The 66842-nt window shown below is 39.8% G+C and overlaps 2 protein-coding genes across 2 annotated transcripts; one reads left to right on the forward strand and one right to left on the reverse strand.

The window, feature by feature from the left end:
- Positions 1 to 36833: 36833 nt before the first annotated feature.
- LOC110884613 (protein MIZU-KUSSEI 1) lies at positions 36834 to 37892 on the reverse strand. The gene has a single exon (XM_022132336.2). It carries the CDS (start codon positions 37869 to 37871, stop codon positions 37065 to 37067), a length of 807 nt encoding a protein of 268 aa, XP_021988028.1. The 5' UTR covers positions 37872 to 37892; the 3' UTR covers positions 36834 to 37064.
- An 18264-nt stretch (positions 37893 to 56156) lies between these two features.
- LOC110881174 lies at positions 56157 to 56678 on the forward strand. Its single transcript, XM_022129526.1, has one exon. It carries the CDS (start codon positions 56157 to 56159, stop codon positions 56676 to 56678), a length of 522 nt encoding a protein of 173 aa, XP_021985218.1.
- Positions 56679 to 66842: the final 10164 nt, after the last annotated feature.

Below are 66842 nucleotides of genomic sequence, written 5' to 3' on the forward strand. Positions count from 1 at the left end.
TATTTTTGGGAAGAATATTTATATTTCGGAATAAGAAGTAAAATACATATTAAGTGAGACTTAATAATATATTCCGAAGTTATACGAACGCGCATGTATTAAATCCCCCATCCTTGGTGTGACAACTCGAGTTTCCAAGATTCCAATTTCGCATTTATTGCACGTTCATTGTTTGTTTAGTTGTTTACTTGCACAACTAGTTGCTGTGAAACTGTAACGTTTTGATTCAGTTAAGTATATTGTATTTGAGCATGGTTATGTGTTACTTATGAAAGATTTGTCAAATGTATGAACTTGGTGGTCAAACTGTGAATTATTTTGAGATGGTGTACTTATGTAAAAGATGATACTTGGGGATGTATAGAGTAATTAGTGAAATCCTAATGATTCTTAACCCTAATCATTCACTAATCACCACACAAAACCAAAACACGTACTTGCATATTCTCTGATTATCTCTGGCAATCATCATCATCATCATTGGCACAAGTTCTTCATCACTCTTGATTTCCTCTCTTTGTCTAGAATCAATTCAAGGTAATTGCTTAATCATTGTTTGTTGTTAACCGTTGATTGATTGATTCATGTCAAAACCCTAGTTCTTCATATGATAGTCTGTGCTATTTGATTTATTCTGATTATTGAGAAATGAATAAGGTTGTTGTGTAATCAATTGCCTGATGATTTAGATGTATGATATGATAAAACTATTGATGATTGATTTGATTCTACATTGTGAAAGTATGAATTAGGGTTTTCTTGATCGTATGAAGGCATGAATTGTAACTGTTCGATTGATATTGATTCTGTAACATAATCTTGGGAATTCACGCATGATTAAAAAGTCAGAGTTTTAGAATGATTAAAAGGTCCGAACTTTAATTGCTTGTTTATGTCCGACCTTTGTAATGTCAAGTTGTTTGTCTAAGTTTCATGGTTTAAAAAGTCTGAACTGTTAACAAATCAAGCTTGGTTCGAACTTTCTGTGAGTGTGTGTTGTCCGAATTTCAATACCACAAAAGGTCCGACCTTTTGTTGTGGGTTTGGGTCCGAGTTTTGGGCTAGGAGCCCATGTCCGACTTTGTGAAGGAAACCCCCCCCCCCCCACTTCTTGTCCGAGTTTTACTTACATGTGAGCCCTGTCCGACTTTTTGAGAATACTAAGGGAGTCCGACCTTGTGATGTTGTTGTCCGACTTTGTTAAGGGAATCCTTGGGGGTCCGAGTTTTATAGGATGGTGTGGGATCCGACCTTTTAATGCTCATCATGGTCCGAGTTTCTCTAAAGCCTCCTTGGTCCGAGTTTTAAGATATAGTGGACATGGTCCGACTTTGTAAAGGATGCTTTGTCCGAGTATGTTGACTTGTTAACAGAACCAAGTTAATATTGAATGAAAAATGATTATCCTGTCACCACTGTATGTATGTTACTGAATGTTATTTACTGTATGTTGTTGTACATTACCGTATGTTACTGTAATTGCTGTATATTGCTGTATTTATGTGCAAACCATGTCAGGTCAGTATGTAATCAATTATCACACACAGTCGATTGAACACCAAGACTTTTAAACCCTACTTGAATGTAACACTTACATCGAATCATGTGCAATGTATCCTAGGTCGTGTGTAACGGACTTAGACATTTAATTAACCCTAGAAGCAATAACATACCGAGCAAACCAAGGTGAGTTCACACTCTTACTAAGGCATGGGATTCCCAGGGCTTGGGAATGGGTTTGAAGGAATGAGATTGAATAGATTCGTACTTACACTATTACTAGACTACCTACCATCGTCCTCGGTTGTGCAGGACACATACGTAAAACCTACGTATACTTGTACTACTCACTGTCCTCAGGTTGCGAAGGACACTCACGTAAAACCTACGTGAACATATACTCACTACTGGCTCGGTTGTGTCAGGCACTTACGTAAAACCTACGTAAACCCCCGCGTACCCCTATCCTCGGTTTGTGAAGGATACTTACGTAAAACCTACGTAAAGCTTGTACGTATTACTGTTCTCGGGTTATGAAGAACACTTATGGTTATGAATAGTCTAGTGGATATATAGCATGGGAAGCCCCCACCAATAGAACATACTATCGGCCCAGTAGAGCCACATGTTACAAACGAACTTACTATTACGCATTTACTTTCTGTGAACTCGCTCAACTAGTTCTTGATCCTCTGTTACATGCCTTGCAGGTCGTTAGATACATGGAGCTTGCACAGGGAGGAGCTGGTCGTTGTGGGCTTGGATCGTGATTGTTTCGTTAAACACTTTATGACATTTCAAACTTATTATGTTGGATTTTATTTATACGCTTCCGCTAAACAGTGATAACATACTTATGTTTTGGAACACCTTTCATATGGATGGGTTTGGTTTGAATACAATTACTTTTACAATATACATTGTTCTATATGATTGGTGGCTTGATCCTAGTCTGTCACGCTCCCAAGCGGTGATATTCCGCAGGTGGATTTTGGGGGTGTGACAGATTGGTATCAGAGCCATTGGTTATAGAGAACTTGGTTTTAATATGGGAAAACGTTTTTATTAAAACCAGACTATAACCAGAACAGTGCTCTCAACGATCCACAACGACGCTTCGCTCCACGTGCAAGACTCAACATCCTAGGTAATAAGGTTTATGTTTATTACCTGCTTGCTAGAACTACATAGAACTTTGCTCGTGGTATGCCTAGATTACATTGCTCACTATCTGTTATTGCTTGAGAACACTTGTGTGCTTACACTCTTCTGTCATCGCACTATTCGCGAACCTTTCTCACTTATGTTGCCTTTGATGTGAAGATCAATGGCCGGACGTATTAACTTGACACAAGCCCAGTTGACGGCTCTCATCAATGAACAAGTTGCTGCGGCACTTGCAGCTGCAAACGCAGGAGGTATACCCTGCAGTCGTAACTCGTCCTAGGATCTTTAGATCCTACGTTCCTAAACCAACTCTTATGTTTAACCTCATTCTGTTCTTACACATTAGGTCAACCCGCTCAGCAACCTACATGTACTTTCAAGAACTTCATGGACTGTCGTCCAAGCACGTTCAGTGGCACGGAGGGAGCGGTTGGACTCCTCCACTGGTTTGAAAAGCTCGAGTCTGTATTCGAAATGTGTGAATGCCCTGAGGCTCGCAGGGTGAAGTACGCCACTGGTACCTTAGAAGGGATTGCGCTAACTTGGTGGAACGCGCAAGTGCAGATTTTAGGGTTGGCAGCTGCTAACGCCACCCCTTGGAATGATTTCAAGGAACTGATCAAAAGGGAATACTGCACACGAGAAGACATCCACAAGTTGGAAGATGAGTTTTACCATCTGAAAATGACTGGGTCAGAAATTGAAGCTTATACTAAAAGGTCAAACGAGCTGGCCGTGCTGTGTCCAACTATGGTGGACCCTCCAATCAAGCGCATTGAGTTGTATCTCAAGGGGTTAGCGCCAGAGATTCAGAGCCATGTGACATCGGCTAATCTTGACAACATCCAGGCTATTCAACGCCTCGCTCATCGCCTCACGGACCAGGCAGTGGAACAGAACAAGCTGCCTAAATGTATCAGCGCTATTGCTACCGTTACCACTTCTACTACACTTGCTACTCCCAGTGACAACAAGAGAAAATGGGGGGGGGGATTCCAGTAGGGGATCAGCTTCAGTTCAGTCACAGGCTCAGCAACGAAAGACTGACAGTTATCAAAGTCCCAGTCAGCACTCTTCAGGCAGTCACAGGCAGGGTGGTTATCGAGGGAACCTTCCAAAGTGTAACAACTGTAACAGACACCACAGTGGCCAGTGTAACAAGGGTCGCTGTCAAAGATGCCTCAAGATAGGTCATGAGGCCAAGGATTATAGGAGCCCTCGGCCTGCGAATCAGAATCAGCAGCAGCCACAAGCACAGCAGAATCAGCAACAGGGCAACAGGGGATGTTTTCATTGTGGTGCTGAAGGTCACTTCAAAAGACACTGCCCTCAGCTAAACCGGAACCAGAACAACAACAACAACAACAACAATAACAACAACCCGGGCAATGGCAATAACAACAACGGTGGGAACAACAACGGCAACGAAGCAAGGGGTCGTGCATTTGTGTTGGGGCAGGGTGATGGCAGAAATGATCCCAACGTAGTCATGGGTAAGTTTCTTCTTGACGACTTTTATGTTACTGTATTGTTTGATTCGGGTGCGGATACAAGTTATGTGTCTTTGAAAGTTAGCCAAATGTTAAAACGTGCGCCAACTCCCCTAAACACCAAACATGTCGTAGAGCTAGCTAATGGTAAAAGTCTAGAAGCCACACACATAGTTCAGGGTTGTAATCTTATCCTCGCTGGTCAAGTTTTCTCCATCGACCTCATTCCTATAGTTCTGGGTAGTTTTGATATCGTCGTTGGCATGGATTGGTTATCCAAGCAGCAAGCAGAGATCCTTTGTAGGGAGAAGATCATTCGTATTCCTCGTTCTGGTAAAGAACCTCTCGAAGTTCAAGGCGACAAGAGTGGTGCTGTGGTTGGCATCATCTCTTTCTTGAAGGCTCAGAAATGTTTACGAAAGGGGCACATTGCCATTTTGGCACTGGTTACTGATGCATCGATGAAAGAGAAAAGAATAGAGGATATCTATAACAACCCTCGGTAAAACCGACACCCTCATAATATTTCTGACACCCAAATATATCTTAAAATATCCCAATATGTCTTTATATGCACCCCATATGTGAAAACCGAGCCCAAAGTAGATTATAATATATAAAATAAATTAAAAACAATAATTATTAAGTTGAGGCGGGCCGCATAGACCTCACCTCAACTTAACGCGGGCCGCATTAGGGTGAAACCGGACTCCGCTGAAATCCTTAGTTCATGCGGGGCGCGTATGAGTTAGTCTAAGTTCATGCGGGCCGCGAGTGTCCTGAATTGTGGCACGACCGTGAGCTGACACGTATCAACATCGTGTCGAACCTAGTAGATGATCGGGCCAAGCTATACATTGACCGGAGGTTGACTCGGGCCGCGTAAGGGTTAGCCTTACTTAACGCGGGCCGCGTGAAGACGCGATATCAGCCCTATAAATAGAAGGCAACGGGCCTTCAGTCTGTTCGCTCATTTCTTTCTTTCTTTCTCAAATTTTCTGTAGTGGCGTTATTATACCCGGGCATTATACCCCCTAATTAGCGAGGTTCTGCTATGATGTAAGTATTATAACCCCTGGAGACGTATTAGATACGCTGCCCGATTGATCTAGGGTTCCTTAACGGCTGTCGTGGTTCTGCCCGACGTAGTCGTTGGAATGCCGTCTCGGGGAGGGTATTACTAATGTTAAAATGGGTTATTATACTAACACACGTGCATTTGTGTAAATTATAGATATTCACCAGGAAACCCTAAAGAATAACCTAAGACAGCAATGTGAGTTGAATCACTTTTTGTAAACCTTTTTGTTTACTGTTTTTAACAAAACCTCACTTAACTAAATATATACAAAGCAGTTATTGAGTATTTGTAAAGAATACAATTATAGTGGGTATGTTGGGGTTTTGTATACAAAATTGGTTACTGGCGTGGTAACATCCCATAAGTTGAGTATGACCGTACCACTGATGTTAATTGTGATGTCTTGGATACAAATGTAATTGCGGATGTGCCCTCAATACTGCAAATTGGTTTTTACTTAAACTTGATTAAACTGGAATTCACTCACCAGTATTTCCCACTGACAAAATGTTTTTAAAACGCGTTCAAGTTAACAAAATGTGAAAGCCAAATAGAAGCCAGCTGGACAGCACTGAAGGCTTGGAAAAGTGGTAATAAAGTTACCTAAGAATAAAATGGATGTTTTTATTAAATAAATAGGATTTATTCCTATAAAATGTGTGTACTGGAAACTTAGGTTTTACCCATATGTTTAATATTATTAAACGAGGTGGTTTACTCTGATTTAACATTTCCTAACTACGGTCCTGATGAAATTTTCTGCTACCAAATTGAATAAATAAACGTGATACCACCGAAACTGGCTCACGGCCGCCCGTTCCCGGGAACTAGGGATCGGGGGCTGTGACAGAAGGTGGTATCAGAGCTATGCCACTGATTCAGCCACAGAAGTGTTCTACTGACATCAAAATTCAAAGTGTTAGGAAATAAATTATGGAAATACGTGTATAATTGTATTTCTTGTTATGTGTTATCTGACTATTTGTTAGTTTACAGTATGAGCGACCAAGGACCCTCTGACGCCTATCGTCAACTGTCTGGTTCGCCTAGGAGCGAAGGCACCTCCTCTTCTCAGCCTGCCCTCTCAGGGTATTCTGCTGACACAGAAGAAGGAATCTTTGTGTTTAAGGCTCAATCTGAAGAGCCATTTCCTCAGAAAAAGAGGGGATGGTTCAGTAGGGGAGCGCACGAGCGTAGGAAACGAATGAAAAAGTTGCAGGAACAACGAGTGTTAGCCGCAACAAAAAGAGAGACTGATGCTTATAATCAGGATATGCACAATAGGGGTATCGCTAATATCCATATTTTAGCAACCACTGCTGCTGACCCAAACCTGGAACAAATGCTAGCACCCCAACCACAAAATCCTGACCAACCCATGGAAGTAGAAACCAGATAGAAATGCCTGATTACAACCCGGAGGAGATACCTAGGGTACCTGCACCAGATCCCCTAGACCCAAACAACTACGACCCCTGGTGGGACGATGTTAGGGACTACGTGCAACAAAACCCCATACCGGAAAATGTGCCAATACCCAACTTAGGAGCTTATCCAGGGTTAGATCCTCAAGATCCCTACAACATTAGTGATGCATATGTTAGGGAAATTTTAGAGAATCCATACCCGTACCAGGCCCCTATGCCTCCGTACCAAGAACCCGTACCTCAGATTCCAAACCCAGTCCTAGAACCTGCACCCCCAATGAGTGCAGAAAATGTCCAAGAACTTAGGACTTTTGGGGAGGAAATTTTAGAAAGCAGTGATAGAATGCGACAGGTGGGAGAACGCCTCGTATGGAAATACGATGAGCGTAATATGGATTTTTGGATGAATCCATATCAGTGAAGGTGATGGCAGAAACGGTAGTAGTAGTAAAAATAATAATAATAATAAAATAGTATATGTGTGTATGTGTTAGAAAAAAAAAACAATATGAATGCCTACTATTAGTATTGTAGCTTTACATTTCAGTCGGTATTGTAATTTAAATTTTAGTGCTTGTGTGTAATGATGCATACTATATAAATAGAGTAAAAGTCGCAATGCTCGACGCTTTTGGTTAAAAGTGTGTGTCATGTGATTGGCTATATTCAAATATTATTTGTGATATTAATATTTGGTAATTGTGTAAAATTCAGATGGCCGACGAGGAAAATCAGGATAATCTGAATAACGATAACCAGAGTAACAATAACGTGGTTAATGAGAATCCAAACAACAATGGAAACCAAATGGATAATAGTGCTGTTCAACATATAGTGGCACAAGGAATTATAGATGCAATGCCATTTATTATTCAAACAGTTCAAGAAGCGAATAATAAAAGTAAGCATAGTAGTAAACGACCAAGTGAACCGGAACATAGCGTGAACAATGGACCCGTACTTCAAGCGCCCATTCCCAAAAGAAGAAGAACCATGCCATATGGTTGTTCTTACAAGGAATTCTGCTCCTGTAAACCAATAGAATTCTCGGGAAATGAAGGACCCATTGCAGCCCTACGCTGGATAGAGAAAACTGAGGCTGTTCTGAAAATAAGCAAATGTGCTGAAGAAGATAAGATAATGTTTGCTTCAAATCTATTTAAAAATGCAGCCCTAGAATGGTGGAACACTATCCTCCAGTCAAGAGGAAGTGATAGGATTTATAACATGGAATGGGAGGAATTCAAAAATATGGTAGAAAGGAAATTCTGCCCTCCCAATGAAAAGGAACAGATAGCCAATAAGTTCCTGAATCTTAGAATGACCGGGGTGGACAGTAAGGGTTACACTACCACATTCTTTGAATATGCTAGTATAGTACCAACCCTTGCATCACCTGAACCGGTATCAATCTCCCGTTACATCTGGGGATTAATTGGAGAAATTAGACATGTAGTCAAGGCAGCTAGAGCCCAAACCATAGAAGAAACTGTAGAACTAGCCAATACCTTGACTGATGAACTAGTGAGAACTAGAGAAGAAGATCAGAGGAGAAACCTAACCCAAAAGCTTACTCAAGAATTCTGTTTGGGGAATTTTAACCGTAGGAACGTAGGTTCTACCTCTGCACCATACTGCAAAGCCTGCAGAAAGAAGCATTCCAGAAGATGCTCTACTTACTGTAATTTTTGCAAGGCCCCAGGACACAAGGAAGAGAATTGCAAGATGAAATCCAGTAATGGAATGTGTTTCAATTGTGGAGAAAAAGGTCACATCAGGACAAACTGTCCGAAATTGGCTCCAGCTGCAAACAACAAAAATCCTAAAAATGCTAGAGCATTCGTTCTAACTGCAGACGAAGCTAGACTAATTCCGGACGTCATTGCTGGTACGTTTTTAGTTAATGATATATTTGCTAAAGTATTATTTGACTCTGGTGCAAACCAAAGTTTTATTAATACTTCACTTTGCAAACTCCTAAATCAATCATTAACTAAACTACCACAAGAATGTCTAGTAGAAACAGCAAATGGAGAAACCGTTAAGATTTCTGAAGTCTTGCAAGGAGCAAGAATAGAAAATTTTTAATCAAAAATTTATTGCAAACCTTTACCCAATGAATCTAGTAGGATTTGATGTCGTGTTAGGAATGGATTGGTTAATAGCCAATAAAGCCAATATCTTATGTGATCAAAAGTCAATTCAAGTAAAATCACCAAGAGGTGAAAAGATCACAATTAAAGGAGATAAACCATCTAGATCCACTAAATTCATCTCTGTGATGAAAACTGCAAGTTATATAAGGAAAGGGTATATAGTGTATTTGATTTCTATAATCACTAACAATAAAGGAAAAGAATTAAAAGATATTCCAGTAGTATCTCAGTTTTCAGATGTCTTTCCTGAAGAATTGCCAGGACTACCGCCAGACAGGGAAGTTGAATTCAGAATTCACCTGTTACCAGGGACAGCACCGATTGCCAAAGCACCTTACCGTTTGGCACCCGCGGAAATGCAAGAACTGAAGAAACAACTAGACGAATTGTTGGAAAAAGGGTTCATACAGCCAAGCTCATCACCATGGGGAGCGCCGATTTTATTTGTTAAAAAGAAGGACGGATCAATGCGTATGTGCATTGACTACCGTGAATTAAACAAAGTCACGATTAAGAATCGGTATCCATTACCGAGGATCGATGATTTGTTCGATCAACTTCAAGGAGCTCGATTTTTCTCTAAAATCGATTTAAGATCAGGATATCATCAATTAAAGGTACAGGAAGAGGATATTCCTAAAACCGCATTCAGAACGAGGTATGGTCATTATGAATTTACTGTCATGCCATTTGGTTTAACCAATGCCCCAGCTGCATTTATGGACATGATGAACCGAATATGTAAACCATATTTGGATAAATTCATAATTGTCTTCATAGATGATATTCTAATTTACTCTAAAAGTAAAGAGGAGCATGCAAAGCACTTGCACTTACTTTTAAGTTTATTAAGAAAGGAACAGCTTTATGCTAAGTTTTCAAAGTGTGAGTTTTGGTTAGAACAGGTACAATTTCTCGGACATTTAGTTAACCATGAAGGAATTCATGTTGATCCAACAAAGATCGAGGCAATTACTAAATGGAAAACCCCTGAATCACCAACTGAAGTTAGAAGTTTCTTAGGATTGGCCGGTTATTATAGAAGACTTATTCGAGATTTTTCTAGAATAGCCATTCCTTTAACTAAGTTAACCTGTAAATCTGTTAAGTTTGAATGGGGACCAAAACAAGAAGAAGCTTTTAGAATCCTTAAGCAAAGATTAACCCATACACCCATACTAGCGTTACCAGAAGTAACTGAAGACTTTGTAGTCTTTTGTGACGCTTCTAAGTTAGGATATGGATGTGTATTAATGCAACGTCAAAAGGTTATAGCTTATGCCTCCAGACAACTTAAGAGTCATGAAGAAAATTATTCAACCCATGATTTGGAATTAGGAGCTATAATTTTTGCCCTTAAGATTTGGAGACATTATCTTTATGGTAGTAAGTTTACCGTTTTTACAGATCATAAAAGTTTAAGATATGTCTTCGGACAAAAAGAACTAAATATGAGGCAAAGACGATGGATGGAGTTACTTAGTGATTATGATTGTGATATCTAGTATCATGCAGGAAAAGCCAATGTGGCGGCTGATGCTTTAAGTCGAAAGTATCACGAAAAGCCAAAAAGGGTACGTTCTCTTAAATTAAATCTACAAGTAGATTTAAACGATCAGATTAGAAAAGCACAAGAATCAGTAATCAAGGAGGATACTGAAATATTAAAAGGAATGATTAAGAAATTAGAACAAGGAACAGATGGAATTTGGAGGTTCCATAAAAAGAGAATGTGGATACCTAAATTAGGAAATTTACGTCTCCGTATATTAGAAGAAGCTCATAAGTCTAAATATACGATGCATCCAGGAAGTGATAAAATGTACCAGGATTTAAGGAAAAATTTCTGGTGGATAGGAATGAAAAAGAATGTAGCAGCCTATGTTTCTAAATGTTTAACTTGCTCACAAGTTAAAGCTGAACATCAGAAACCCTCAGGATTGTTACAACAATTAGAAATACCAGTTTGGAAATGGGAATTGATAACAATGGATTTTGTTACCAAATTACCCAAAACAAGGAAAGGTAATGATACAATCTGGGTGATTGTAGATAGGCTAACCAAGTCAGCTCATTTCTTACCAATGAAGGAAACCTTTAGTATGGAACAATTAGCCAAATTGTATGTAAATGAAATCGTTTCTTTACATGGCATTCCTTTATCAATTGTTTCCGATAGAGATAGCCGTTTTACTTCTCATTTTTGGTCAAGTTTCCAAAAAGCAATTGGAACCAAGTTGAATTTAAGCACAGCTTATCATCCTCAAACAGACGGGCAAAGCGAAAGGACAATCCAGACAATGGAAGACATGCTTAGAGCTTGTGTAATTGATTTCGGAGGTAATTGGGACGAACACTTACCTTTAATAGAATTTTCTTATAATAACAATTATCACACAAGTATCAATGCTGTACCATTCGAAGCACTTTATGGACGAAAGTGCAGAACCCCAGTCTGTTGGGCAGAAATTGGGGAAAAACAACTATCTGGACCCGAGATAGTACAGGAAACAACTGATAAAATCATTCAAGTCAAGGAACGACTGAAAGCAGCGCGTGATCGACAAAAGAGCTACGCCGATAACAGACGCAAACCACTAGAATTTCAAGTAGGAGATAAAGTATTGTTAAAAGTCTCTCCCTGGAAAGGAGTGGTAAGATTTATCAAAAGAGGAAAGTTAAGTCCCAGGTATATTGGACCTTTCAAGATTATTAAAAGAATAGGACCTGTAGCCTATCAGCTACAACTGCCAGAGGAAATGGCAGGAATACATGATGTATTTCATGTATCTAATCTCAAAAAGTGTCTAGCTAACAAATCACTCGTAGTACCTCTCAAGGATATAGAGGTAAATGAACAACTCAAATTTGTAGAGAGACCTCTACAAATTGAAGATAGGAAAATTAAAAATCTAAAGCATAAGAGATTAGTTATGGTTAAAGTGAAATGGGACTCTAAAAGAGGACCTCAATACACATGGGAGCTGGAATCAGAAATGCAAAATAAATATCCATACTTGTTCCAGTAGATCTCGAGGACGAGCTCTAAAACAAGGTGGGGAGGATATAACAACTCTCGGCAAAACCGACACCCTCATAATATTTCTGACACCCAAATATATCTTAAAATATCCCAATATATCTTTATATGCACCCCATATGTGAAAACCGAGCCCAAAGTAGATTATAATATATAAAATAAATTAAAAACAATAATTATTAAGTTGAGGCGGGCCGCATAGACCTCACCTCAACTTAACGCGGGCCGCATTAGGGTGAAACCGGGCTCCGCTGAAATCCTTAGTTCATGCGGGCCGCGTATGAGTTAGTCTAAGTTCATGCGGGCCGCGAGTGTCCTGAATTGTGGCACGACCCTGAGCTGACACGTGTCAACATCATGTCGAACCTAGTAGATGACCGGGCCAAGCTATACGTTGACCGGAGGTTGACGCGGGCCGCGTAAGGGTTAGCCTTACTTAACGCGGGCCGCGTGAAGACGCGATATCAGCCCTATAAATAGAAGGCAACGGGCCTTCAGTCTGTTCGCTCATTTCTTTCTTTCTTTCTCAAATTTTCTGTAGTGGCGTTATTATACCCGGGCATTATACCCCCTAATTAGCGAGGTTCTGCTAATTATAACCCCTGGAGACGTATTAGATACGCTGCCCGAATGATCTAGGGTTCCGTAACGGCTGTCGTGGTTCTGCCCGACGTAGTCTTTGGAATGCCGTCTCGGGGAGGGTATTACTAATGTTAAAATGGGTTATTATACTAACACACGTGCATTTGTGTAAATTATAGATATTCACCAGGAAACCCTAAAGAATAACCTAAGACAGCAATGTGAGTTGATTCACTTTTTGTAAACCTTTTTGTTTACTGTTTTTAACAAAACCTCACTTAATTAAATATATACAAAGCAGTTATTGAGTATTTGTAAAGAATACAATTATAGTGGGTATGTTGGGGTTTTGTATACAAAATTGGTTACTGGCGTGGTAACATCCCATAAGTTGAGTATGACCGTACCACTGATGTTAATTGTGACGTCTTGGATACAAATGTAATTGCGGATGTGCCCTCAATACTGCAAATTGGTTTTTACTTAAACTTGATTAAACTGGAATTCACTCACCAGTATTTCCCACTGACAAAATGTTTTTAAAACGCGTTTCAGGTAACAAAATGTGAAAGCCAAATAGAAGCCAGCTGGACAGCACTGAAGGCTTGGAAAAGTGGCAATAAAGTTACCTAAGAATAAAATGGATGTTTTTATTAAATAAATAGGATTTATTCCTATAAAATGTGTGTACTGGAAACTTAGGTTTTACCCATATGTTTAATATTATTAAACGAGGTGGTTTACTCTGATTTAACATTTCCTAACTACGGTCCTGATGAAATTTTCCGCTGCCAAGTTGAATAAATAAACGTGATACCACCGAAACTGGCTCACGGCCGCCCGTTCCCGGGAACTAGGGATCGGGGGCTGTGACAATATCCCAGTTGTACGTGATTTTCCTCAAGTGTTTCCTGAAGATTTACCTGGTCTACCGCCTCATCGCCAGGTCGAGATTCATGTCGAGCTAGCTCCAGGAGCAGCACCTATAGCTCGCGCACCGTATCGTTTAGCTCCAACTGAACTGGAAGAACTGTCTAAACAACTACAAGAGCTCTTGGATAAGGGCTTCATTCGTCCAAGCTCTTCGCCTTGGGGAGCTCTAGTATTATTCGTGAAAAAGAAGGATAGCACTTTCAGAATGTGCATAGACTACCGCGAACTGAACAAGGTCACAGTGAAGAACCGCTATCCTCTTCCTCGTATTGACGACTTATTCGACCAGTTGCAAGGGTCGAGTTACTACTCCAAGATTGATCTACGGTCAGGTTATCACCAACTGAGAGTCCGGGATGAGGACGTCTCCAAGACAGCGTTCAGAACTCGCTACGGCCATTACGAGTTTCTAGTCATGCCATTTGGGCTTACGAACGCGCCTGCAATTTTCATGGATCTAATGAACAGGGTGTGCAAACCCTATCTAGACAAGTTTGTAATTGTCTTTATCGACGACATTTTGATCTACTCCAAGAGCCAGGAGGAACACGAGCAGCACTTACGTCTTATCTTGGAACTTCTTCGAAAGGAACAACTGTACGCCAATTTTTCAAAATGCGACTTCTGGCTTCGTGAAGTCCACTTTCTAGGCCATGTGGTAAACAAGGATGGGATTCATGTTGATCCATCCAAGGTAGATTCGATCAGGAACTGGCCTGCACCGCGTACACCAACGGAAATACGCCAATTCTTGGGTTTGGCGGGTTACTATAGACGATTCAACAAAGACTTCTCAAAAATCGCACAGCCGCTTACTTTGCTGACACAGAAAGGTGTTACCTATCGTTGGGGTAATACACAGGAAACGGCTTTTCAGTACCTGAAAGATAGGCTATGCAGCGCACCTATTCTCTCATTGCCAGAGGGCACGGATGATTTTGTGGTCTATTGTGATGCATCGATACAGGGGCTTGGTTGTGTATTGATGCAGCGAGATAAAGTTATTGCCTACGCTTCGCGGCAACTCAAAGTTCATGAACGGAATTACACGACGCACGATTTAGAGCTGGGAGGTGTTGTTTTCGCGCTTAAGATATGGTGACACTACCTGTACGGTACCAAGTGCACTATCTACACCGATACAGGAGTCTCGAGCATATCTTCAAGCAGAAGGAGTTGAACATGCGTCAACGACGGTGGGTCGAGCTGCTTAATGATTACGAATGTGCCATCAAGTACCATCCAGGCAAAGCCAACGTTGTGGCAGATGCCCTAAGTCAAAAGGATACTTAACCTAGGCGTGTACGAGCTCTGCAGCTCACTATTCAGTCTGATCTTCCTGCACAAATACGAGATGCTCAGGTGGAAGCATTGAAACCAGAAAACGTCAGGGCTGAAGCCTTACGCGGTTCAAGGCAACGATTAGAACAGAAGGAAGACGGCGCCTACTATGTAACAGGACGTATTTGGGTCCCACTATATGGCAGTTTACGAGAACTTGTGATGGATGAAGCTCATAAGTCTCGCTACTCGGTACATCCAGGTTCGGATAAAATGTATCACGATCTCAGAACTACATACTGGTGGCCTAGCATGAAGGCCCACATAGCAACTTACGTCGGCAAATGTTTGACTTGTACGAGAGTCAAGACAGAGTACCAGAAACCCTCAGGCCTACTTCAGCAACCAAAGATACCGCAGTGGAAATGGGAAGAAATTTCCATGGATTTTGTTACTGGTCTGCCTAGATCCCAGCGTGGGAATGATACTATCTGGGTGATCGTAGATCGACTCACAAAGTCTGCTCATTTCTTGGCTATCAAAGAAACGGATAAGTTCTCTACATTAGCAGACATCTACTTGAAAGAAGTTGTTTCGAGGCACGGAGTGCCAACCTCTATTATTTCGGATCGGGATGCACGATTCACTTCAGAACTATGGCAAGCAATGCACAAATCTTTTGGCTCTCAATTAGACATGAGCACAGCTTACCACCCTCAGACGGATGGCCAGTCTGAGCGCACTATCCAGACTTTAGAAGACATGCTTCGGGCGTGTGTTATCGATTTCGGCAACAGCTGGGAAAAACATCTTCCTTTGGTGGAATTTTCGTACAACAACAGTTACCACACCAGCATTCAGGCCGCTCCATTCGAGGCATTGTACGGACGTAAATGCCGGTCACCTCTCTGTTGGGCAGAGGTGGGGGATAGTCAGATCACAGGTCCAGAAATGGTAGTTGATGCTACTGAACGAATTGCACAGATACGACAATGCATGGCGGCAGCTCGTGATCGCCAGAAAAGCTACGCTAATAAACGCAGAAAACCGCTCGAGTTCCAAGTTGGGGATCGAGTGCTACTCAAAGTCTCACCCTGGAAGGGTGTGGTTCGTTTTGGTAAACGAGGCAAGCTCAATCCACGGTATGTTGGACCATTCGAAATCACTGAAAGAATAGGCAAAGTAGCCTACAGACTAAACCTACCAGCTGAACTCGGTGAAGTTCAAAATGTTTTCCACGTGTCGAATCTGAAGAAGTGTCTGTCAGATGAGACCCTCATAGTTCCTTTTAAGGAACTCACTATCGACGAGCGCTTGCAGTTCGTCGAGGAACCAGTTGAAATCACGGACCGGGATGTTAAGGTCCTCAAGAACACTAGAATACCTCTTGTACGAGTTCGTTGGAACTCCCGTCGTGGCCCAGAGTTCACCTGGGAACAAGAAGATCAAATGAAACTCAAGTACCCCCAGTTATTCGGAAACAGAGCAACCACTACTGAGGCTGAAGCTACTACAGAATTTCGGGACGAAATTCCAAATCAACAGGGGGATGGTGTGACACCCCAGGAAAACCAGGAAACAACGCAACACAACTAGCTTCCTCAGTAACAGCATGCTAAATTTCGGGACGAAATTTCTTTCAAGTTGGGGATAATGTGACAACTCGAGTTTCCAAGATTCCAATTTCACATTTATTGCACGTTCATTGTTTGTTTAGTTGTTTACTTGCACAACTAGTTGCTGTGAAACTGTAACGTTTTAATTCAGTTAAGTATATTGTATTTGAGCATGGTTATGTGTTACTTATGAAAGATTTGTCAAATATATGAACTTGGTGGTCAAACTGTGAATTATTTTGAGATGGTGTACTTATGTAAAAGATGATACTTGGGGATGTATAGAGTAATTAGTGAAATCCTAATCATTCTTAACCCTAATCATTCACTAATCACCACACAAAACCAAAACACGTACTTGCATATTCTCTGATTATCTCTGGCAATCATCATCATCATCATTGGCACAAGTTCTTCATCACTCTTGATTTCCTCTCTTTGTCTAGAATCAATTCAAGGTAATTGCTTAATCATTGTTTGTTGTTAACCGTTGATTGATTGATTCATGTCAAAACCCTAGTTCTTCATATGATATTCTGTGCTATTTGATTTATTCTGATTATTGAGAAATGAATAAGGTTGTTGTGTAATCAATTGCCTGATGATTTAGTTGTATGATATGTTAAAACTATTGATGATTGATTTGATTCTGCACTGTGAAAGTATGACTTAGGGTTTTCTTGATCGTATGAAGGCATGAATTGTAACTATTCGATTGATATTGATTCTGTAACATAATCTTGGGAATTCACGCATGATTGAAAAGTCAGAGTTTTAGAATGATTAAAAGGTCCAAACTTTAATTGCTTGTTTATGTCCGACCTTTGTAATGTCAAGTTGTTTGTCTGAGTTTCATGGTTTAAAAAGTCTGAACTGTTAACAAATCAAGCTTGGTCCGAATTTTCTGTGAGTGTGTGTTGTCCGAATTTCAATACCACAAAAGGTCCGACCTTTTGTTGTGGGTTTGGGTCCGAGTTTTGGGCTTGGAGCCCATGTCCGACTTTGTGAAGGAAACCCCCCCCCCCCACTTCTTGTCCGAGTTTTGTATATACCCCACTAGTAGTCCGAGTTTTACTTACATGTGAGCCCTGTCCGACTTTTTGAGAACACTAAGGGAGTCCGACCTTGTGATGTTGTTGTCCGACTTTGTTAAGGGAATCCTTGGGGGTCCGAGTTTTATAGGATGGTGTGGGATCCGACCTTTTAATGCTCATCATGGTCTGAGTTTCTCTAAAGCCTCCTTGGTCCGAGTTTTAAGATATAGTGGACATGGTCCGACTTTGTAAAGGATGCTTTGTCCGAGTATGTTGACTTGTTAACAGAACCAAGTTAATATTGAATGAAAAATGATTATCCTGTCACCACTGTATGTATGTTACTGAATGTTATTTACTGTATGTTGCTGTACATTACCGTATGTTACTGTAATTGCTGTATATTGCTGTATTTATGTGCAAACCATGTCAGGTCAGTATGTAATCAATTATCACACACAGTCGATTGAACACCAAGACTTGTAAACCCTACTTGAATGTAACACTTACATCGAATCATGTGCAATGTATCCTAGGTCGTGTGTTACGGACTTAGACATTTAATTAACCCTAGAAGCAATAACATACCGAGCAAACCAAGGTGAGTTCACACTCTTACTAAGGCATGGGATTCCCAGGGCTTGGGAATGGGTTTGAAGGAATGAGATTGAATAGATTCGTACTTACACTATTACTAGACTACCTACCATCGTCCTCGGTTGTGCAGGACACATACGTAAAACCTACGTATACTTGTACTACTCACTGTCCTCAGGTTGCGAAGGACACTCACATAAAACCTACGTGAACATATACTCACTACTGCCTCGTTTGTGTCAGGCACTTACGTAAAACCTACGTAAACCCCCGCGTACCCATATCCTCGGTTTGTGAAGGATACTTACGTAAAACCTACGTGAAGCTTGTACGTATTACTGTTCTCGGGTTATGAAGAACACTTATGGTTACGAATAGTCTAGTGGATATACAGCATGGGAAGCCCCCACCAATAGAACGTACTATCGGCCCAGTAGAGCCACATGTTACAAACGAACTTACTATTACGCATTTACTTTCTGTGAACTCGCTCAACTAGTTGTTGATCCTCTGTTACATGCCTTGCAGGTCGTTAGATACATGGAGCTTGCACAGGGAGGAGCTGGTCATTGTGGGCTTGGATCGTGATTGTTTCGTTAAACACTTTATGACATTTCATACTTATTATGTTGGATTTTATTTATACGCTTCCGCTAAACAGTGATAACATACTTATGTTTTGGAACACCTTTCATATGGATGGGTTTGGTTTGAATACAATTACTTTTACAATATACATTGTTCTATATGATTGGTGGCTTGATCCTGGTCAGTCATGCTCCCAAGCGGTGATATTCCGCAGGTGGATTTTGGGGGTGTGACACTTGGGAAGGAAATAATTACCAAGTATTTACAGAATGTGAACACGAAATAGTTGTCTAACTATTTCCCAAAAACTTAAACCATAAAGCTAAGGCACGGCCGTCCGTCTAATAGAGTTAGTACGTGTAGGTCGCCGCACAGCTGCTTGATCAGGGATATACTTGGTAGAGACGCACCACTGTGAGTTCATGTCCCCCTTTTCTCTTAACTGTTTTCATTTTTCTAAACTGCGGGGGTGAAATACATGTTACAATGTTTACGAATACTTTATACATGGTATGGTTAGCGTAAGGAGGTTTACTACTTAGATCATGTGAGTGGGTAGGCGGAAACTTGAGGCCATTAATCCTCAGGGTAGGACCGAGGGACAGGAGTGGTAGATCTACTTGGGTGTAGCGAGCCCAGCCCCAGGCCCAACAGTACGGACCTCGGGGTGACTTTGTGCCCAACGCATAAATCCGCTAGGTTTGAGTCTCCCTACTTGCACTTCACACATATCAATGGCCATGCAAACCATTGGTGATCTCTTTTTCCTTATTTGCTACATACCAGGATTGTTTATACATACAAAGGTTTATTTACTCACTTACACATGAACTCGCTCAACATTATTGTTGATTTTTCCAACTTACATGTATTTCAGGAAATTAAAGGATCTGGCGCGGTATGTTGTGTTTTCCCGCTGCATATGGGTTCCGAGGTCATCCCGGTTTAGGAAGTGTGACTTTTTCCTGGACGAGTCACAAATCTTAAACTGCGTTTTACTCATGTTGATGTTATGTCTTCCAAACAATATTTTATGTTATGTTGTTGTAGTTTCCAAGACAATGTTGTGTTACGTTTGTTTTAAAACTTAATCTACGGATGATCTTGCATTGTTTTTATTTCATATAGCTTTGTTATGATTAAGCTATGGTATTAAGAAGTCACACCAAAATTAACCACGCTTCCGCAAAGCCAGGGTGTGACACGTGAATACCTTGACTGTTGACAATGCGACCGAGGAATTGAACCTCCTCAAGCCAGAATTCACACTTGGAGAACTTGGCGTAGAGGCGATTCCCTTAGCGTAGCTTGAGAACCAAACGAAGATGTTGCACGTGTTCGGCTTTCGACTTCGAATAGATAAGGATATCATCGATAAACACGATGACGAAGCGATCGAGAAAGGGTTTACACACGCGATTCATCAAATCCATGAAAACCGCCGGTGCGTTGGTAAGACCAAAGGGCATAACGACAAATTTATAATGGCCGTAACGAGTACGAAAAGCGGTTTTAGGGATATCTTCCTCCCGAATTCATAGCTGATGATAACCAGAGCGTAAATTGATCATAGAAAATCACGTAACTCCTTACAATTGGTCAAACAATTCGTCGATTCAGGGCAAAGGATATCGATTCTTGGTAGTAAGCTTGTTGAGTTCCCTATAGTCGATGCACATTCGGAACGATCCGTCCTTCTTTTTGACGAAAAGGACAGGTGCACCCCACGGAGATGTGCTAGGGCGTATGAAGCCTTTATCAAGTAATTCCTGGAGTTGACTTGAAAGTTCACGCATTTCGGACGGAGCGAGGCGATAAGGGGCTTTAGCGAGAGGATTAGCTCCAGGAATGAGGTCGATTCAAAAATCGATATCACGAGACGGGGGTTAACCAGGTAAAATGTCAGGAAAGACAGTAGGAAAATCACGAACCACAAGTACCTTTTACATCGGCCCTTCTTTTCCTTCTCTGCTATTATGATGTGCGCCAAGAAAGCCTTGTATTCCTTTCGGAGATACTTGCTCGCTTGAATACACGACATGAGTTTAAGTTCCTTCGATGATACTTCACCATAAACACAGAGTTGGTCACCATTAGCAAGAGAGAAACGAATCATCTTTTCAAAACAAACAACTTTAGCACGATTTTCACGAAGAAAGTCCATGCCTACTATGATATCGAAACTACCAAGCTGCATCGGAATGAGATTGATTGGGAAAACGTGATTGTTGAGTTCAAGAGTACAATCACGGAGAACAGAACTAACAGTGACGGTTCTTTCGGTGGCAATTTCTATGTCGAACATCGTTGGGAGGTTTGCGCGTTTACGGTTTTGGAGCTTTTCGAATTAAACGACACAAAACAGTTATCGACTCCAGTATCAAATAAACACAAAGCATAAATACCATTAACAAGAAACGTACCATTGACAACATTGTTGTCAGTTTGAGCCTGGCGGACGTTGATGTTGAATGCTCTTCTGCGGGCTGCTTGCTGTGGTTGCTGCTGCTGAGGCTGCTGCTGTTGATATTGTTGCTGTGGTGGTTGCTTCGGCTCTTATTTCACCACTCGATTCGGACAGACATTAGCGAAGTGGTTAGGGTCACCACAAGAAAAGCAGGCTCGTGCATGAGCAGTGGGAGCAGGAGCTGCTTGATTACCCTGAGGAGTGGGGAGTGGAGCTGGCAGTGCAGGAGGAGCTTGAGCTTGAGCTTGCTGACTAGGGCCAGTGCGACAGTTCGTGGTAAAGTGTCCGTAAAGATTGCAGTGGACACAGAAACGACAAGCTATCCCAGCTGGGTGATGGTAAGTACAAGTAGGGCACAGTGGATGAGGACCAGTGTACACACGCTTAGCAGGTGCTGCGTTGGTCACGTGTGCGGCTACTTGATGTTTCAGATTCTGGTTGGGTTGGACGGGAAAAACGTTAAGAGGAGCAGCAATTGCGGCACAGTTCTTGTTATTGTTACCCTTGCGCTTGCGATTCTGACGTGAATACTTAGAACCTTGAGATGCTGCAGTTTCGGTAGCAGGAGTAGCAGTGACCTGGTGGAGATACTTGGTTGATGTCGTGAAATAACCAGCCAAAACTCGCTTATCATTGATCTCAGCGGTGAGTTGGAAGGTTTCTTCAATGGTAGCAGGTTTAGCTGCTTGAACAAAATCGGCAACACAATCAGGTAGAGCACTAATGTACTTCTTGATTGTGATGTCTGGAGTTGACACTTGACCAGGACAGATGATACTAAGCTGTTTGAAGCGAGCAGTGAGGCAAACGTTATCTCCTCCTTCTTGCTTGATGTGACAACTGGCATAAAACCGGTAATTTCCGTACAATTTAATTAATACATGATGACTGCAATTTTGTGCTTAAATGTCAACATTGTTTGATTACATGATATACTTGTGAATTCATGCACGTTTTATACTACAAGAATTACTTTATGATAGCGTTGCGTCAAAAATACTAGTAAACTCACCGGTAACACACACTGTGTCAACAATTCTGCAGAAAGAAGTCAGACAATAGAATTGGGGCCTAGGTGTAGGTCCAACGTCAAGAATACATTAAAACCCAAATATGTAAACAAGGGTTAACATATAGACGTTCCGAAAGCTAGAATATGCACTAAAAAGCACCCAAAACGCACTTTAAATGAAGAAATCTGCATAATTCAGCTATAAATCAGCTATAATCAGCTTTTTAACATATAAATATTATGCAGAATTCATGTTTTATTATCCAGAATACCCTCCTAAGTGTTGGAAATTAAAAGGGTTACAAAAGGGTACTCAAAGGACACTAAACGGTGCAATTTAACACTTTAACGAACCGGTATCTAACCGAAAAACCAGACATTACCCGGAACATCAAAATATTACTAGAAGCAATGTTTTAATGTTTCTGAACTAGTTATGGTCCCCGAACACCATAACACCCCTTATAACTTAATAACACAACAAGTCCCTAAAAACTACACATGAAAGCTAACTTGTTTATAAATTAGAGTTTAGAATTTACACATTACCCCCCCCCCATATTATTCACGGTTGCAAAGGGGTGGCCCCCACCAAATATTTGCCAAGATATCTTATGATCTTGCACAATCTCCTTGGATCCTTTTTGATATTATTAGATATGATGAGATATCTTGGAAGATCTCTATAAGTATGGCATGTATCTTCATAAGATCACTTCAACCTACTTCACCACTCCACCTCCCTCATACTCTCTCACTCCCTCTCGGCCTAGAAGTGCCGCCACCACCACCACCATATTCAACCACCATTCATCCAATTTCAAGCTCATTTCAAGTGTTAGAAGGTGTCTTGTGGAGCTTGGTGCTTGAAGAACTTGAAGAACCTTCATCCATTGATTTCACACACCATTTTCATCATCTTTTCTTCAAGTGATCTTCCCAATCTTTTGAGCTAGTTGTAAGCTTCTTGTTACTAGTTATTACTTCTCATTTTGTTGGTTAAAAGATGTAGTATATTGTTTATCGCAAGAGCACTAAAAGACTTAAACAAGAATCATGAACATGAAGCTTAAAAATGATGAAGTCTTGTTGTTAAGTGTATGTATGATACTCGTCGTTGTTATTTGAGATTATGATATTGATTATCATAAGGAGCTTGCTAGATTATGATTAAACACATGATCTAGCAAGTTAGAGGATGATTATGAGCTAACACAAGAAGATCATCCTCATGCATGAACATGAACGTGAATAATAAGTTGATCTCTTGAAAAATAATAAATGAAGTGAGCTAGTAAACTTATAGATTCAAGATTTATGAATAATTTTCCCAAGAAACCAAGTTTATTTATGAGATCAGCAAAGTCATGGTTTCTAAGTAAACTAATAATATTTTTAGTGTTTAAACAAGACTAGAAACATATTTGTAACAAGAAAAATACAAGAGAAGTATTTTTAGAAAAATCATCTTACAAGTTGTAAATGACTAAATCTTTTAATAAAGTGATTTACAAACAAATAACCATGTTTTTAAGGGTAATTAAACCTACTAAATAACATGGTAAGTTACTACAAGTTTTACAAAAACTTCAAGTTCATGATATAGTGTAATATACTTGATTTTGACACTCGGTAAGTGTTAAATGAGTTATTGGTTATTGTGATGAGTTTAAAAGAAAATAAACACATGTTTTGAAAACATGGGAAACCTCCATTTTTAGGGGAAACTATGTCAAAATTTTTATTAATTTTGACACTTAGAAAAACATAAGTTTTTGAGAAACTTATTCCCTAAAAATGTATCTAAAAATATTTACCAAGGTTTCCCTAATTTTTGTATTAAGAAATGATGATTTCTTCAAGATTAAAATTGATATTAAGTATATATATTTTTGGAGAATATATATATATTTATTGAACACCAAATTTTGTGCTAAGTGTATGTAGTATGTATTATACATGATAGTGTATTAGGACTTGAAAATACACTAAGTACTCCCAAGGAGTAGAAATACAAAAAATACACATACAACACACTTTGACAAATACAAGAGAATATATTTATGAAAATATATTACTTGATATAATAAATAACTTGGACAAGTTATGAATATGAAATGATGTTTTGGATAATACACATAACTCGGGTGAAAAATACAAGAAACTTGTATTTATTTTTGAGAAAATAATATAAGTAAGATACATAGTTAAAAATATAAATTATTTTTAACACACAAAGAATACATAAAAGATAGTGACTTGTAGTTGTGCGATACAAGTCTAGTGACTGACGTTAATAAAACACGTATAAGTCACAACGCTATATAAGCAAACCCGGTGAAGTTTACGGCGCAAGAAACGCAAAGTTGTGAGTTCATGCTCCCCCTTTTCTTTTAACCGTTTTCAGTTTTATAACTTCGGGGGTGAAATACATGTTACAAATGTTACAATATTTACAAATGGTATGATGGATACAAGAATTGAGAAATGATACGAGAAATACAAGAAATGATACGAGAAATACGAGAAATCGTGTCACGAATAGGGTACCATAAGCACCATTAATCAACAATATACCTAGACCACAGAACAAAAGGTTAGATCTAACGGGTTTTCGGGCAGCCACACTCTTGGTGAAAACTAGTACCGAGTAGTGCTTTTGTGTCTCAGTCGTGAATCGACAACTAGAAAAATGCCTATGGTTTGGATGCTTCCTATGTCGTGTCACATGTTAATGGCCTTGCAACCCATTAAAAACCTAGATACATACAGAAATACTTGATTTATACAAGATACATACAGAGATACTTGATTTATACAAGATACATACCATGTTTTTGATACAAAGTATATAAACGTTCAATACAAGAACTGCATGAATTCACACCGACATTATGTTGACATTTTCCCAAAAAATCACATGTATTTCAGGTAACTAAAGTGGATGTGTGCACGGTCTTACTCTTGCTCGTGGATGTTGCTTATGTTTTACCTTTGAATAAAGTTGTAAACTTTCAGACAATATGTTGTCTTGTGATGTAAACATTGAATCTATGTTTTCAGTATGTAATGTTATCGGAATTTGAAGTTATTTTTACGAGCATGAAGTATGTTTACCTTTCGTATGCAATGAGAACCTTTCATGATCACACCTCGTACTTCCGCCTAAGAAAGGGGTGTGACAGATTGGTATCAGTGCTGCGATTGTAGTGAACTAGGATTCCTTCTCGAGTCTAGTCTACAATCTTTAGGATCCTTTCACGAAAACAATTTTTCAAAGAGTTTTCATTGCATAAAACCTTCCGCGACATCCACTACCTGAAACTGTTTACAAGAGTCGAGAAAAGACACTACGAGACTTAGGGTGCACTGGAGTAGCACTTGTCTGTGATTAAGAATTACTTGCAATTATGTGTGATAATTGATATATACATATACTAGGAGTAGAATGTCACAGGTATACGTGACTTCGTCTTAAAACAATGGCCTATCTGAAGGAAGAGATACGAGGACGAAACGAACTGTGCGGACTATGCAAGGAGTTACATAATTATGGATGCATACATAATTATGGAATTCAGTGCACAGAAACCAGAGCAAGTCTTGTCACGTATAGATTCCTTCAGTGCAAGAAAATGGCAAACGTGAACACCCTTCCCCCAGCCTATTAAATAATCTGTTGGAGTAATAATATAGGGTATAAAGACATGAACCGCCTATATGGAGTAAGATATTTGTCCTTTACATATATTAAACTTGTACCTTGGGGAGATGTAACCCTTATGCATTTTGCTTACAATGATGTAACAAGTTGCCCTGATATGTGTAAGGACATCGGTGAATATCTTATGACACACTAGTATTTATCTATTTATGCATGCTTGTTGCTGTATGAATTGATTTATATGTTTGGCGGATTGTTTGATATCACTTATGTGGTATATGCCTGTGTATATATACTACTACTGTCTCGTATGACGATATCAAACACATGTCTAACCCTATTGTGTTGTGTTCTTTCAGAACATGGCACTTAGGAGAGCTGTGAAGAATCGAGATTCTGATCAACCTCCTCCTCCCCCACTGCCAAGTACTGCTGAAGAGCTGGACGCCCTACTGGAAGAAAGGATCTCCGCAGCTATCGCTCAGTACGAGGCGAACCGTACTGAACAAAGTGGAGGACCAAGCAATGCAAGACGTAATGGGAATGGAGATTCATCTGGAGGAAACGCAGCTCAGGGCTGCACTTTCAAACAGTTTCTCGACTGCAAACCGCTAAACTACGACGGCACTGGAGGTGCAGTGGCATTTGTACGCTGGACGGAGAAGACTGATTCCACTATCCGTATGAGCAAGTGTACCGCGGATTAGCAAGTCACTTTTGCTACAGGGTTGTTTGTTGATGAAGCTTTGACTTGGTGGAATTTGCAAGTCCAAACTCTGGGTGATGATGTTGCGTACGACATGACGTGGGATGAGCTAAAGGAACGTATGAGAGAAAAGTATTGCTCTCGTGCTGAACTCCAAAGGTTGGAGACTGAGTTTTGGCACTTGACCATGGAAGGTGCTGACATTACTGGTTATACTCGAAGGTTCCACGATTTGTCAAGAGTGATCCCTTATATGGTGACTCCCGAATTTAAGCGCGTTGAATGCTACATATGGGGATTGGCTCCGGAGTTTCGCGGCATGGTAACTTCGGCCAAACCCGCAACAATCACCGAGGCTGTAACTATGGCTCTCAGCCTTACTGAAGATGTTGTCCGAATGAAGAAGTTATCGCTGAACCCTACTGAGGAGACCAAGACGCACGCCGAGTCGTCCGGTGACAGAAAAGGAAACATGCAAACCTGAATCAAGCAACCCGCAGCAACAACAAAGGTTCAAACAACAAGAAACGTGACACTAACCCACCTAAGGAGGCGAGAACCTTTGCAGCGGCAAATGATACTGCAGCCAAAGGATACCAAGGCACCCTGCCTAAATGCTAAAAATGTAAGTATCATCATGAAGGAGCTTGTCGCATTCCAAGATGCGACAAATGTGGTAGGTTGGGTCATCAAACAGAAAATTGTTGGGGAAAAGGAAGGAACGGAAATGGAAATCGCAACGGTGCTGGTAATAGGAACAATGGTGGAAATGGAAATGGCAATGGTAATCGGAATGGCAATGGAGCTGGGCAGAACCAAGGATGCTTCAGTTGTGGAAGCAAGGATCATTTCATAAAAGACTGCCTAAGGGGAAACAACGCTCAGGCTCGTGCATTTGTGATTGGAGCAAAGAACGCACGCGAGGACCCTCATGTGGTCACCGGTACGTTTCTCATTAACAATCAGTTTGCATCCATATTATTTGACACTCGTGCCGATTATAGCTTCATGTCTGTGGAATTTAAACGTATGCTTGGAATAGGATCTAGCAGATTAGATATTCCTTATTCCATAGAACTAGCCAATGGTAAACTTGTTGAATCGGGCGAAGTTGTTAGAGGCTGCACATTAGAACTTGGTGAGCAAAGATTTAGCATCGACCTTTTACCTATTCAATTGGGTAGCTTCGATGTAGTGGTCGGAATGGACTGGTTGCCCAAAAACAAAGCTGAAGTTATTTGTCATGAGAAAATCATTCACATCCCTCTGGCGAATGATGAAACCCTCATGGTACATGGAGAAAAACGAGATGCGCCTCTACGAATCATCAGTTGTATGAAGGCACAGAAGTGCTTAAGGAAAGGATGTGTTGCTTTCCTAACGCACGTTGTAGATAAGAAGGCTGAGGAGCCGAAACTCGAAGACATTCCTGTGGTGAAGGAATTCCCTGAGGTTTTTCCCGAAGATCTGCCAGGACTACCTCCGCAACGATAAGTCGAATTCCGTATAGACTTGGTTCCAGGAGACGCTCCTGTAGCAAAGGCACCCTATCGGCTTGCTCCATCCGAGATGCAAGAATTATCTACACAACTCCAGGAGTTGTTGGATAAAGGATTCATAAGGCCAAGCTTCTCACCCTGGGGAGCTCCAGTATTGTTCATGAAGAAGAAGGATGGAACTCTGCGGATGTGTATCGATTACAGAGAACTGAACAAGCTCACAATCAAGAATCGGTACCCACTACCGAGGATTGATGACTTATTTGATCAGTTGCAAGGATCAAGCTACTATTCCAAGATCGACCTTCGATCTGGATACCATCAGTTAAGAATCCAAGAGGAAAGCGTATAAATGACTGCATTCAGAACACGTTATGGGCACTACGAGTTTCTTGTGATGACATTTGGACTGACAAACGCGCCAACGGTATTTATGGATCTGATGAACCATGTATGCAAACCGTATCTCGATAAATTCGTGATTGTATTTATCGATGATATCCTGATTTACTCACGAACGAAAGAAGAGCACGAGCAACATCTCAGAACCATTTTGGAACTACTGAAGAAAGAGAAACTTTATACAAAGTTTTCAAAGTGCGAATTCTGGATTCGCGAAGTGCAGTTTCTTGGTCATGTTGTGAATGAGAAGGGCATTCATGTAGACCCAGCCAAGATTGAAGCAATAAAGAATTGGGAAGCCCCCAAAACCCCAACTGAAGTTCGACAATTTTTGGGCTTAGCGGGCTATTACCGGCGATTCATTGAGAATTTCTCCAAGATAGCTCAACCGCTAACTGCCCTTACGCAGAAAGACAAGAGGTACGACTAGGGTGATAATCAGGAAGAAGCCTTCCAACTGCTCAAAAATAAGCTATGCCATGCACCGATACTATCCTTACCCGAAGGCACTGAAGACTTCGTGGTATACTGCGACGCTTCACGACAAGGTTTGGGTTGTGTGCTCATGCAACGCCAAAAAGTCATCGCTTACGCTTCAAGACAATTGAAGGTGCATGAAAGAAATTACACCATGCACGACCTAGAACTAGGTGCGGTGGTATTCGCCTCGAAGATTTGGCGACACTATTTATATGGTACTCGATGTACAATCTTCACAGATCACAAGTGCCTACAACACATATTTGATCAGAAGGAACTAAACATGTGTCAACGACGTTGAGTCGAGTTGCTGAACGATTATGACTGTGAGATTAAGTACCATCCTGGAAAGGCTAACGTTGTAGTAGACGCATTGAGCCGAAAAGAAAGGGTTAAGACCCTAAGGGTTCGAGCATTGGAAATGACTATTCAAACGAACCTCACTGCGTGCATTCGAGATGCACAACAAGAAGCCCTTAAGATAGAAAACCATAAAGCTGAATACCTCCGGGGTATGTTGAAATACATGATGCCAAATGAAGAGGGAACCTTATACTTTAAGAAGCGTATTTGGGTTCCGCTCTATGGTGGTATACGAGAAGTCATCCTTAATGAAGCTCATAAGTCGAGATACTCGATCCATCCAGGATCGGAAAAAATGTATCAAGACTTGAAGGATTACTATTGGTGGCTAAGAGTTAAAAGCGATGTTGCAATTTATGTTGGAAAGTGCCTAACATGTGCTAAGGTTAAGGCTGAATATCAGAAGCCGTCTGGCCTACTGCAACAACCAGAGATACCCATGTGGAAGTGGGAGCAAATCTCGATGGACTTCATAACGAAATTACCCAGGACCCCTAGAGGGCACGATATGATATGGGTGATAGTCGATCGGTTAACGAAATCTGCGCATTTCCTACCGATCCGTGAAAAAGATAGCACCGGAAAACTTGCTGAGTTGTACTTGAAATCATGGAGTGCCTATCTCAATTATTTCAGACAGAGATGGACGTTTTGTCTCAAGGATCTGGCAATCCTTTCAGGAAGCCTTTGGATCTCAGCTAGATCTAAGCACGGCCTTCCATCCGCAAACAGACGGCCAGAGCGAACGAACTATACAAACGCTAGAAGATATGCTTCGCGCATGTGTTATGGACTTAGGCGGCAGCTGGGATACTCGTCTACCTTTAGTTGAGTTTTCCTACAATAACAGTTATCATACAAGTATAAAAGCCGCACCGTTCGAAGCTCTGTATGGCCGCAAGTGCCGCTCGCCATTATGTTAGGCAGACGCTGGAGACAAACGTATGGTTGGTCCTGAACTTGTACAAGAGACAACCGACAAGATTATGCAGATCCGAGAGCGCATTAAGGCGGCTCGAGATCCACAAAAGAGCTACGCTGATCGTAGACGAAAACCATTAGAGTTCGAGGTGGGAGACAAAGTGTTGTTAAAGGTCTCACCTTGGAAGGCATAGTACGATTCAGAAAACGTGGGAAGCTGAATCCCCGATACATCGGACCATTCAAGATCTTGGAAAGAATTGGTACCGTGGCATACAAGTGGGAATTACCGGAAGAACGTAATGGAGTATATGATACGTTCCATGTATCCAACCTCAAGAAGAGTCCAACACAAGAAAACGTGATCATCCCTGCGGATGAAGTGCATATGGATGACACCCTCCAATTTACAGAAAAACCCGTTGAGGTTACTGACTGGAAAGTCAACAAGACCAGGAGGAGCAGTGTCAAGCTTGTCAAAGTACGTTGGAACTCTAAGCACGGACCTGAGAACACATGGGAACGTGAAGACCAGTTCAAAGAAAAGTACCCCCACCTGTTCAAGAAAACTCCTGCGAGAGATAGATCAGCCTGAATTTCGGGACGAAATTCTTTTAACGGGGGGGAGACTGTGACAACTGGCACAAAACCGGTAATTTCCGTACAATTTAATTAATACTTGATGACTGCAATTATGTGCTTAAATGTCAACATTGTTTGATTACATGATATACTTTTGAATTCATGCACGATTTATACTACAAGAATTACTTTATGATAGTGTTGCGTCAAAAATACTAGTAAACTCACCGGTAAGACACACTGTGTCAACAATTCTGCAGAAAGCAGTCAGACAATAGAATTGGGGCCTAGGTGTAGGTCCAACGTCAAGAATACATTAAAACCCAAATATGTAAACAAGGGTTAACATATAGACGTTCCGAAAGCTAGAATATGCACTAAAACGCACTCGAAACGCACTTTAAATGCAGAAATCTGCATAATTCAGCTATAATCAGCTTTTTAAAATATAAATATTATGCAGAATTCATGTTTTATTATCCAGAATACCCTCCTAAGTGTTGGGAATTAAAAGGGTTACAAAAGGGTACTCAAAGGACACTAAACGGTGCAATTTAGCACTTTAACGAACCGGTATCTAACCGAAAAACCAGACATTACCCGGAACATCAAAATATTACTAGAAGCAATATTTTAATGTTTCTGAACTAGTTATGGTCCCCGAACACCATAACACCCCTTATAACTTAATAACACAACAAGTCCCTAAAAATTACACATGAAAGCTAACTTGTTTATAAATTAGAGTTTGGAATTTACACATTACCCCCCCCCATATTATTCATGATTGCAAAGGGGTGGCCCCCACCAAATATTTGCCAAGATATCTTATGATCTTGCACAATCTCCTTGGATCCTTTTTGATATTATTAGATATGATGAGATACCTTGGAAGATCTCCATAAGTATGGCATGTATCTTCATAAGATCACTTCAACCTACTTCACCACTCCACCTCCCTCATACTCTCTCTCTCCCTCTCGGCCTAGAAGTGCCGCCACCACCACCACCATATTCAACCACCATTCATCCAATTTCAAGCTTATTTCAAGTGTTAGAAGGTGTCTTGTGGAGCTTGGTGCTTGAAGAACTTGAAGAATCTTCATCCATTGCTTTCACACACCATTTTCATCATCTTTTCTTCAAGTGATCTTCACTAGCTTTTGAGCTAGTTGTAAGCTTCTTGTTACTAGTTTTTACTTCTCATTTTGTTGGTTAAAAGATGTAGTATATTGTTTATCACAAGAACACTAAAAGACTTAAACAAAATTCATGAACATGAAGCTTAAAAATGATGAAGTGTTGTTGTTAAGTATATGTATGATACTCGTCGTTGTTATTTGAGATTATGATATTGATTATCATAAGGAGCTTGCTAGATTATGATTAAACACATGATTTAGCAAGTTAGAGGATGATTATGAGCTAATACAAGAAGATCATCCTCATGCATGAACATGAACTTCAATAATAAGTTGATCTCTTGAAAAATAATAAATAAAGTGAGCTAGTAAACTTATAGATTCAAGATTTATGACTAATTTTCCCAAGAAACCAAGTTTATTTATGAGATCTACAAAGTCATGGTTTCTAGGTAAACTAATAATATTTTTAGTGTTTAAACAAGACTAGAAACATATTTGTAACAAGAAAAATACAAGAGAAGTATTTTTAGAAAAATCATCTTACAAGTTGTAAATGACTAAATCTTTTAATAAATTGATTTACAAACAAATAACCATGTTTTTAAGGGTAACTAAACCTACTAAATAACATGGTAAGTTACTACAAGTTTTACAAAAACTTCAAGTTCATGATATAGTGTAATATACTTGATTTTGACACTCGGTAAGTGTTAAATGAGTTGTTGATTGTTGTGATGATTTTAAAAGAAAATAAACACATGTTTTTAAAATATGGGAAACCTCCATTTTTAGGGGAAACTATGTCAAAATTTTTATAAATTTTGACACTTAGAAAAATATACGTTTTTGATAAACTTATTCTTTAAAAATGTTTCTAAAAATATTTACCAAGGTTTCCCTAATTTTTGTATTAAGAAATGATGATTTCTTCAAGATTAAAATTGATATTAAGTATGTATATTTTTGGAGAAAATATACATATTTATTGATCACCAAATTTTGTGCTAAGTGTATGTAGTATGTATTATAGGTGATAGTGTATTAGGACTTGAAAATACACTAAGTACTCCCAAGGAGTAGAAATACAAAAAAAAATACACATACACCACACTAAGACAAATACAAGAGAATATATTTATGAAAATATATTACTTGATAGAATAAATAACTTGGACAAGTTATGAACATGAAATAAAGTTTAGGACAAAATACATAACTCAGGTGAAAAATACAAGAAACTTATATTTATTTTTGAGAAAATAATATAAGTAAGATACATAGTTAAAAATATAAATTATTTTTAACACACAAAGAATACATAAAAGATAGTGACTTGTACTTGTGCGATACAAGTCTAGTGACTACGTTAATAAAACACGTATAGGTCACGACGCTATATAAGCAAACCCGGTGAAGTTAACGGCGCAAGAAATGCAAAGTTGTGAGTTCATTCTCCCCCTTTTCTTTTAATTGTTTTCAGTTTTATAACTTCGGGGGTGAAATACATGTTACAAATGTTACAATATTTACAAATGGTATGATGGATACAAGAATTGAGAAATGATACGAGAAATGATACGAGAAATACGAGAAATGATACGAGAAATACGAGAAATGATATGAGAAATCGTGTCACGAATAGGGTACCATAAGCACCATTAATCAACAATATACCTAGACCGCAGAACAAAATGTTAGATCTAACGGGTTTTCGGGCAGCCACACTCTTGGTGAAAACTAGTACTGAGTAGTGCTTTTGTGTCTCAGTCATGAATCAACAACTAGAAAAATGCCTATGGTTTGGATGTTTCCTATGTCGTGTCACATGTTAATGGCCTTGCAACCCATTAACAACCTAGATACATACAGAAATACTTGATTTATACAAGATACATACAGAGATACTTGATTTATACAAGATACATACCATGTTTTTCATACAAAGTATACAAACGTTCAATACAAGAACTGCATGAATTCACACCAACATTATGTTGACGTTTTCCCAAAAACTCACATGTATTTCAGGTAACTAAAGTGGATGTGCGCACGGTCTTACTCTTGCTCGTGGATGTTGCTTATGTTTTACCTTTGAATAAAGTTGTAAACTTTCAGACAATATGTTGTCTTGTGATGTGAACACTGAATCTATGTTTTCAGTCATGTAATGTTATCGGAATTTGAAGTTATTTTTACGAGCATGAAGTATGTTTACCTTTCGTATACAATGAGAACCTTTCATGATCACACCTTGTGCTTTCGCCTAAGAAAGGGGTGTGACACTTGATACCCCAAAACTCGTTTTCCAGCTTCTGGAGTTCATGTGGGGGACAAAATTCTTTCATCATGACTTCCTTCAGTTCCTCACAGGAGAGTTCATAGGCTGCATCATTACCTTGCCTGTTGCGTTCGGCAGTCCACCAATCCAGTGCCCTAGACTTGAAGACTTCAGTAGTATTCACAGTGCGGAGGTTGTCTGGGCATCCGCTTTGATGGAGAGTGACTTCAATCAAGTCAAACCACTAAAACATGGCGCTGGGCCCGTCTTCACCAGTGAAGCTAGCAGGACCACATGCCTTGAATTGTTTGAAGCTAAAAGGAGCTTTCGGCGAGTCACTCTTGGATTCATCAGAGGACTTGCTGCTGATGTCATTGATCTCACTGACGATCTGAGGAATGACCTTAGCCATTTCTTTGGCCACCAGTGATGCGATGCGTTTGTCAGCATGGTTTCGGCGAGTAGCTCGGGAGATGTGAGAACCAAATGACGACATTGTCTGCAGCAGATATCGTCACATGGTTTGAGATTCGATTATATCGGGTTTCGAAAAGTTTAGCGTATAACCACCATATTTATTATTATTAGATAAAGCATCAGGAACACGTCTAATATAACCACCATATTTATTATTATTAGATAAAGCATCAGGAACACGTCTAACACATAGGCACATAATCTCGTAGGCACATAATCCACATAGGCACATAAGCACATAGGCACAGAAGCAGGTAGTCCACGTAAGCACATATCCTGCACATATTCAACTATATTTTGCACGTATTCACCTTCATATTTTGCATGTATTTACCTATCTTTCAAGTTTCGCGAGCGCGTTCGAGAGTTGCGAGTGCGAGTAGCGATAGCGAGTAGCATAGCGAGTAACATAGCGTGCGTGAGTTCATAGTTTGTCTGTGATTTGTTAGCGTTTTGAACTAAAAGTGTGCAGTGCGAGTTGTGCGCGTTTTAATAAAGCGGCGAGCGAAAAGCGAATAAGTCTCCAATATCGAAACATATAGACATGTAAACACAAAAACACATAAATCGATAAAGCGTAAAATCAGCGATTGCGGGCTTGAAATAGAAAATAGAGCGTCTCGGGCGTGTAGACATTGACTACCCAAAGTGATTCGACTATTCACAAGGAACTTGGGTACACGCTTTGGCCTAATAGACTGTGCTCTCGCCGCAATTAGGGCGAACGACACGCATCCTTTCGGCTACTACGTAACCCAAATCGTTGGAACCCATTGAGACTTTGGTGAGAGTTGTTGTAAAACCAAAGTAGAGAGTGGAACTAGTTCTCAAGATGCGGGTTTCACCCCAAATAACAACCTTGTTCCCGATAACCATGAGATAGAGATGGAAAATCTCGTCAAGATACGGATTTCACTCCTGACTCAACGAAAATTCTCGTGTTAATAGGAAAATGAACATAAAGTGAGTGATTTTATCGAGAGTTCTCGGTTTTCACACCTAATCTCGACCAAATCACTCGATTGTGTTATGCGAGTGTTTTCGAAAATGTGTGTGTGTATCTGCCTTAGGAAAGGCATGTAGTATTCAGCCTTAGGAAAAGCTGGTCTTGTACGAAGCTGTAGTATGCGGTGTTCGCACGAAGATGTAGTTTTAGCGAGTTCGAGAATAAGCTCGTGCAGAACCCCTACTGGGCTCGCACAAGGCGATCTGTTGGTGCTTAGACTATAGACTAGGTCAATTCTAAGACATCAAACCCGGACTAGGTCGTGTCTTTCCTAATTCCCTATAGTTATGGCTCTGATACCAATCTGTCACACCCCAACCAATGGCGGAAACATCGGGGCATGCAACTGAGCGAAACAGATTGTCCAAGAGAATCCATAACAACTATTAATGACAATATATTAATCGTTAATGTCCCATACCGTCAACATATAAAGTAAAAACAGTTAATACAGATATTGTTCTCAAAGACAAATAGACTGTTCCGACAACTCAGATTTTATTGAATGACTTTTTTACACCACCTAACTTGATTCATCTCAGCAAACATAGCATCCTAAACACCTGTCATATACGTTAAAATAAAGTCAATACACAGAGTGTAAAGGTGAGTACACAAGTTTAAGTAGCATATAGTATAGCGAAAGCGTTTACGCATAACCAGCATGTAACACATAGAAAATGTAAAGCAAGTAAGCTATCGACAATGACATATGCAACCGACATGACTGCGAGTGTAGAATGCGCAACACATTATCACCAATGTGACCATGTGAAGTAAAACCCTTAACAACCCCTGTCCATGACATGTGCTGAGTCCAAACTATAGTACTATCGTTGCTAAGCTGTCAGGCAACAATCACTGTGTAAACATAACATACAAACATTCATCGAAACATGTATAACATGCGAGAGCGGTTAGCGTATAAAAGTGTTTGCATTGTGTGTTGATTTGATTTGATATAGGTAACGTATGTAACACCCAAACTTCACCTATCAGAGATTTAAACTCCCAGCGTTTCTTCGCTTCCCTTTCCATGGGGGGGGGGGGGGGGAGATTAATTCTCTGGTTTCCTTTGTTCCCCCATGGATCATCTGGTGATCTCTGGCTACCCTTATTACCTCAAGGGTTATTCACTGCCCTCGGGTTGCTACATCATCCACCATGATTCCCATAGATTAAATCATGACTACCACGAGTCTCATTTTCTTATTCAATATTTCATTTCCTTTTTACAAAAATAAATTAAAATAAGATGATAGTGGTTTGAGTAATTACCACATCCTATATAGCCTAAGATTCAAAGATATATCACTTTTTCTATTTATTTCAAATTCCATTAATCAAGCAAAAAAGCAAATAAAATTACATGTTTACATGCATCACGTACAATCGTACATCTTGAAATTCAAAATTCTAATATATCTTTTCAATTCACACCATATAAACATCAAACCTAATACCATTATCAAATTACGTAACAAAATCCTTTCGGGAAAAAAAAAATTATAAAATTGACAATAAATTTGACGATTTAACAAACATTTCCTTAATTCAAATTTTATAGAAATTAAATTCTGAGCATAAAAATACTGAGTTCCGGCCCTCCATTTTGATCCGGGTTCATCATATAATACGCCTCCGAGTCACGACTCCCCACAACTCGCTCAAACTTGGCTCTCATATACACCAACTCACCCTCGGAACCGCCAGCGTTATTCTTTCTACAGTCTTCTAGCACGGGAATCACGCCCGCTCCAACCGAAACACTCTGCACCGTGCTCAGCACGTGCCAGTCGGAGTCCGAACACGCCTTCAACGAGGCGTGTCCACACTTCCTCCCATTACAATACATAGTCCACACTGGCTCTTTAGCCAGCTTACCCCCGCGCACAACCATGTTTTTGTGCACGGGGTGCTTGAATTTCTCACATTCAAGCGCGATCCGCACCATCCCAGAGGCCATCTCCTTCACGAGCGTGGCCGTGGACACGGCCAGCTCGATGATTAATACTGGTGCGGATCGCGGGTCATTCTGCACAGCAAAACTCACTTGTCCCCTCCGGTTTCCGAACAACGTGCCGGTTACTTTCCGCCCTAGCGACGGAGTAACCGACAGTTGCGACGGCAAACTCAGCCACCGGAAAGTGGGAAGGATAGTGTGGATAGATATAACGTTGTGAAATGACTTTATAAGTTTCGAGAACCCCGAACGGGCGACGGAGAACCGTCGGAAGGCCACCGGAGAGCCGTTTCCGACGAGGGATTTGTCGTCGGAGTTAGGATCAATCATAAACGAGGTGGTGAAGATGTAATCTGATGAGATTACTTTGCTAGAACTGGTTCTGGATATAGAGAGGAGATTGTCATGATTCATGATTCCGGTGGTGAAGTGAAGGTGGTGTTCTGTGATTCATGAATACTTATACAAAGCGTGATGATGCGACGTACAAATATTATTTCATTTTCATATGCGCAAGCCGGTTTTATTAATAAATTAATGAATTAACATGCATTTTTTTTTTATTTGCGATTTGAAAGCATCAATTTGATGATTGTCATAATATCTTACCATTTTTATAATATTTTTCATGAATTCGATAAAAGGTGAACTATGTAATTGATATCACCGTTTATGAAATTACATGCCTAAAAATACCTAGTTAGAATCTTCATTTCCTCAATCTTAATCTTAAATTCACTAAGATAAGCGATAAGAAATATCAAATACTGAACTATATATAACAATTCTAATATTTCACTAACATTCTCAAATGTGCAGCAACTTTAGCATACATGCACATATTTTACTTTTAAGATTATACAACAAATTAGTAAATTTGATTTTGATATAAGTTGGTGATTTTGGTGTTCTGGTTACTCGGGTAGGTATCACTTAACATCATAACCGTTCTAAACCCGTATTGTTTTGCAAACCAGTCTTATATATACCCATCTCATATGTTTTGAGTTTTAATACAACAATAATAAAAGTTAATAACAAATATAACAAAAAAACTGTTGAAGCCAGCCCACCCACTTTGATTTGGCGTTTTCCAAAATCCTCACTAGCTATAGTCCAGTAATCTTGGTCAATTGTTAGGAAAAAAAATGGGCCATTAAAACACATGCTATGCTTTTAATCTGAAACGTATGTGTTTTAGAATATTGTTTGTATATGTTTTAATTTAAGGGATGTATATTAATATATTATGTTAATCGTGTGTCACATCATGATGTTTACACGCGCAGCCTTTCTCTATCGTTGGATCTCATATGTGTCTTTTGTTTATTCAGTTGTAGACCCCACGTGTTAGGAAACATTGATTCTTGGCCGGAGTTGCTTCATCTACAACTACTACTACATTCTTTTAATCAAGAAAATAAAAGTAAAATCATGCCTCTCTTCATAATATAAATAATTAGTATGATATCATTGTTCTGTCATGCCCAACTCTTGATAATTGGGATGTCTAAAAGTTAATACACTTTTGACATACATTTTTTCATCGTTAACACCTCCCGTAATGATATTGAATTTGGACGTTTTTTTGGTTAGACAACGCCCCTCCACGCCCTCATGGGTGATCTTTTGGAGATTTTAGGCTACAGCGTTCTATGCTCAACGGCCAACTTCCATTTCTTTGGCTAATCACATACATTCTTGTTTTCTTGCCTAATCACATGCATTCTTTTTTTTAACATAATAATGTCCACATCCCACAACACCTATTTTAGAAAAAAAAAAAAAAAAAAAAAAAAAAACGCCCCATAAAGCCCCTTGTTGACTGGATCGTCACATGACGCAAAACGTTCAAGGGTGGGGTTTCTTCCACTACGCATGATCTAATTACTCATACATTAAAATAATAATAATTTCTGAGTAGACCTGATCACGAAACATTTTACTTGTCATAGTTCTCTCACGAAATTAATTTGAGCAATCCGAACCTTTAACTTAGGTCAAATTGATTATAATTTGTTTTGTTTTGTTTACATCACGTTCACATCACCACTTGTTTGGGTGTGCAATTTATGGTCAACATGGACAAAACCGAGGGTTCTAAACAAGAACAACGGAAAATAAACCTAAACTCATATTTTTTTTAATGGCTAAGCGGTACACACCCTCAAGAATTGAACCCCCACTACCACTAGCTTGAATCCCAGACCCTCCCTAAGGTCCAGCCGCACTGAAATTACCCAATATTGGTACCAGAGTGGACTTGAACCCGCGACCACCCGGGCGACAACCCACACAAGCATGTTAAACCCTCCCACCTCCACCACTGGGTTGTGGCTTCATTGCATTTGGTTTTTCTATAGAAGTATGTTCATGGAACATTTAGGTTCAAGACCGATAAATATAAAGAAAACCTAACACGACAGATGTTAATTACTTTAAATGTTACTCTTTTTCAGTTTTCACATGACTCTAACGAGCAATAACATTTTAGACATCTTTAGTGGTTTTATATAAAGTGTTTCTCTCTTAATTCTCACGCATTCACCTCCATGTTTTTTTTCTTGTATATATATGTTCAAATAACACCATCATCAAGTTTCTCAATTAGTCTAGTGTGTAAGAAAAATATAACTTATACATCAAATATATACAAAAGTTAAAAAATTTAGACTCCCGGGAAGGGGGCTGTAGATTGTCTTTCGTCCATCTTTCCCTTGACAAGTGCACCAGGTAAGTTCTAAGCTATGTCAAACCAACATAGTAAAATTCGCGACTAGGCGACGATTAATCGCTAGTCGGCCAATAACTGAGTAAGTTTTCATTAATCAGTCTATTAATCGCTAGTCGAGCCTTGTCGGACCTAGTCGGGCTTAGTCGGACCTAGTCGGGCCTAGTCAGACCTAGTTGGCCAACCAAAAATCGGCGATTCCGGAAAAAAACTTGTATACCAAACCTTGTGAATTCTAACAATTAATCTTGTATATTTAAAAAAAATGAGTTGAGTAAAAGTTAAAACATAGCTACTTAAAATATTTACCTATAAATATGTACACATAAAACTGAAATGTACATATAAAAAACTCAATCCAATTAATCCCGAGGAGTCAGTACGACAGTACTCCCCATCTCACCGGCCGACTAACGACTAGCAAATTCTTCAACCTTGTGTCAAACCCATTCGTGAAGCAAAAAGCTTTCGGTCATATTACACCTTTCTTAATTTCTTTGACTTTGACGATGAAATGGATTAGTTGACATATATAAATAAGTATTACGAGAAAACTTTCTGAACGTTTCTAGTTCTTTTGTTATTACAAATAAAGTGTGCTACATTGCTACGTAACAAACATAAAAAATAAAGTATATTGCAATTTAATATAACTGAATCCAATTTTATATCTATATAAAAGTGATGTTTGGTTTTAAAATTACTAGTAGATTTCCGTCTACGCGTTGCGGCAGGGATTCAATGACTACAAAAGACGTGTCAGCAATGGCAAGCAGATACCGAATATCAAAACATAAATAAAAATGACGTGGTAAGGATAGTCACTCCGTCCTAAAAAACGATTTTAAACAACCGATTATATAATAATAGACCTACACGTCCTACACGTTGGAAATTCGGTTGTTTTCAGTTCAATTATTACGGTGCTAACACGTTAAAATATGGATGAGCTCGGTAATTCTAACAGCACCGAAAGTACCGATCCGGAAAATCATCGAAATTGGGTATCGGCACCGAAAATGCCCGGTAGAATACAGTATGGTATTTGAAGGTAAAAATCAATAAATACAGGTATGGTGCTAGACCGTTGTTGAACCGAAAGTAACGATTCTGAAAACGCCAAAAGGTGGGTACCAAATTGTACCGAAAATGATTTAGTATAGTAAATTTGGTACCGATACGATACCGATTTAATTACAGGATTAGATACGATTTGCTCATCAATATTCTAAATATCCAAGTTTATTTTACATGCTATAATTAATTCATTACAGAAAAAACACAAAAAAGAAAGCAAAATAAGTTGTTGTGTATATAAAACCTCATTCAAACGAAATACAGTTTACTTTGTGTGTATGAAAAGTAATCTAAACGGTGCAATTACTTGCATTGCTGTATTGCTACATGATTTTATGAGCTCGATAACAACCGTTACCGAAATCCTTAAAAGTGGATACCGGTATCGAATATACCTGGTACGGTACGGTACGATTCGGTACCGGTCGGTACTGGTACGGCACCAGTATTTGAGGGTAAAAACCGGTGAATACCGGTGCCGAACCGGTACCGAAAATACACCGGTTTGGTAAAGTTGGTACCGGTACCGGTACCCGAGGGTAAAAACCGGTGAATACCAGTGCCGAACCGGTACCGAAAATACACCGGTTTGATAAATTTGGTATCGATACCGGCACCCGATACCATTTGCTCCTCAAAAGCGGGGTACCGGTACCGAATAGCTGGTACGGTACGATTCGGTACCGGTCGGTACTGGTACGGCACCGGTATTTAAGGGTAAAAACCGGTGAATACCGGTGCCGAACCAGTACCGAAATTACACCGGTTTGGTAAAGTTGGTACCGGTACCCGAGGGTAAAAACCGATGAATACCAGTGTCGAACTGGTACCGAAAATACACCGGTTCGATAAATTTGGTATCGATACCGGCACCCGATACCATTTGCTCCTCAAAAGCGGGTACCGGTACCGAATATACCTGGTACGGTACGATTCGGTAACGGTCGGTACTGGTACGGCACCGGTATTTGAGGGTAAAAACCGGTGAATACCGGTGCCGAACCGGTACCGAAAATACACCGGTTTGGTAAAGTTGGTACCGGTACCGGTACTCGAGGGTAAAAACCGGTGAATACCAGTGCCGAACCGGTACCAAAAATATATCAGTTCGATAAATTTGGTACAGATACCAGCACCCGATACTATTTGCTAATATACTATTAATTCTTATTGAAGTTACTGTTCATTCCATTGTGATTTTAATATATAGGTTGGTACCGGTACTCGAGGGTAAAAACCGATGAATACCAGTGTCGAACTGGTACCGAAAATACACCGGTTCAATAAATTTGGTATCGATACCGGCACCCGATACCATTTGCTCCTCAAAAGCGGGTACCGGTACCGAATATACCTGGTACGGTACGATTCGGTAACGGTCGGTACTGGTACGGCACCGGTATTTGAGGGTAAAAACCGGTGAATACCGGTGCCGAACCGGTACCGAAAATACACCGGTTTGGTAAAGTTGGTACCGGTACCGGTACTCGAGGGTAAAAACCGGTGAATACCAGTGCCGAACCAGTACCGAAAATACATCAGTTCGATAAATTTGGTACAGATACCAGCACCCGATACTATTTGCTAATATATACTATTAATTCTTATTGAAGTTACTTTTCATTCCATTGTGATTTTAATATATAATATATAGGTAATAATTTGTAGAAAGTAGTAAAAAATCAATCACTCTCAAGAAAATGAAACATGGCCTCGCTAAGGCCACGAAAGTCTAAACGACTGTTGAGCTCCCGCAATAACCCTACTTATTAGCAATGATTTTCTTTGTTATTATATATACCGGGTTAATTAGGCAAAATATTAAAGTCACTTTTTTAATAAAGAAATTTACAAGTGCCATACAACTTGTAGATTTATCAACAATTGTTTTAAACTTCCATTCTTGTGAGTAGTGCATCTCCGATAGTATAAAACACAAGGCTTTAAACGGTTGACTGACAAAACCGTCAATAATACTCTTTGAAAGACATTGTATGAGTAATTTATTTAGTTGATACTAGGGTTGTTCACGAGCTGATTCGAACCGAGCAGACATTTGTTTGTGCCTGGCTCGTTTACAACCGAGCGACATCCGAACGAGTATATTCGAGTGCGTAATTTTCTGAGCGAGCAACAAGCAAGAAGCGGGCGACGAGTAATTTGGAGAACCATAGATTTAGCATGTTTCCTTCGATGTCTCCGCTATCGGGTCATGACTAAGGTTCAACTTTCCGAGGATGACACTAAGATTGAGGTCGGATTGTCTGAGGATGAGGATCTGGTTGAGGCAGGTGAGACAATGAATATACAACAAAGAACAATTGTCGCATTATGGCGTATGGTGAGAGCGAGAGGCGACGGACGATTGACAACTGACGATGATGAGAGAAGATGTCAAATACTGTCGCTTTACGACTTAGAATTTTAGTTTAAATTTGGTGTTAAATTTTTTATTGGTTTGATTAGGCTTAGTATGGATGAATATAATTGTATATTTGAGTATAGTGGTTCAAATCTAATAGAGCGGTATATATAAAATATGAATATACATGTAATTTGTGTGTGCATATATAATTATATATGTAATAAATTAATAAAAATTAATTCGAGCCGAACCGAGCCGAGCGGATCTTTGCTCATGCTTGGCTTGTTTGCAAACCGAACCAAACTGAACGAGCATATTCCAATCGTTTTCCGAACAATCGGCGAACGAGCAATGAGCGACAAGCGATTTGAACAGCCCTAGTCAATGCTCGGTGATAACTTGTTCGTAATACTCGTTTGTGAGTAGTGCACCCCTACCAATGAAAAATCATTTGAAATATCATATAAAAGAGTTCATGTAAGTATAATAAAAACGAATAGATGTTAGGTTGTCATGGCATGAACACGATGAGACAAGGACCGGTTTAACCCTAACGTTTTCTTTCGACATTCATCATATCTATTAAACAATAGTAGTAATTCGTATATTAACATTGTAAAACATGGCAAAAAGAAAAAAAAACTCACGAAAAAGTCAACCTCACACAATTCTACTATATTAAAGTCACTAAACATATTTAGAAAACACGTACTTGTAAAAAGTATTTAATTGTAACGTTTGAATTTGTCGTAAGACAACAATCTTCTTCATCATCATCATCATTATTATTATTAGTAGTAGTAGTAGTATGATTATTATTATTTTTGTACAAAAACTTAAATGTCATTTTATCAAATTTTGATGAGTTTAAGAAGTAAAAGTTATCATTTTAAACATTTTTCACAAATACGTGCATTTTGATAAGTTTAAGGAATTTAATATGACAAGATTGGATAGATGGATTTTTCGTTTTTTTTTTTTTTTCCTATTTCACATGTTTAAGGATTTTAATATAAAAAGTCAGGTTGGATGACTTTTCATAAAAACTAGAATTAAGACCCCTGCGTTGCGGCGGAAGCGTAAAACCGTATCAAATAGCACAAATACCACATCGTCGCCAACGACCACCAACACTGAAGTTGCGGCGTGTCAATGCGAAAAAAATTGACCGAAACATAAAATACAGAAACGAATAACTAAGTCTATCTAGAACCCGTGCGTTGCGACGAATCTGCTAAACGTGAAAAAATAGACGTAAAAACATTGAAGCACACATGCACGTTGCGTCATGTTAACTTGCAAAATTTTGAACGAAACGTAAAAATGTTGAACCACGCACGCACGTTGCGTCATGTTAACTCGCATTTGAATGAAACGTAAAACTAAATTTGCGAAAGATGGAAAGTATATTAGACCTTAAATTGTAAAAGATAAAAAAGTTAAAGAAAAAACAATTTTGTAAATGGTAAGCTTTGGATATATTTGAAGTAAAATTTAATTCTTTCTTAAAAACCCATAAAAAAGTTGCCAATTAATATGACATGATATATTTAATTCTTTCTTGAAGTAAAATTTGACTGTGATTGATAGATGGAATATCATTTGATGGCAACATAAGAGACAAACACCTGTCTAAAAATGTTGTCAAAAGTGAAAAGCAAGAAACTGTTGTGGAGAAAATCATAAAAAACGAAAGTAAACTGGCACAAAGTGATGTTATAAATTGATATATATAATAATAATAAGAAAGCATATTGATGTTTCATGGTATTAATACGAATTTCTATCCATTTTGGTGTTTGCTTGTCATTTACAAACTGTTTTTTTGTTTTTTTTTTTTACAAAAGAAAAATCATTAGATCCTTCTTGTTTACCTACATGGCAATGTTCTTCAAACCACTCACTAGTTATAACACATACGTTAAATATTAACTCATTTCAACTAAATACCGGCCAAACCGCTTACTTTATCACATAATTATAGCCATTAGCATTACTGCATTACACCCTCTATATAAATGGGTCTAAGGCCATGGGGTATGGGGCTTGGGTTGGGAGAAAACGTCCAAGTCACCACCGTGGGTGGGTTTGGGTTGGGGCGTGGCTCTTGAGGCTTGGGTTTCAAGCCGGGCGTGGGGCGGGGAGCAAGCTGACATGGCAGGTTTTGAATGACCCATTCAAACTAGCCATTGGGGGCTACTTTAAAAAAAAAATTCCTTTATAAATACCTTACCACATTTAACATTTTTCTCACACAATATCAAACACATAAAACACAATCTTGCCATGAGTTCTTCAAGTTATAGTAAATCGTCATCATCATCTGATGACGGTGCGGAAATATTTCTACAAACGATCGCGGCGGTGGTGAAAGCTATCGTGGAAGACGAAGGCGATGAGGAAGAGACTCAACAACCTAAACGGAGGAGAATGTACATCGCTCGTGAACGACACACCGCTAACGATTTGTTGATAAGCGATTACTTCTCAGCGGAACCTAAGTATGATGAAAAAATGTTTAGACGTCGTTTTCACATAATGATATTACCATCATAAACCACTCGCCTCTTTTCAATGATCGGGTAAATGGTATAGGACCCAAATGAATTTTCTTTGTAAACGGGGTTGAGTACGTGTACGGGTACTACCTAGTTGATGGGATTTACCCAGAGTGGGGGGTTTTCGTAAAATCGTTAACAAGACACGGTACCGCAGATCCAAAGAGATTAAAGTTTAACAGGGTCCAGATGGCTGCACGTAAAAACGTCGAGCGAGCGTTCGGTGTTTTAAAGAAAAGGTGACGAATATTGGCAATGCCTTGTCGACTGTGGGACAAGGATCAGATTGGAAACGTGATGTACACATGTATCATTCTTCACAACATGATTTTGGAGGATGAAGGTAGAGCGGTCGTAGCCTACTATGATGATGATGACCCCCAACCAGGTAACGTAACAGACGAAGATAAAGCGGCAAATGAATTTTTTATAAAGTCAAGGGATATACATCACAACCTTCGATCTGATTTGGTGGAACATGTTTCAACGATTCCTGGGTTCGAAACCGACGAAGACGACGAAGAATGATAGTTTTTTATTTTGATAATTATTTTGTATGTTTATTTTAATAATTATGTTGTATGTTTATGTAGTTTTTTGTTATACATATATATATATATATATATATGTATTAAAAAAAAGCTGATGTGGCTTGGCCACGCCAGCCAAGTCACACCCACCATACCCCCTTCAAAGTGGGTTTGAGACTTGAGTTTTGAAATTACACGTGTCAACCGATGCCCCAACCTAAGCCCCAAGCCCCAACCCAAGCCCCACCATACCCCACGGTCTAAGGGGCTGTTTGTTCAGCTCTTAATGGGCTCTTAATGATTCAGAGGTCTTACTGATTCAGCACTTAATGGTTCAGACTGTTTGTTTCACGCGCAGATGTATGAATGGTTAAGATATTTGCATCTGAATGGTTAGGCATTATACTAAGTCTGAATGGTTAAGATATCTAATCTGATTTGGTCAGACATTTGCTTCTGGACGGTTAAGCATTATATTGTATCTTAATCGTTCAGACATCTTACTGATTCAGCACTTAACCATTCAGAAGTTGTCAAACAGCCCCTAACTCAACTTCACTAGCATTGATCGACCCATGGACAAATGGTCGTACCAGTCATTGAAAACTTTATTTGTTTAATCAATACTTGGTCGCCTAACAAATATTTTGGTGACGACCTTGCTATCAAACGAATTTCGCCTTTCACCCTGTCCTTTTCAAATCAACTTCTTTGAATAAGGCCGATATGCTAGTGTCCAAACATTTCATGAACAATTTATTTATAAAGATAATGTATATATTGTTAAGATATATAATTGTTTAATTATTTTTATTAAAGTATTAAGACATATATTCATATTAATCTGTATTATTTATAGCTTGATGATTGTGCTGAATCATTTAACTGCTTCTGATAATTAAAGGGCTTGATGACTGTGCTGAATCATTTAACTGCTTCTGATATCTGTGTTATACTTACATGTACTTGTTAATATACTAATAGTGTACAGAAAGGTCACTAAATAGTCCGTTATATTTTCCGGAGTGTTGAAAATTAAAAACGTTACAAAAATATACATATAGGACGCTTTACGAATTAATTAAGCGCTTTAACGGAACAGTGTCAAACCGAACAACCGGACACTACCCGAAACACCAAAACAATGCAAGAAACATTGTTTTTATTTTTCTGAACAAGTTATGATCCCCGAACATCATAACACCTACTAAAAATATCTAATAGCTAAGACATGTAACTAATACTTGAAATTAGACTAGATTGTAACTAATTTAGTTTAACCTATGCTAGACACCCCCCCCCCCCCACCTACCTTACGGCCCACACATGGCCTATTTGATAGATTTTATTTCATTTGTTTATTGGATCTTGTCCCCCCTACAAAGACATATTATAGAAAGGTTAGTGTAAGAATATGATTATAAGTAGTAACCTTGTGATCTTGAGCTCATTATCTCACACCCACTAACACACACTTCTCCTTCCCTCTCCTTGCTCCCATTCTCGGCCGAAACCCATCACACCCACCATCACCATCATTTGATCTCCTTCAACCATTACAAGACCATACAAGAGTGTTAAAGTTCATAAAAAGAAGCTTGGAGCTTTTGGATCTTGAAGGACCTTTCTTATTTGCTTTTATCCACCACTTTTACGCCTTTGATCTTCCCTAGCCTCGAGCTAGTAGTAAGTGACTCTAAACCTCTTCTTGATCTTGTCTAGAGTGGTTAATAAGCGTTTTGTCGGATAAATCGTGAACACTAAAAATCAAAACTAAAAAGTCTTGCTAGAGTGATGAACTTGTTGGTTAAAGAGTAAATAATGATGAAACATGGTAATACAAGATAAATCTGAAATATATGAGTATTAGTTTGCTGTAAATAACTTATAACCTGTTGTAAATCATTATTAGAATGAATGGTAATCATATGTGTGCGTTTTAGTAGCCTTTAGACTGATAACAGCTTGCTGATGTGTATTTTCAGCCGCCTTTAACAGGCTGTAAACAGGGCATAAATTCAACGAAAAACCGATATTTTGAATCTAAAATATGTTATTATGAAATACGGTTCTAATGGCACCGGAATCATAATTTTTGGACTCCGTTTACTATTTTTAAAGTGTCATTTCGTAACAGCAGCTAGAGCTGCATTTTTCTGCAGAAAATTGGCGATATGTTTTCAGTCATAACTTGAGTTCTGTGTCGGATCAGCCCATGAAATCTGTACAGTAGATGGACACTGATGTCGTAGTAATTGTCCCACTGGAATTTCGTCAATCCGACTTACAATGAATTTTTAGTGAATTATTCCGTGGGCTGCATTCAGAAAATAATAAATCTGAGTGCAGACCGGAAAATGATTTTTAGTAAAATATTGGTGATGGATTAGATCCCGAGATTTTTACACAATAATAGTTGGGTCGTTTAGCATCTTCTATAAAAATTTGGGAATTTTTGGAACAAGTTAACTATTTTATTAAAATCCCTGAAAACAGCCCGCTTTTGAATATTTAAGCTGAAACTACATAAGTTGTAATTTGCGCGTCTAAATGTCGAGTATGCTATCTGTGAATGATCTAACATGTTATATATGTTATTGTAGGAACATTTGACGACCTGACAAGTCGATCAGAAGAGTGCTTAGACAGAATCAGAGGCGGAATTCATTGATTCGGTCTTCGTAAAGCTTGATTTCACTATTTAACTTCTTGTTTATTGATAATCTGACAGTTTACACGTTCTGGAAACAAATCGACAGGGCTTCGCCGTTACACGCACAAGACACCTCTAGATCCGCTCATATGGTCCCCTATATATAGACAACAGGGTTCGCTTATATGGACATGTCCATATAAGCGGACCTATATTATTGTCATATAACCGAACCTATATGGTGAATTATAAGCGGACCTCCTAATATGACCTATAAGCGGACCTATCCAAAACATGATTTCTCGATTTCCGTTCACTATACAATCAGCCCTAGCCTAAGACTCGAACTAAGATGTAGTCGACAGACAACTGCACCAACAGACTCCCCCTTGAATGTTGACGGAATCTTCAGTGAGAGTCTTCAACATGACATTATCGATTTCGATCAGTCTTCTTCAGGAACTCTGCCTGGGATCATATGCCTGGATCCTTCTCTGGCTATAACTTTCATCAGACTTTCCCTTATCATCATGCTAGGATTGTCGTCTGGGATTTGTTACCACCATTGAAATCATCTCCTGGCTTTATCTCATCAAACTTCTTCTCAGGTTCTGATGTATATCATGGCTTTCCGCAGCAACAGGATCAGAAACCTGCACAACTCAAACAATCTATTACAAACAAACACAATTGAGATTCAACTTAATGAATCAACTAAACATTTAAGACTCATTTATATTTAAAATTTGAACAATTATTTGAAACATTCCAAATTCTGATTCAAATTAATGAATCATCTTTAACATTTCAAACAATTTAACCAACCCAACTATTCATCTTGTTTAGCCTTTGAGATTTTAAATTTCAGCTCTTCCAACATCAGTTGTCGAAAATCTTTTTGGATTTTTCAAATATGAAACACAAATGCAATAACAACAATTAAAATGCAAAAATGAAATATGTACAAACATATTTTTGTGAGTTCGCGCAAGAGGATCATATCAGCTACTGACTAGACACTAGCACCGTTAAGCTGTTATTTCATTTTAAGCTTTTAAGCAGTTCGCGTTGATTGTCGATATATTGATCCACTTAAATTCTCATAAAATGTTCAACCTGTTCGAGATACAGATTTAGTGTTTTAGAACTTAAACATCTACATGTGTTCCACCTCAGTATATACTCCCGTATCCAGACCCCAGTATTCAGTCTTACAGGTGAGTATACCACAGCTGATATCTGTAAAGGGGAAATGTGCGAGGGCCGTGAGAGCTCAGGTCGATACTTCCGTATACGCAGAGAGATGACGGCTTCGACTTTAAGGTGTGTCCCCTTTAGAGGATCTATTATTTACAACAGCAACGACTATCAATTTTATTGTTTCATCAGCATGCTGAGGGCGAGCTTATATTTCAAAGCTTTTTGCAGAAAGTATAATCCGGGGACTAGGTCAGTACTTCCATACAGCAGAAGTCCCGGGATAATACCCCAGATATCACTGAGCATAAAGACCTAGTATCTCAGAATACGGGACCCTTCAAACAGGATTTCAGGGGTTACCTATATATCCTGGAGGTGTTCCCCACGTAGACGCAAGTGAAATTTATGTTTATATCCCAAACTGATCTACTAATTCTGTGAAAACCTATCGACACATCTTTAGCGAGACTGCTTAATTGCATTTATACATTACAAATCTTTAGGCGTACTGTGCCAGTCTAGCTGATGTACTATCATTTCCCCTATTCGCACCAAAACTCATTTTTAATTTTTCGATGTTTTTGACATTTTCAAATTTTCTAATTTTTTAAAAATTTTACTCCCCCTAAAATCAAAATATGTTTCAATTTTGATTTTCTGAGAAAATTTGAAACAAACTGTACAAATTTGACAACTTGATGAGAATCACTTCAATTCTCCATCCACCTGGCGTAAACAATCAGAACTCCCCCTCACAACAAACTATTTTCCCATTGTGATCTCAAAACACTTAAGTTTGTTTTAATCAAAATGGTTTTTCCAGAAAAATTAGTTTGTTTACCAAACATTTTTAGGTACTGGGAATCAAATCATGTAGTTAACTCAAGTTCAATTTAATGACCTTGATTAACCACTTGTAGGATTGATCTTGATTCAAAATCTGAACCACTTGAATCAATCACAAACAAACCTTTTACCTTTTGAATGAATGACGTTACCGAATAAAATTCAAGAAAGATGCCGATTCATGCTCCACGCTTACCAACCTGGGAGCTCCGGCAAGTCAGGTTTTTCTATTTGAACAGATTCACCCAAGCCTGACGGTCCTTGGGTGATTTCGAATTCTTATTCAACAATGGTGGAAAATTTGCATCATCCATTGTTAAACCAGAATTCTCCTTTTTTACCTCAACCAATGGCTCCTCTGTCTTTGACGAACCAGAATCATTGCCTGAGTGTAGCTTGTCTGACTTAGATGAGCCAGATTCATCGCTGACACCTTTCATCTTCTTCTTTTCCTCTTTCGTCCTCAGATTTATATCTGATGAATTCGCCTTGCTTGACTTGGCATTCGAAGGAGTCGATTCATCAGAACTTTTATTTTTATCAACAGAAGAACCCGAGGACAATATCTTCTCGAGATACTCTCTCGCCTTCTTCCTCTTTTTCCTCAGTCTGTCTTTCTGCCCCTGTGAAGTTTAACTTTCTTTTCTTGACTTGTCTGATCTTGAACTTTAGGTTTTAGAACCTTCTATTCATGGGGCTTGACTTTGACTGGAATCTTTGCCGATTTTTGAGAATTAGCCCTCAATCTTTCATTCGATCTCCTTGGGCAATCTCTGGCAATGTGACATTTGATCTGACAATTGTAACATCTTCTGGTCTCATAATTCCAACCCTAGCAGTTAACAGCAATGTGTCCTTGATAGCCGCATCGGTAACACACTCTGTTATCATACCATGGACCACCTTTTTCACACCAAATACTCAGATCATAACATTGTTTGGCTTGGTGGTATTCCTTTCTCAAGTTTGCTGGTTTTGACTTTTCAGCACTGTGGTCCAACCTGCACCACTTATTACCAACAATTTTTGAGTTTTCATTTTTTACTTTTTGTAATTTTTCATTGCGATTGGATGATCGATCTGATGAACTTTTATTATCTTTTTGTTTCTGTTCCACTTTCTTCTTCAAAGGTCTTTGTTTAGAACATTCACCTTTTTCAGTCGATTGTAGAACAGTATTCTAAAATTTTTCTTTTAATTTTAAAAACAATTTTTGTTTTTCTAATTTTTCATTTACATCATCAGATTTCTCATCGCAATCTTCAACTTGGACATTGTCAAAGTTTGTGACATCGTCACTTATTGGAACAGAATTGATTGGTTTTAGACAGGGAAAATTCAAACTGTCTGATTTAGTCACAAAACCTATCAATTTCTTCTCAAGTTCATCAATCTTGCTTCTGGAATTCTCAGCTTCTTTTTCAAACTGAGATATTCTTTCAAGATGAGACTTGATTGAATTTTCATTCACCTTCTTCAAGTTTTCAAGAACAGATTTTTCATTTTCCAAAACTTTTATCTGTTCTTGAAATTTTGTCTCATTAGCTTTCAAAGTTTTGTTCTCAAGTTTTATCCAGAAATCGTCATTTTCTGATGATTTCTGTTTGTTTCCAAAAACCTTTACATTTTCTTTCAAACCTTTGTTTTCAAATGTCAAACTGTTCAACCCATCCAACAGTTTGTCATTTTCAGCTTTCAGTTTCTCACAATTTTCCTTCAAAGCTAGAATCTATTTTTCATCAGTTTGCTTCTTGTCTTCCAACTTCTTGACTTTTGATGTCAAACTTTCCGCATCCTTCAAGAGTTTGTCATTGTTAGTCTTAAAGTCGTTACATTTAGAGCACACTGATGCAGAACTTGAAGATTCATTCTTCACAGATTCTTCAACTTTTCTTATCACACTATGTTTGATTTGCTTTTCTTTTGTTGCTGCTTTTACTTCTTTCTCAGCTCTGATCTTTTCTTTCAATTTTTCAATTTTATCGACATAATATAAATTTGAACAACGTTGATCAGGTTGAAGATGTTGTCGAAGATATTCAAGTCTCCGGATTTCTTTTTCATAATGGTCACTTTCCTCATCAGATGAGTGATCAAAAACCGGAACTTTTCCAACTACTTGCTGAGACCATTTCTTCTTTGTCAAACATCATTTCTATTTTTCAAATAATTCCAACAAATCTTTGTTGTTCACAAAAGCGAAACAGGTAATGATTACAAAAGCGGATCTACTAAGGTTCACAAAGGCGAACCTAGCCAAGTCCACAAAAGCGAACCACCTTATGAGCGAACCACAAATATTTCTGTTCGAGCGGACCTACTAGTCACAACGAGCAAACCTGTCAATTAACCCTAAAAGCGAACCAGATGATTGTACCTTCGAGCGAACCCAGGTGCAAATTTTGGAGCGGACCTATACTGGTATGTTCGAGCGGATCTGTCTTTGGAGCGGAACGGTCTTTGGAGCGGACCAATGACCTTGGAGCGGACCAATGACAAATGAGCGGACCGACCGAATTTGGAGCGGTCCTGACCAAAAATTCGAGCGGACCTGTGCAGTTAGAGCGGACCTGATTGGTTTTATGAGCGAACCGCCCGAGCGAATCTCAATCCGAACATGTTTTCACCCATTTTCCTTCCGAATTTCGACCACAAACTTTCAAGGGTTTATCTATGTTCAATAATACACAATCGGTGAAATTTTTGTCCAATTTTATCCGGTAAAATTCTCTGAATTGATAAAAGAAGGTGTAGAAATCAGAATTTTGAGCGACAATCGAGCTAAACGGTAAGAACTCCTCCTCCTGAGCTCTGATACCACTTGTAGGAACGTTTGACGACCTGACGAGTCGATCAGAAGAGTGCTTAGACAGAATCAGAGGCGGAATTCATTGATTCGGTCTTCGTAAAGCTTGATTTCACTATTTAACTTCTTGCTTATTGATAATCTGACAGTTTACACGTTCTGGAAACAAATCGGCAGGGCTTCGCCGTTACACGCACAAGACACCTCTAGATCCGCTCATATGGTCCCCCATATATAGACAACAGGGTTCGCTTATCTGGACATGTCCATATAAGCGGACCTATATTATTGTCATATAACCGAACCTATATGGTGACTTATAAGCGGACCTCCTAATATGACCTATAAGCGGACCTATCCAAAACATGATTTCTCGATTTCCGTTCACTAAACAATCAGCCCTAGCCTAAGACTCGAACTAAGATGTAGTCGACAGACAACTGCACCAACAGTTATGTGCATTATCGTATGTTTGATTTTGAGTGGGGAATAGATGGGAAACTTAGAGGGCATAAACCATTAAAGTGATGCATGTTATGTGATAGATACGTGTAGGAACTTTGTGTTCTATTTGAAAGCCACTAAATGACTAACTGGTAAATCATACTAGGACGTGATTGACCGACCTTGACTGTTAGCTATATTAAGAATCTAACCGAGCAAACCGAGGTGAGTTCACACAATTTCTAAGGCATGGGATTCCCGGTGGTATGGGAATGGGTTAAAGAATTAAAACGGAATCTACATATCTTACTTAGGTAGGATATGTACGGCCATCCTCCTCGGGTAGGATGCTAGTATTAATCTTGCGTATTCTCTTTAGGAGAACTACGTACGTTCGTCCTCCTTGTGTAGGACAACAACCTTAAACTTACTTGACAAAACTCTATCATAAGTCCCTCATTTTATATCGACTTAATCGCCGAGGCCAATGGCGAGCGGGTCATTAGTTAATAGCGCTATTAGGTTTAACAAACCTCACACCGTGCCAGTCGGACAGGCGTGTACTAATGGACTATGGCAAACCATCAGTGATGATAGACACTGATGTAGGGCACAACTTACTTGCGTAGTAGTCGATATCATACGGTCTAGTAGTTCACATGGGGAAGCCCCCACTAATCATGGACAGGGTATGGGTAATAAAGAATGAACTGGTTAAATTTTCTTTCAACTACGGGGTAATCCCCACGGCAATTACGCCAACGAAAGACAAACCACGTTTTCGGAAACAACTTAAAACTAAACAACCAAACGTGAACTCACTCAACTTTGTTGTTGACTCGTTGTTACATGCCTTACAGGTCGCTAAATGCATGGAGCTTGCACGAGGAAGGAGTCATTGTGGTGTGCGGACTGTTATGTTCCATGCGTAATATTTAAATCCTTATGAACTTATTAAACTTGCGTTTTAAACTTTAACTTATAAACTATGGACTTATATTTTGGACTTTACGTTTATGCTTCCGCTGTTTAAATTAAAACTTGGTTAACTAGCTTTTGGTCACCAATCGTATTGTGGTTGGCTTTAATTACTTAAATACGTAGTTCAGTATGATTGGTGGCTCGATCCTGGTCATGTCACGCCTCCAAGCGGTAGTACTCCGCATGGTGGATTTTGGGGGTGTGACAGATTGGTATCAGAGCCATTGGTTATAGTGAACTTGGTTTTAAAAAGGGGAAAGTTTTTGATAAAACCAGACTATAACCGGTACAGTGCTCAACGATCCACAATGACGCTTCGCTCCACGTGCAAGACTCGACACCATTGGTGGTATGATTTATGTTATATTGTCGGTTAGATAGTTTATACTGTGCATTAGTTAACGTGATAATTGCTATTTGAACCTTGTGTGCTTACTCTCTTCTGTCACCCCACACTTACGCATGTTGCGATACCTTTGTTACCTGTGTTCCCCTCGATGTGAAGATCATGAGTGGGCGTCTCAACATGACCCAGGGTCAGCTGACGACCTTGATTAACGAACGGATTGCTGAAGCGTTAGCAACCCAATCAGGGAGTCAACCCATGCACACCCAATCCCGCATGGGCACCTTCAGGGCGTTCTTGGAGTGTAAACCTCCCACTTTCGATGGCACTGGAGGGACAATCGACCTTCTACACTGGATCCGAAGAATTGAATATACGTTCGAAGAAAGTGAAAGTCCTGCTGGCAAACGAGTAGAGTATGCTACTGTCATGTTGCAAGGGAAAGCGTATTCTTGGTGGAACGCACAAGTTCAGATGCTCGGGTTGGCAGACGCGAATGCCACCCTCTGGAGCGACTTCAAGGATTTGATTAAGGAAGAGTTCTGCCACCTGGATGACATTCTGAAACTTGAAATAGAGTATTATGGTTTGAAGATGGAAGGATCGGAGATTGAGGCGTACACAAAGAGGTCCAACGACTTGGCTGCCTTATGTCCTAACATGTCACAACCCATATCTAGGTGAATCAAGCTATACCTCAGAGGCTTAGTCCCGGAAATCCAAGGGTCTGTGAGTGCGGCTAACCTTCCCACAATCCAGCAAGTCGTTCGTTTGGCGCACCAACTCACCGATCAGGCGGTGGAAGAGGGCAAGTTGCCCAAGCGTAGCTCTTCCAATGCAAATGCTCTTATTAGTAACAAGTATAGTTGGGGTGAGCACCAAGGTGAGGGTCCTAGCTCTATACGACGGGAACCGAACAGGAAACTCGGGCTGAACTACCAAAATCAGGGGAGATACCTAGGGAATAAACCGAGATGCCGCAAGTGCCAACGTCACCACAGCGGGTCATATGCGGAATCGTGTTGTCATCGGTGCAAGAAGTTGGGACATATGGCTAGAGACTGTAGGAGCCCATATCCTACAAACCGGAACCAACGGCAACACCAGCAGGGTAATGAGAGATGTTACCAGTGCGGTGCTGAGAGTCACTTCAAGAGGAACTGTCCGCAGATGAGACAGAATCGTGACAACAGCGGCAACCAGGGCAACGGGGACAATAACGGAGACAATAAGGATAAGCGCAGGACTGGTAAGCATGAGCTTCTGAATGGACAAGAGGAAGAAGGAAACAACCTCAACGTTGTGGCGGGTAAGTTCCTACCAGACAATTTCTTTGTTTCTATTTTAGTTAATTCAGGTATAGATATGTGTTCCTAAGAGTTAGTCAGATGCTTAAGCATACTCCAACCCTTTTGAACACCAAGCACATCGTAGAGTTAGCAAATGGTAAAAGTTTAAAGGCTACACATGTAGTTAAGGGTTGCAAGCTTGTCCTTGCCGATCAGACCTTTTCTATCGACCTCATTCCTATCGTTCTGGGTAGTTTTGACGTTGTCATTGGGATGGATTGGTTATCTCAACACCAAGCGGAGATTATTTGCAAGGAGAAAATTGTCCGTATCCCTCGTTCTGATAAAGAACCCCTCGTGATTCGTGGCGACAAGAGTGGTGCTGTTGTAGGCATCATCTCTTTCCTTAAGGCCCAGAAGTGTTTGCGAAAGGGCCACACCGCTATTCTAGCCCTCGTTTCTGATACATCCGCGGAAGAAAGGAAGATAGAAGACATTCCTATTGTACGCAACTTTCCTGAGGTATTTCCTGAGGAATTGCCTGGACTTCCGCCTCATCGTCAGGTCGCGTTTCAAATCGAGCTAGCTCCTGGAGCAGCGCCCATAGCTCGAGCACCATATCGTCTAGCTCCATCAGAACTCGAAAAATTGTCTACACAACTACAAGAACTCTTGGAAAAGGATTTCATACGTCCTAGCTCTTCGCCATGGGGAGCTCCAGTGTTATACGTAAAGTAGAAAGATGTTACCTTCAGAATGTGTATTGACTACCGCGAACTCAACAAGGTGACTGTGAAGAATCGTTATTCTCTTCCACGCATTAATGACTTATTCGACCAGTTGCAAGGGTCGAGTTACTACTCTAAGATTGATTTGAGATCGGGCTACCATCAGTTGAGAGTCCGAGAGGAAGACGTCTCCAAAACAGCATTCAGAACTCGTTACGGCCACTATGAGTTTCTGGTTATGCCTTTCGGGTTAACGAATGCACCTGCGGTCTTCATGGATCTCATGAACCGAGTGTGCAAGCCTTACCTGGATAAATTTGTCATAGTATTCATCGACGACATCCTCATCTATTCTAAGAGTCAGGAGGAACACGAGCAACATCTGAGGCTTATTCTGGAGCTTCTTCGAAAAGAGCAGTTGTATGCGAAGTTTTCGAAATGTGACTTTTGGCTTCGCGAAGTCCGCTTTCTAGGCCATGTGGTAAACAAGGATAGGATTCATGTAGAACCATCCAAGGTTGACTCAATCAAGAACTGGCCTGCACCCCGCACAGAAATCCGCCAATTCTTGGGTTTGGCAGGATATTACAGAAGGTTTATCAAAGATTTCTCCAAGATTACGCAACCTCTCACTTCACTGACACAGAAAGGTGTCACCTATCATTGGGGTGATGCACAGGAGTCCGCATTTCAGCACCTAAAAGATAGACTTTGTAGCGCACCTATCCTCTCATTGCCTGAAGGCACAGATGATTTTGTGGTTTATTGCGACGCTTCCATCCAAGGACTTGGTTGTGTGTTGATGCAACGTGACAAGGTCATTGCCTACGCATCACGTCAACTTAAGGTTCACGAAAGGAACTACACTACACACGACTTGGAATTGGGAGCAGTTGTTTTCGGCTTAAGATATGGAGACATTACCTGTACGGTACCAAGTGCACCATTTATACCGATCATAGGAGTCTCGAGCATATCTTCAAGCAAAAGGAATTAAATATGCGACAACGCCGATGGGTAGAACTCTTGAATGATTATGAATGCGCTATCAAGTATCATCCGGGCAAGGCCAATGTTGTGGCTGACGCCCTCAGCCGAAAGGATGCTATACCTAGGCGTGTACATGCATTACAGCTTACCATCCAATCTAACCTTCCCACTCAGATTCGCGATGCTCAAGTTGAAGCATTAAAGGCAGAGAACATCAGGGCTGAGTCCCTACGAGGATCGAGACAATGGCTAGAACAAAAGGAAAACGGTGCCTACTATGTTAACGGACGCATCTGGGTTCCACTTTAGTTGAGAGTCCGAGAGGAAGACGTCTCCAAAACAGCATTCAGAACTCGTTACGGCCACTATGAGTTTCTGGTTATGCCTTTCGGGTTAACGAATGCACCTGCGGTCTTCATGGATCTCATGAACCGAGTGTGTAAGCCTTACCTGGATAAATTTGTCATAGTATTCATCGACGACATCCTCATCTTTTCTAATAGTCAGGAGGAACACGAGCAACATCTGAGGCTTATTCTGGAACTTCTTCGAAAAGAGCAGTTGTATGCGAAGTTTTCGAAATGTGACTTTTGGCTTCGCGAAGTCCGCTTTCTAGGCCATGTGGTAAACAAGGATGGGATTCATGTAGATCCATCCAAGGTTGACTCAATCAAGAACTGGCCTGCACCCCGCACAGAAATCCGCCAATTCTTGGGTTTGGCAGGATATTACAGAAGGTTTATCAAAGATTTCTCCAAGATTGCGTAACCTCTCACTTCACTGACACAGAAAGGTGTCACCTATCATTGGGGTGATGCACAGGAGTCCGCATTTCAGCACCTAAAAGATAGACTTTGTAGCGCACCTATCCTCTCATTGCCTGAAGGCACAGATGATTTTGTGGTTTATTGCGACGCTTCCATCCAAGGACTTGGTTGTGTGTTGATGCAACGTGACAAGGTCATTGCCTACGCATCACGTCAACTTAAGGTTCACGAAAGGAACTACACTACACACGACTTGGAATTGGGAGCAGTTGTTTTCGCGCTTAAGATATGGAGACATTACCTGTACGGTACCAAGTGCACCATTTATACCGATCACAGGAGTCTCGAGCATATCTTCAAGCAAAAGAAATTGAATATGCGACAACACCGATGGGTAGAACTCTTGAATGATTATGAATGCGCTATCAAGTATCATCCGGGCAAGGCCAATGTTGTGGCTGACGCCCTCAGCCGAAAGGATGCTTGATGCGTGTCAGTGTGTATATATTTTAGATGTATATTTAAGCCCCTTTTTACACTTTTAGCCAAGTTTTAAATTTATAAAACACGATATTCACTAACACTAAACACACATATGGGCAAGTGCACCCATCGTGGACGTAGTATAGTGTTGGTAAGATACCGAGGTCGTCCAAGGACACAAGAGCTTTTAATACCGGTTTATCCTCAACGTCTAATCAAATCAAAAAGTGAGAAAAATGTTTTAAACTAAGAAAAAATAAAAGCTAACTAAATGCTGAAAAATAAAATAAAATAAAAACAGATAGACAAGATGAATCACTTGGATCCGACACGTGTGTTAGTATAACCTTTGATTATTTTCGCACTTTTGCACTTGTTTAAGAGATTATCTTAGTTATTGTAGTAGGCCCCTCTTTTGAAGGCGACATTACCCTCAACCCAGTAGTTTGAGTCAGCAAGGATACAATCCTAAAGGGTCGGATTATTGAAAGATAATGAATTAAGTTATTAATGCAAATTGTGGTAGGCCCCGCTTTTGGCGGTGACGTTACCCTCGGCTAAGTAGTCTGAGTCAGCAGGGATACAGTCCTAAATAGCCGGGTTATAGTATTAATAGTAGTTAACTTATGAGGGGGTCAAAGAGTTTGGATCCCCGCCACCCAATACCTATGGGCATTGAAGGAGATCCTACTAAATTTGACCCAGGTCCCTTGCAGGACCTCTAAACGCTGAACAAGGGCAAGACCCTTACCAAACCGTTCCCTTAACCCCCGACCAGGTAGCCAACATACCTCCATATAGACCGTGGAGATATGAATGGTGAAAATCTTTTATTTTATATAGACAGTAAAATAATGCCAAGACACCACGGACAAACGATAAGGAAAGATCACCTTCAACATAAGTAACTAGTTATTAAAGTCATTAATACAAAACCAAATAAAAAGTGCAAAAGATTAAAAATAAAAAGTATTATACTAAACACTTGTCTTCACCAAGTGATGTAAGAGACTTAGGCAAACATGGCCTTGATTGTCAAGAACTCTTACGATCAATCTTGGATCCCGAGACGACTCACACACTCTACGATGGACAATGGATGATGGTGTTATGGTGGTGGTGGGTGGTGGATGAAGTGTGAGAGAGGTGGTGTGCCAAGGGATGAGATGGAATGAAACCAAGCACCCCTATTTATAGGCTGAACAGAAGGCTGGGCACGGCCCCGTGTCCGCTGGACACGGCCCCGTGCCCGTCTGACATTCTCTCTCTTCATTAATTGTAATTCGCAATTACAATTAATGCGCCTGCTGTACTTTCACCATGCCCCCGTGCCCGCTGGACACGGCCCCGTGGTGGGCAATGGAAGCTTCTACTGGTTTGTCTTTTCTGCTGCTTCCTGGGCACGGCCCCGTGTTCGCTGGACACGGGGCGTGTTCAATCTTCTGTTTTCTCTTCTTTGCCTTGGGAGGTGCCGTTGAGGATCCGGGCAGTCTACTTTTATTCCTTTTCTTGTATTTATGCTAGAATTAGTTGTCTTTTTGCTTCTTTTGTGATTTTGAGCTCATTTCATCCTGAAAATACAAAAGGAAGACAAAAACACTCTTTTTCCAACATTAGTACTTAAAAAGGGTTAGTTTTATGCCTTAATTGATGTGATTTATATGTTGCATTTTACACACATCAAATATCCCCACACTTGAACTTTTGCTTGTCCTCAAGCAAAACTCTTTAAATGTTGCTTACACTCCCAAATGGAATAGGTAGAAGAGAAAGTTTTTAGCTTGTCCTAGAGTGTCGGGAATCCAAGGTCTTTGTAAGTTTTATTTTTATTTATTTACAATCCTATTCGTTATGATTTATTTTGAACGTTTCATAAGATAAATTACTTATTTGGGCATAGCATGCCTTATTAAAATTCCATTTATATACAAGTTCACATACCTCACGGGAGATCACTCAACACTCGGCCGAAGGTATAATTTTTAGTGAATCACTCGAGAGCGGCATGGAACTTACGCCTTCCATAGGCTTGCCAAGCAATCAATCCTCCTCCTTTTTAACTTTTTACCTTTGTAAATATCAAGAGGACTTTTTGGGTGAAGGGTTAGGCTTGGGTTAAAGGTGGGTGGTTTGGGTTAGTTGTTAGTAAAATGGCGAAAATCGTAAAAAGCGTCGGTTTTCGTGACATACCTTGTTTTTAGTGACTTTTTATTTTGAAGTATTTCTCCAAACAAGCTTTTATATAGCTTTTGTTTGTTTTTGACTTCATCATTGTTTTTTTTTTTCATCACATAAAAAGGCGAGTTTACGAAAAACCGAGCTTGTTACTAAAATAAAAGGGTGAAAAATAAAAAGGGTTTTTGGTGGGTAAAAAGGGTTTTGGGGTAATGAAATGAAAGGTTTAGGCTCAAAGGGGCTATCTAGGGGGATTTTGGGTAGGTGGTAAAAAAAAATAAAAAATAATGGTTTAGAAAGAAAAAATGGTTAGTCCTAATGCCTCCATCACTTACTTACTTGGGTTTAAGTTGGTAAGGACCGGGAATGTATTGTCGTGGCAAGTTCTAGAGTTGTAAGAACCAAGCGGCTATTCACACAAGAAACGAAAAATGAGCATTTAGTCTAAATATGTATATCTTTATGCTCAATAAAGGCTCAAAACTCACTTTTGTGGGAATGGGTTTTTAATGTGATCAAGTATATATAATCGAATTTTTAACTAGACTTGTTATGCCGTTTCGTAATTTTCTTATGTTGGTTCTTTGTTATCACGACGCTATCGGTTGTAAATTTGTAAAAATATAACCTTTTCAGAACTTGTTATTCCCAACTAAGACAAGTAAATGATAAAAAAAATGAAAAAGTTTTTGAAAAAATTTGGGGTGTTTAGCGGTTCCAATAGAGTTTTGTGTAAAGCTTGTATTTAGGATTTGCAAAATTCAAGGTTTTAGCATCCCCCCCCCCACACTTAAATTACACATTGTCCTAAATGTGTCCAAAAATAAGGTTTTTGGTTGATTAGAATGTGTAAAAGTAGGTTAAAAAGCAAAGATTTATGTTACTGGCATCCTGGACACGGCCCCGTGGTGACCGGGCACGGCCCCGTGGTCAGGTGCCAGTAACGAAAATTAAAGAGTTAAAACAGAAGCCTGGACACGGGGGCGTGTCCGCTGAACACGGCCCGTGTCCAGTTACCTGAACTGGGTGTTTTTCTGCTGGTGGCTCAGCACGGGGGCGTGTTGGTTGGGCACGGCCCGTGTTGAGCCTTCTGTGATGGAGATTTGTGTCGGGTTGCTCTGTTCTTCGTGCATGGGTCCATTTTTCTCATTCCCTTTTTCATCCATTACCACCATGAGTGTGTTTTATTCGCTAAACAACCATCAATCTTAAAAACCATCATAACATTGCAAACATAGAGAGATATTACATAAATTTAGCCAAATAACTAGGGGATACATGAGGTTATCATAAGGGTTCTACTTATTTAGGAAAATTTCGGGAATAGGTTCCCGATGTAGTAACACTCTCTAGCCGACGGCTCCTCGGTTTTTGTTCAAAGCCATTCTTCTATCTCCCTTGGGAGGTAGAAGGTAGCTTCATTCTCTTCGGTGTCTTGAGGCGGAATGCTCACCGGGATTCCTTGCACCACCCTTGGTTGAGGCATTTGGTGCATGGTGTGCCATTCGGCCGGAATGATGACCTCGGGTACTACATTCCACGCTCTTTGGGTTATCACGGGAACCAAAGGCGGGGAAGCGAGAAGGTTTAACCTCTGGTGCAGGAGGTTTACTTCTCGAAGACAGCCCTCCAATCCTACCGTCAGATGATTAATACGGTCCACTAATGCTTCTTCTACTCCCGTCATTTCGTCTATGGCTTCCCTCAAAGCGTAAACATAGTTTTCTAGGGAATCTTCTGCCGTGGATGACCTTCTTCCATTTCGGTTATTTCGTGAAGATGATCCGCTATTCCTGCTGGCCATTTTTTGTGAAAGGAACCGAAGATAACTAAACTTTTGCAGAACAGTACCTTGAACACGGCCCCGTGCCCACTGAGCACGGCCCCGTGTTCAGTGGTCTGCAGGATTTTTGTCTAACGATTCTTGGTTTTTAAATTATTTTAACATTCTTTTACTGTGGTTTAAGTTTAGATAATTTAAAACAAAGTTATGGAACTAACTTTAAACAAGAATCCGTAGCCAAAAATCCTACAAACCTTACATAGAAGATTGGAATCATGGGGTTTCCAAGCTTCTATGGAGGAGATGTTTGAAAAATTTTGGAAGAAGGAGAAATGAACAAAAGTGGAAAAGACAAGATGGTCCTTGGGAACCTTCTTTTAGCACTTACCTAGGATGGTATATGTGAAAATCCCAGGAATCTCTGCTTAGTGAAGTGGTCAAAAATGAGCAGGAATCAGGCTGCATTTAAAGAAAACGACAGCACACTGGACACAGCCCCGTGTCCGCTGGACACGGCCCCGTGTGCAGAAAAATCCTGACACATTTTGTCCGTATTCTGACAAAATCAGCAGAGAATCTTCTGAGTGAACACGGGGGCGTGTTGACCGGGCACGGCCCCGTGTTGGGAGGCTGTTTGTTGCTACTAAGGAGCTTATTTATATCGGGTGGTTCTTGACTTGTGGGAACAACCCCAAAGTGCCTAAAATACCTTAATTGTCCTATACTAAGGCGAGAACGCAAGAGGTTATCGGTGAGGGTAATTCCTATTTTTATTCTAGGTGGACAAGTCCAACCCTTTTCCGGGCTCTCGTTAAAGAAGGTGTATGCCGAATCGCTCAGGTCTATGTATGCATCGAACGAAGTTGATGGGGAGTCCTTCACGGCACAATCGACACAGGGACGAGTATCATCCAAGTCCTTTCTAGGTATGAAGGTATTTTCGGGAGCGACGAGGTTGTCGGAATGCGGTTCCAACATTTCCTCATGGTCATCATCTTGGGAAGGATCTATAAAATCCTTCCTAAGTTCTTTTGACCAATTGAGAATTAGCTCTTCTAGTTGAAATAACTCGTCAAGGAGCATTTCTCCTAGAATATCTGGCTGGGCGCATTCGAGGGAGAGATAGTGCTTATTTTTACTTTCGTCCCTCTTAAGGCTACAAGGAATCGGTGGGTCTATATAGTGGGGCCTATAATTGATAAAATAACATTTTAATTCCTCATGTTCGCCTCCACATAATCGACACCACATACCATAAGAGTGCCGAAAGTAAAAAGAATTACTATCACTCATGTTTGTGTCAGAAATTACCAACCGCCGGGATCTAACGGTTCTGTTTTCAGTAAGAGAATCTTGGGCACGGGGGCGTGTTGAGTGGACACGGCCCCGTGTTCAGCTTACTGTCTGACTTAAAACAGGATTGCCAGTTCCAATGATTGAGCACGGGGGCGTGTTCAGCAGGCACGACCCGTGTTGAGCTCTGCAAAAGCTGAAAATCTAAGAAAAATCCTAAAAATTAAAGAAAATAATAAAAATATGATTAGGCCGTTGATTCCTAACTTTCTTAAAATCCTTGTGTCCCCGGCAGCGGCGCCAAAAAACTTGATGCGTGTCAGTGTGTATATATTTTAGATGTATATTTAAGCCCCTTTTTACACTTTTAGCCAAGTTTTAAATTTATAAAACACGATATTCACTAACACTAAACACACATATGGGCAAGTGCACCCATCGTGGACGTAGTATAGTGTTGGTAAGATACCGAGGTCGTCCAAGGACACAAGTGCTTTTAATACCGGTTTATCCTCAACGTCTAATCAAATCAAAAAGTGAGAAAAATGTTCTAAACTAAGAAAAAATAAAAACTAACTAAATGCTGAAAAATAAAATAAAATAAAAACAGATAGACAAGATGAATCACTTGGATCCGACACGTGTGTTAGTATAACCTTTGATTATTTTCGCACTTTTGCACTTGTTTAAGAGATTATCTTAGTTATTGTAGTAGGCCCCTCTTTTGAAGGCGACGTTACCCTCAACCCAGTAGTTTGAGTCAGCAAGGATACAATCCTAAAGGGTCGGATTATTGAAAGATAATGAATTAAGTTATTAATGCAAATTGTGGTAGGCCCCGCTTTTGGCGGTGACGTTACCCGCTAAAGTAGTCTGAGTCAGCAGGGATACAGTCCTAAATAGCCGGGTTATAGTATTAATAGTAGTTAACTTATGAGGGGGTCAAAGAGTTTGGATCCCGCCATCCAATACCTATGGGCATTGAAGGAGATCCTACTAAATTTGACCCAGGTCCCTTGCAGGACCTCTAAACGCTGAACAAGGGCAAGACCCTTACCAAACCGTTCCTTAACCCCCGACCAGGTAGCCAACATACCTCCATATAGACCGTGGAGATATGAATGGTGAAAATCTTTTATTTTATATAGACAGTAAAATAATGCCAAGACACCACGGACAAACGATAAGGAAAGATCACCTTCAACATAAGTAACTAGTTATTAAAGTCATTAATACAAAACCAAATAAAAAGTGCAAAAGATTAAAATAAAAAGTATTATACTAAACACTTGTCTTCACAATGATGTAAGAGACTTAGGCAAACATGGCCTGATTGTCAA

The sequence above is a fragment of the Helianthus annuus genome, chromosome 10, assembly GCF_002127325.2.
Source record: "Helianthus annuus cultivar XRQ/B chromosome 10, HanXRQr2.0-SUNRISE, whole genome shotgun sequence".
NCBI lineage: Eukaryota > Viridiplantae > Streptophyta > Magnoliopsida > Asterales > Asteraceae > Helianthus > Helianthus annuus.

Coding starts and splice junctions, on each gene's coding strand:
- LOC110884613 (XM_022132336.2), bottom strand. CDS start 37,871: ATGAATCATGACAATCTCCTCTCTATATCCAGAACCAGTTCTAGCAAA.
- LOC110881174 (XM_022129526.1), top strand. CDS start 56,157: ATGAGTGGGCGTCTCAACATGACCCAGGGTCAGCTGACGACCTTGATT.